Here is a 72089-nt window from a genome sequence, read left to right as displayed (position 1 = left end):
CATACACAAACCCACACAAACACGCACACACACATACAAATACACACATATGCACATACACACAACAGAAATAAGTAAAATCTTTTTCTAAAATGGGCTTGAGTCTACAATCCTTCCTGTGTTATCATGCAAATGAGCAGAAAATTCCAGCAATTTTCAATCTCTATCTCAGTCCCTAATTATTGTTCCAGATGAAGGCCATTCCTTAATAAATTTGCATATTATGTCCACTAATTAGTTCCTTCTCATGATGGAGATAATATTTTTATATACTGTTATCAAAGACAGACCCAGAAAGTTGCATCAACGGAATCCTGAATTTTGTCCTGTGAAGCCTGATCCCACAGCTCCCCATCTCCCAAGACTGTGAGAACTGTGGTCATTGCCTGCAGAGTGAACCGGGGCCTTGCCGTTATGGAAATACTTCATCTTGGAAATGCTGCGTTATTCTAACCGAGGCTTTTCAAATGCCTGTGACTGCTCTGTACATATTCATAAAAATTTACCTGGAAACTGGTCCAGTGGTGCGCACGCCCTGAACCCATGACCTCACAGGGCTTCTTTTAGGTGGGGTTGAGGAACTCAGGTTCTTTTGAGTGCTGGGGGAACTGCAAGACGGCTGGCTGTCACTCAGGGACATGGTTTTGTTTTTGTTTGCATAGTGCAATATGAATTCTTAGAAGATGGCTAACTTGGTTTTTAGTTTTCTCTTTAGAGGCTTTCAGGCTCTCGTGATAAGATTGAGAAAAGAGCCGTTTAGCTTGGTCTTCAGAAACGAGTGACTGGGACCTCCCAGATCTCATTTAAGGTGCTACAGTGTTAATAAAGCCCCAGCGAAGGGACTGGAGAGATCGCTTGGCGGTTAAGAGCCTATCCTGCTCTTACAGAGGACAACAGATCACCTACAGCCTTAGAGGAGGTAATGACTCTACCTCCTGCAGCTCACTAACCCCTCTAACGCTGTAGGGGAACTGTTGTCCTCTTCTGCCCTCTTCAGGCTCCGCTCTAAAATGCACACACCTCTTCCCGCCCCCACCCCGCCTCTCTGCACCATATATATTAATAAATAAATAAATAAATAAGATTTTATTAAAAGTCTAATGAAGTGGAGTTATAAGCCTAGACCCATAGCAGGTGGAGTGAGACGGGAGGGGGGGGGGCGGGGACGGGGACGAGCAAGAATCGTCTTGCCTGGATGCTTGAGTCCGAAGTGCATGGCTGTCAGTCAGCCTTGTTTGAATCTCGGGAAATGGCCGGAATCCATAGCCAACGGGAGAAACAATGTTGGCCTAAGGAGAGGATGAGCCAAAAGTGCTCATGTGGTGTAATTTATGAGCTCACAGACGTATTAAACAGCGTTTACCATCAGGTCTAAGATAGAGCTCAAGAGCCCTGGGCAATGGAGTCAAAGTGCTAAGGTAACTCAACACCTGCTACTTTTTGGCTGGTGAAAAGTGTGACTTTGACATTGCTGATCTGCTGTTTGGTATTATAACACATTCTTAATAAATATGACTTGCTATTCAGTAATTTAATGCACATTTCTTGCTTTATGTTTGGGCTATATTTATTGGCTAAATATTTATCATATTTATTTTATAGTGTGCTAATAATATTAGGCAAAAAGAAAATCTGAGCTATTTTCTTCTTTGTGTTTGGAATGGGCTGTAAAAACATTAGTGGCATGAGAATCTCATCAACAACACATGACCCAGTTACTGCTAACATATATACTGTGGTGCTGGGTCACATTCTGCAAAGGAGACAGGAGCCTTGAAGATGATGGGGGCACCTTGAAGATGAAGGTCATAGCTGCTGGCTGTGGGAAGTTCACAGTGACCAGTTGAGAGCAATGGTCATATAATAAAGATAATCTTTATAGATAAAAGATAATCTTTTACAGCTGCATAAAAAGTCACCACAGATCTCAACATGGACCATCCAAAGATTATTAGCATATAAAATACAATGAAAAGATTTTTTTAAAAAAATAAAAGCTCAGTAAGAGTGTGTCTCATGAGCTGACTAAATGTTTTCAAATAGTCATTCAGAGCTGTCTTTTTCCACTGTTCTATGAAACAGTAACGAGCCATTTGTCAATTGGATTGTGATGTGTGACAGAAGTGGGTTGTAAGGGATACCAGCAACACCCAGCTCAGTGGTTGGACTGGGGAAAGCTCCAAAGCACGTCCTAAGACCAAATGTACACCCAGAAAAGTCACGGTCATTGTTGGCAGTATTCTGCCAGCCTGACCCATCACGAATCCCAGTAGAACTGTTATGTAGGAGAAGGATGCTCAGCAACAGCAATGAAAATTGCAATGTCTGTAGCCAGCATCACTTCACAGGAAGGACTGAATTCTCCCCCTGACCAAACACTGCACAGCCAGTACTTAAAAGGTGAACCAACCAGACTACAGAGTTTTGTCTTATTACCGAGTCTACCCGATCACTGGCAAACTGACTAAGACGTCTTCAGGCATCTGTACAACTGTTTCAAGGGAGATCCCTTCCAAAGCCAACAGGATACAGAATGGTTTCAAGAGTTCATTGAATTTCAAAGCATGGATTTTTTTTTTTTTTTGAGACAGGGTTTCTCTGTGGCTTTGGAGCCTGTCCTGGAACTAGCTCTGTAGACCAGGCTGATCTCGAACTCACAGAGATCCTGCCTCTGCCTCCCGAGTGCTGGGATTAAAGGCGTGCGCCACCATCGCCCGGCTCAAAGCATGGATTTTTACGTTACACAAATAAATAAACTTTTTTTTATATTTAGAGATAGGATTTCTCTGTGTAGCTTTGGAGTCTGTCCTGGAACTTGCTCTGTAGACCAGGCTGGCCTTGAACTAACTCACAGAGATCCACTTGCCTCTGCCTTTCATGTGCTAGGATTAAAGGCATGTGCCGCAAACTGACTTTTTATTGGCCATAAATAAATAAATAAATAAATAAATAAATAAATAAATAAATAAAATGTGTTCACTGGGGGCTGAAGAGAAGGCTCAGCTGTTAAGAGCAATTGTTACTCTTACAGAGGACCTGGGTTTGATTCCCAGCACCACCATGGTGGTTCACAACCATCTTTAACTCAGGTTTCAGGAGCTCTTATCTAACCTCCATGGGTACCAATATGCACATGATGCATACACATACATGCAGGCAAAATACTCATATGCACAAAGTGGATAAATCTAAATTTTAAAAACTGATTAAAACGTGTTGATTATAATGACCCCGGTTTTGGTTGATAAAGATGCTTGAGCTCAGTTGTGGTTTAAAATTCACTCTCCAAAAAAAGCAGTTTCTTTCCACAAACCTAGGACTTGGGAGTGTACACAAGGCTGAGTCTTCAGATAGTCTTTACTGGTGCCACAGACCAGCCTGTTGGCCACTCAGACATGACTCCTGTCACAAAACATCACCATCACCACCTCAGGTAGCAGTACCGGCTCATCCTCATACTTTTTAGACTGGAGGTCTGGTCGGAGGTCAGCAACCTACTAGGAATGTAGGTGTTCCAAAGCCAGGTGGCCTCTTTCCCTTCTCGTTCCACTGTTAGCTTCTACTAGAGTTGAATTGGCTTTGAAACTATCTCTAAGTTTTTCTCCTCACAGAACCTGCCATTTCTGTTGCATTTCCCTCAACAGCTAGTAGTACTCAGGTCCCTGCTATTTCATCATCCTGGAAGCACTTTGAGGTAGGTGCCAGGGAAGCCCACCCATCTCCTGTCTCCTTGCTGCAGGACCACCACTCACTGCTCTGTGATGGCATTTCCACTCTCGCCCGGTTCCCCTGGAGTATTTGCATATGCATTCTACAGAGTGAAATATCTGGTTTTCAAAAGAAGGTCTGCGCGTGTCAGTATTCAAAACTCTTACCTTTCAGGTTAATCTAGAAAAAGCTTTTCGTCTTGTGACAGGGTTTCTCTGTCACAGGCTGACCTCAAACTCCCTGCACTCAAGCAGTCCTCCTGCATCAGCTTTCCAAGGACCACCACACTGATGACGTTCTTTAATGACACCAGCACGGTCAGAGTGTAAGGAGACAGGAACTACCATCGACACTGGCAAGACTATAAATATGCTCAGCTTTCCTAAAACGTCTGGTGGTGATTTCAACAAGCGTAAAATCCCCACCCGCTTAAATCTGTCCACTGGACATTGTCATGAGCACAGCTTTAGTCCCCAAAGCTTCCTATAATGAAGGCCCAATAGCACCAAATGTGTGTGTGTGTGTTTAGCAGTAAGATCTTTACAGACATTAAGTGAAAATGAGGCACTGGGGGGAGGGGAGGTTTAACCTCTGAAATTAACCAATGTTTAAGAAGAGAAGGAAATTTGCATGACAGAGAGACACCAGATACCTGTTCCCAATGGAAAGACCATCTGAAGACAGCAAGGCAGCATCCTTTGCCATCAGAATAAGGAGAGTTCAAAATTGAGGGACTCCAGGCTGCAGAACTTTAAGATGCTAATTTCTGTTGCTTCAGCAACCAATTCCGTGGTAGTTATGGCAACCCTAGCTAGCTGATGCACGAATATAGGTATCTGTTATCAATAAGAAAACAATGGCTGAAGATTTGCAAAACTACTCCAGTCCCTGAGGTAAATTGTGTTAGCCCAGTTGCTGTTGGCCGGCCATGGTTCTGGGTCCTGTGGACAATGAGAGAGCAAAGCAGGCTCAGGTTAGCCTCTTACTACTGACATTTTCACAGGAGACAGGCGTGTACTAGGGGACTTCTGTGAAGAGTGGATGAATGAGTTCCAATCTGAGGGGCTCAGTAGAGGAGGCTGGCTCTCTGTGGAGCAGAGGCCCTGCCATAAAAGGAGCTTGGTGACAGGAAAGGAAGCCCTGATGGGCTAGAGTGTGGAGCATCTGAGAGAGGAGAGGGAGGCTGGAATGGTGAGACATGGGGATCTCCAGAAGAGCCATACTACACAGACTGACGATGTTAAGGCACACCAAATCATATAAGAATTTCTCAATCCTATAGGAATATTTTCTTTCTTCTCCTTTTTATAATAGTTTTCCCAGTTCTCTACAGTGACCTGGCATTAGGGGTAGGTATGGGAGATACTTTAAATATTGAGATTGGGAGTAAAATAGAAATATTTATATAAATGTACTCTTCCATCAAGAACCCTGGAAATGCATGCCATGAGTTTCAGTCACAGTATAAAGTACATACTTAACATTACTGAATTTTTCATCTTTGTGTTTTGATGTGTAATTTTAGGAGAACTAACATAAAAAATAGCTCTAAGGGTGACAAGGAGATGCTTCCTCCTTCAAAAATATTTGCTTGCTAGTAAGACATGCTGGAATTTGTATTCTCTCCAAACATATGCCTCCCAAAGGTCCTAAGACCATACCCTAATTAGCTTTAAACATCTTTACCCATCTTTCCATCACATAACAAAAGGGCCCCAGGATTCAGGTAAGGATCTTCCTACCCTGAGTTTCCCCTGGCCACTGGAGCCCTGTATGCAGTGGATAGTGGCCACTGCTATTGGCTCAGTAACTACATAGTTGCTCTGACTCCCAAACAGAAGAGTGCCCACACAGTAGCAGAGAACCCACACAAAAGATGAGTACTTACACTACAGAAGAGTGCTCACACTACAGCAAAGTACACAGACACCAGAAGAGCACTTGTGCCACAGAAACGTGCTGTTTGCACTGTGTATTACCAACAACCCTGAGTCAAAGTCCTGTGTACTCCCTGGTGCCATGCCACAGGCTCCCACTGAAACAGTATTCCCTTTCCACACTGCTTTGTGGACATGGCATGCCTATTGCATTCATGAACTCACAGCAGCTTTGGCCATCAAACCAAGACCTTCCCAAGACTGTGCCTATCAGCATTCCATTATGTATAAGGAAGGGATTTGTGGGCTCCCACCCCCTCCCTGAGTGCCTACTGGCAGGTAAAAGTTACTAGAGAAGAAGGAATTATTTTCATCAGTGGGTGCACCATTGAGTTTGTTCATGCTCCAGTAAATAATAATAAATAACCTCCTTCCCATGGTCGTATAACCCTAAATAAACAAGATGGATTGCATCAAAAACATGAAAGTAAGAATGGGTTTGTTGGGGGGTGGGGAGGGAGTTCAGTAAGAATGAAAGGAGGATAAGAAAAAAATAATAGAAATTATCAAAATACATTATGCTACATGAATGAAATTGGCAAAGAATTTTCTAAAGTAGAAATCCATTTCTTGGGATGGAAACCATCCTCTATGCTGTCACAACAGCATATTGCGTGGTTGTGCATTTGTGTAAACTACAAGCTGTACAAAAACAAAAGTAAAGCCTTAGGTAGAATACTGGCTAAAGGTGGAAAGGATGTGATTGGTAGGTTCACTGCTGGTATCAGGAGGACCACTCTGATGGGAGATGTTGCAAATGAGGGAATATGTGGAGCCTATGCGTGGAGACGTTACCAGTGGCTGGGGTCAAGGTCAAGTGTTTCCCAGCTACTGGCTTCTTATCCAAGAATTTGAAAATAAACACACCCACAAATTTGCTAAAGAAGCAAAATTAGTTACTTTATTCATAACAAAGCAATGCTTCATAGAGATCAGGGAGGGATATGCCATCAAGTTTGACAGTGTGTCAGCTACATGAATAAGAGTACTTAAGAACTCTAGTTATTACTTGGGGTTTGCTTTTGTGGAGTTCAAGATTTAAGATTGGTCAGTAAGGGGCATACAATGAGCAGTTCTCTGTTCTCAACGATAAATTAGGCCAAATCATTTTTCTACTGCACATGGCCCTTTCCATAATGCATCTGACTTTAATCATATGCCGACATGATTTAATGATGCATAGGCAAAAGACGTTAAATAAAAGAGTCTCCCTAAAAGTTTACTAGATATCATAATATTGTTTTATTACACAGGCACCTCAAAGCAGTTATGGCCATACTGACTCTTCTATTCTTTATACTTGAGTATGTTGGGAATACACTCAAACCGAAAGTGTCTAAATCTGACAGTTATTAGGATCTAGGAAGCTTGATTTACAGTTCAGAGACAGCAGTGAGAATGCAGATAGAGGTTCCAGGGAGTTCTGAGCTGGCTAGGAACACTGTCTAGAGAGGAGTGTATGTGTGTGCACAGCATACACAAGTGAAGAAATTGAGCTGCCAAGTGCATTATTACAAGAGGCAAATAGGGTCTCAGGATATTAAACTGCCTCTTATGCTTCCCTGATTGGAACTGGAGCTAAATGGGAAATGTCTGTACCTTCTAATTTTTATTGCTATAAATGTAAAATTGATCTTAAAAAAAGAATCTGACAACTCTAAGAGACACAACGTCACAGCAAACTCTCTGTTCCTCCGGCTCTTACAGTCTGTCCTCCCTCTCTTACACCCTGATCCCTGAGCCTTAGGTGCAGGAGTTGTGTTGTAGATGAATCAGTTTGGACAGAGATCCACAACTCTGCGTTTTGATTGGATGTGGTTTCCTGCAATAGTTCTGTCTATCGCAGAGAAAAGTTTCCTTAATGTGGATGGGGAAAGATCTCAACCCTGCAGCAAAGAACTTGAGACAACTGAAGAAAGCTGGGAGCAGGAGAGAAGAACATGCCAACCGGGTATGCACTACTAAGTAGTTAGCCTTGAAAACATGCATACAGTAACATTACAAAGACTGAGCAGATTAAAAATTATTCATTCGATGTGACTATATACAAAGAGATCACGAATTTGAAAGAGAGCAAGGGGATATACATGGATATACATGGTTTGTGGGGAAGAAAGGGAAAGGGTAAATTATACAATTATATCATACTCTCAAAAGAAAAAATATTTTTATAAAATCTTTTAAAATAAATGTGTTCCAAAAGCAAAAGGATTGGGGAAACTTTGGTTATATAATATCTTCCCCTTTGGATGTGGTACTCCTGCTTTAACTACAACCACCCTTCAGTGGTTCCGCTTCTGTCCTTGGGTAAATGATTAACAGAAAGGTAGAACTCAACAAAGGTAGAACTCTGGGTCCAGGAATAGTAAACACTGAAGCAAACCACAGTGCAGCGTGTGTGCCAGGCACTCAGGGAACCATTTCTTTGTTAGCTAACCTCAGAGAGAAAAACCCTACAGGGTAGTTATTGCTCCCACTTAACACAAGGAAAATGAATCTTTCATGGAGACCGAGTACCTTCCCTGAGCTATGTGACTAACGGCTTTATTATGACAAAGTGACATGCCTGAGCATATGACATCTTATTCCTGAATTAGAAATCCTGAACCTTTTATATTTAACAGCAGCAACAACTTCAGTCTAGCTCTGTGTGAAACTGCCTACAGCGTAGCTTTTAACAAGGTGCCAATTTTAAGTTTTATTACAAAAGCATAATAATAATAATAGAAAGGCATTTAGGAATTAGTGAGGAAATTTTTATAATATAGTTTCATGCTATCATTAGAGCCAAGGGGGAACTGTAATTGAGTCATCTAGTCATACGTGGAAACAGCATCAGGAAAAACACATTCAAGCATTTAATGTGTTAAACAGTAACTCTTCCATCATTAATAAAGAAAAGTTCAACACCATGCACTGCACATCCTTTTGGGAAGCAACTTGTTTTTAAATAACCAGAATTCTTTTTCTAATTCAGAAAATGAGTAGACTCTGCTCTGTCATTTCACAATAAACCAATACAACACAGTCAATGAAGACTCGATTGTAAAGCATAAGGTAGCTAAACAAAGGATTGTAAGACAGAACTCCTTGCAGCTTGTTATTAAATGATATTCAATTCTTTAGTCTCAATGACTTCTCCTACAGCATAGCTTCTTAAACAATGGGTCACGACCCCATACGTAGTCACAAAATCTAATGTAAAGTTCCTAAGAACACTGACAATAGTAAAAGTGTTTCTGAATTCAGTGACCAAAAATTAATGAAAATAAAGCATAAACGAATCTGAAGTATTTCTGGCGGTGCTCACCTGTGTTGTAGCACACAGCTGCACTGTAGTCTTGGTTCTTAGCACACAAGTACACATTACACTACACATGCCATCAAGCCTGCACCTTAATTTACATGCCGGCTGGGAAGAATACGTAAAGAAGCATAATTTACTTTTATATTCAGTCATGAGAACCCTGGGAAAGGTGTGACTCTCCTAACAACTAGGGGATTCGTTAGAAATCTGTATGTAGAGAGATTGCTAATTATCTGGGTAAGCACTGGAAATCTAATTAAGAGTTAAGAGAAGGCAAAGCCAATAGTCTTCTGAGAGCCAGTTGGTGATGTTTAAGGAGATATTTGGCCTTTGTGAATAGGAGTGGCTCTGGCAGCTGAGAACAAGAAAGGCAGGATAACAAGAGACATAAGAATTAAGGGTCACTACAGAGTGACCATCGGGAGTAGGTAAAAAAGAGGACCGTGATATAGAGAACCAGAATGAATATAAACCCCATTCCCAACACAGGAGCCCAACAATGTTGAGGAAGATGAGTAAAGACATCGACCATAACCTGAAGTTAGTAATGGCCTCAACACAGGAACACTCTAAGAAGTCTTCCTAGAGAAACAGGCCCGGGATTACTTCCCTGAAATAGGCTTGGTCCTGTAGGATTTTCAGTCAGTAGGGGAAACTTAGAAAATCATATCCAAGACCTGAGAAAGGGAAGAAAGCGTCTCATCTACTCACTGGGGTCTGGAAATGTTTGAAGATGGCTTTCAACCAGATCTCACTAGAAAAGGAAATGGCAAATCCAAGCAGTTCACAGGAATGGACTGTTTAAGTTTTTGGTTTAGAAAAATTTTAACCTTTTCTTTATTTAAAAAAATTGTTTTCATACAGTATATTTTGATCGTATTTGTTCACATCCTCCAACCTCTCCAAGATACCCTCTGCCTTTCTACCCACCCAGCTTCATGTGTTTCTCTCCCTCCCTCTAAAAAAGAAAATAAAAACAAAACAAACAAGCAAAGCTAATAGGACAAAAATATCAAAACCACTTCTGGGTATGATGCCTGCTCTGGAGTATGATGGATATGCCCAATGACACTCCATCAAGGAAAAATTATTTCCCCTTTCCCAGAAAATATTAATTGCAAATGGTGTCTTGATTAGGGTGTGGGACTTTTTGTCTACTTCCCTTTCTCTGTGCTGCGATCTTGTCCAGTTTGAAACTATGTAAATATTGTGTATGCTGTCATAGTGTCTGTGAGTTCCTATGTGTGTCAGCCTTGTTGTGTCTACAAGACATTGTCTCCTGGAAATCATGCGCAACCTCTAGCTTTTACAATCTTTATGCCTCCTCTTCTGCATAGCTCCATGAGCCTTGAGGGGAGGGGTTTGATGAATACATCCCACTTATTGAGTGCCCCAACGTCTCTCAGTCTCCGCACATGCTGGTGTGGATCTCTGCGTTATCTGTCATCGACTACAAGAAGAAGCTTCCATGATGAAGGTTGACTGGTGCACTGATCTATGGGTATAGCAATATGCCACTAGGAGTCACCTTGTTGCTATGTTTCTGTAGCAGAATAATAGTAGTCAGTTTTCTGCTAGGGTTCATGACCTACCTAGTTCCAAGTTTTTGCCAACTTTAGCAGTATCGGGTGTTTCACCTCATGGGTGAACTTTAAAATCCAATTTTTAAAAAAAAAAAAAAAAAGTGATTGGTTACCCCGTAACATGTGTACCACAGTTGTTCTAGTATGCCTTGCTTGCGGGTCACTCTTGTGGGTTGCAAGCTTTGTGATGGGGAGATATTGGTAATTGCTTTCTTCCTCCTGTGGCATACAGAGTACCATCAGCACTATGAATGCTAGTCAATAATGGTGAAGCTTCTAGTTGGGACCATCTTTCTATCTGTGGGTTCAGTGACAAGAAGTTTCAGCAGTAGGACCTTACCATGAGGCTGTGAAGGGTAACCAATAGCTTGTGGTGTTTGGAGAAGCGGTGCTATGGGGCCATTTTGGCCAATTACTCAATAAATTATAACCCACTGCTGGCACCAGAGGTCTTACGTTTTATAAGATGTCTAGTTGGGGCATTGTCTCCCCTATTAGATGATGACTTTATTTAAATTCCCTTCATATATGTATATGTTTTAGGAAGCTTCTACAGTAATTCATATGGCTTTTCAGAAGGCCTTCAGGGTTGATTGTCCATGCCCACCTTCCCTCTTTTACCCTTTTCTCTCATGCCATAGACCACTTAATACTCCTAATTTCTCATTTATCTCTTTATAAAATTTTATTATATTAGTCTTTCCTTGGAAGATGCTCTCACAACCTTTGTCCTGGTCCCTTATTACATACCTAACTTCTGTGGTTATTCTGACTGAAACACACATATCAAAAGCTTAAAAGTGAACATCTGCATGTAAGAAAAAAACATACAATATTTGTCTTTGGAAGTCTAAATTTCCTCACTCTGGATGATTGTTTCAAGTTCCATTTATTTTCATGAAATTTTCAAAACTTCATTTTTCTTAGCAGCTGAATAATATTTGAGTGAATGAACCACATTTTCATTATCCATTCATCAGTTTATTGATATCTATGCTGTTTCCAATTTCTGAGTATTATTAATAGAACAGTAATAAACACAGATGAGCAAGGACTTTCTGATCAGGACACTGAGAGCACAAGCATTAGGGCCAACAATTAATAAATGGGACTTCATGAAATTTAAAACATTCAGTACAGAAAAAGAAATTTTACATTTTTCTGCTTGCTAAAAATATTGAAAAAAATTTTAAGTGTTTCTCAGCCATTTGTGCTTTATCTTTTGAGAACTTTCTGTTTAGTTCTATGCCCCATCTTTTATGGGGTTAATTTTTGCCCCCTGATGTTCAGGATTTTTTTTTGTAATCCTTTGTATATATGTATATAACCCTCTAACATATGTATAATTGATACGTTTTCTTTCCAATTCTTTAGGCTACCACTTTGCTTGAATGATAGTGTCCTTTGCTGTAGGATTTTTACCTTCATGAAGTCCCATTTTTTAATTGTTGTATTTAATGCCTGTGCTATCAGCGTCCTGATCAGAAAGTCCTTTGCTGTGCCAATGAGTTTACATCTATTCTCTACTTTCTGTTCTGACAGATACCCAGTATGTGATCTTATGGTGTTGAGATCCTTGATCCATGTGCAGTTGAGTTTTGTGTAGGGTGATAGCAATGGACCTGTTTTCATTCTTCTACATGCAACTATCCAGTTTGACCCACACCATCTGTTGGAGACACTATCTTTCTCTGTTCTTTATTTTTGGTTTTTTTAAAAAAAAAATCAGATATCCATAGGTGTGTGCAGGGTTATGTCTGGATCTTCAATTTGATTCTGTTTATCACCTGCTCTAGTTCATGCCTATGCTATTCTGTTCTTTTTATCATAGCTCTTTAATGCAAATTAAACTCTGAAATGGTGACAACTCCAGCAGCTCTGGTATTATTCAGGAGTGGTTTAGCTATCCTGGATTTTTGGCATTTCCATAAGAAGTTGAAGATTGCATTTTCCAATTTCTGTGAAAAAATATGTTGGACTTTTGATGGGGATTACATTGAATCTGTAGATAGCTTTCAGTAGAATGGTCATTTTCACAATGTTAACCCTACCTGATCCATAAGCATGGGAAATATTTCCATTTTTTGATGTCTTCTTTAATTTCTTTTTTCACTGTCTTAAAGTTTTTATTACACAAGTCTTTCACTTGCTTAGTTAGAGTCGCTCCAAGATATTTTTGAAGCTAACGTGAAAGGCACTTTTCTTGAGTTCTTTCTCAGTTTGTCATCATATACGGAGGCTATATGATTTTTGTGTCAATGTTTTATTTTACTACTTTGCTGAAGGTGTTTAATCAACTGTAGAGCCTTCCTGGTAGAACTTTTAGGGTATTTTATATATATAGCATATCATTTGCAAATAAGGAAACTTGATTTCTTCCTTTCCTTTTTGTATCCCCTTGATCTCCTTCAGATGTCGTATTGTTCTATTATATTCAAGTATTATATTGAATAAGTGTAGAGAAAGTGAACATTCTTTCTTTGCTCCTGATTTTAGTGTAAATGCTTTGAGGTTTTCTTCATTTGTGTTAACATTGGCTGTGGGCCTGCTCTAAACTGCCTTTATTATGTTGAGGTATGTTCCCTGTATCCCTAGTCTCTCTAGAATTTTTATCATGTAGGGATGTTAGTTTTGTCAAAGGCCTTTTCTGCATCCGATGAGATGATCATGTGCTGCTTCGGTCTTTGAGTCTATTTATGTGGTGGGTTACACTTATTGATTTGTACTTATCACATCATTCCTGCATCTCTGAGATGAACCCAATGTCATCTTGCTCATGGTGGATAATTTTTTATGTGTTCTTATATTAAAATTGCATTTTATTGAGGAGTTTATGCCTGTGTTCATAAAAGATATTGGTCAATAGTTTTCATTTTGTTGGGTCTCTGTGTATTTTGCTATCAAAACAGTAGATAGTACCATAAAATGAACTAGGAAATGTTCCTTCAGTTTTTATTTTGTTGAAATAAAAGTCTGGTAGAATTCTGCACAGAATCCATCTATCCCTGGGCTTTTCTTGGTTGGGAGATTTTTAATTACTCTTTCTATTTCACTAGGAGTTAGGAGTTTGTTCAAATTGTTTAATTCATCTTAACTTTAGTAGATCATATATACATCAAGAAACTTATTCATTTCTTTTAGGTTTTCCAATTTTGTGGGGCACAGACTGGTTTTTTTCTTTTTGGTTTTTTGAGACAGGGTTTCTCTGTAGCTTTGGAGTCTGTCCTGGAACTAGCTCTTGTAGACCAGGCTGGTCTTGAACTCACAGAGGTCCACCTGCCACTGCCTCCTGAGTGCTGGGATTAAAAGCATGCACCACCATCCGGTGGGGTACAGATTTTTAAAGTATGTCCTTATGATTCTCTGAATTTCCTGCTGTCTATGGTGATGACCATCTTCGCATCCCTAATTTTCTTGATTTAGTTATTCTCTCTCCAACTCTTTGTTAATTTGGATAAGGAAAATCTTGTTGATTTTCTCAAAGAGCCTTTGAGAAAGATCTTTATTCACTGATTCTTTGTAAATTTTGTTGTTTATTTGTTTCAATTTTACTGATTTCAGTTCTCGGTTTGGTTGTTTCCTCTTGTCTACTCCTTTGAATTATTATTTCTTGTTTTTCTAGTTTTCAATTGTATTGTTAAATTACCAATAGGAGCTCTAACTAGGCTTTTGGGTTTTGATATTTTTCCTTTTATTTTATTTATTTAATTTGCTTTATCAAGATAGGGTTTCCTTCTGTAGCTTTGGAGTCTGTCCTGAAACTCGCTCTGTAGATTACGCTGGTCTCAAACTCACAGAGATCTGCCTGCCTCTGCTTCCCAAGTACTGGGATTAAAGGTGTACACCACCGCTGACTGTGTTATTTACTTACTTATTTATTTATTTATTTATTTACTTACTTATTTATTTATTTATTTATTTATTTTAGGTAGGCAGTTAGTGCTATGAACTTGCCCTCTAAAACTGCCTTCATGTGTCCCACATGTTTGGGTATGTTGTGTTTTCATTTTCATCCAAATCTGAAATTTATAATTTCCCTCTCGATTTCTGCTTTGACCAAATTTTCATTCAGTGGTGAGCTGTTCAGCTTCCATGTATTTGTAAGCTTTCTGCCATTTCTGTTGTTATGGATCTCCATGTTCATGGTAATCACAGGATGCAGGGTGCTGCTTCAGTGTTCTTATATCTGTTGTGAATTGCTTTATGTCCTAATGTGTGATCAAGTTTGGAGAAATTGTGAGAAGAAAGTATATTGTTGAGTGGGTTTTTTTTGGAATATTCTATATGTTTCTTTTAGATCCACTTGACTATAGTTTTCTTTGTTTAGTGTTTGATTAAAAGTGAGACCCCAGCCCTCAAATACCCCTATATCCAAGGCCTCTGGAATGCATAATTGGGAGCATCACCCCAGCCTCTGTCCTGAGAGTTGCGTTGATCTGGACCAACTCCCAGCCTGCCAAGCTCAGGACCACTCCCCGAGGAAGGTCAGGACCACTCCCACCGTCTATTTAGGCTTGTGCAGGAAAAAGGAACATGTGGTCTCTGGGGTTCGCGTGGGCTCCTCTCCCCGCCATGCTGACTGCATTTATTAGGCATTTTAATCTGGTCTATTCTAGTCTAATTGGAGTTATTTCCGTCGGTGACGTGGCTTTTTTTAAGATTAAACCAAGCGTTCTGTAAAAACTACAAAAACTTCATGAAACTGCTTCTATGTTGGAATCTGAGATAACCTAAATCTGTGTTCCTGGGATATGCTAACTCAAAATGGCTCTATAATAAACAAACTATCTCTTATCCCCTTTAAGATGAAAGCTATGACTTTCTTATTAGCAACAGACACCAGAGTAAAAAGTGGCCAAGAGAGGCTCCCTTTTCCAGACCATCATCAAGATACAGAAAGGTAGTTTATTAGATAGATGTGGTATGTATGCAGCAGGCAAGACAGCGGAGATTAAATGCTCGGCACATTCTAAGGGAGTGTTTTTATTTTAAGAGTTACTAGCAGGTGGTGTTTCAATGTCACGGTGCCCTAGAACAGTTGCAATAACTCTTCTGATGGCATAACAAGATAAGGGCTCTGATTGGAGGCAGCATTGTCCTTGCCCTGAGCCCAGCCTGCTCCAAAGCCAAACAACCTTGATCTGTAGTTAGAGTAGCTTAACTTTCCTCAGCTGCCTCTAAAAGCCTTTCACATACAATACCAAGTTTCCCTCTGCTGCTCTGAATTTTGTCACTCAGTGTGATGATTTGTCTTATCCAGAGCTGTGTGCATAGTAGATAAAATAGACTTTGTTTACTAAAAATGAAGCAGTTAATACCTAGGAGACAAAAGTTGGGTCCTTAAAGGACAACATAGAAAGACTTAAGGGGCTTTCACAGGAGAGAGAGAGAGAGAGAGAGAGAGAGAGAGAGAGAGAGAGAGAGAGAGAGAGAGAGAGAGAGAGAGAGAGAGAGAGAAAGAATTGGAAGTACTGATTTTAAACCTTTTCCTTAAACAGTCTCTAAGTCTCCTGACCCAATTTTTTCTCCAGGCCCATGATAACTCAGTGGCTGGGCAGCGTTTCCTGAAACTGGCATCTTATGGTTTGGCAAACCACATTGTGATTCTGTCAACCCTGTCCTTCCAACTATGACCACAGAAGTTTCTTGTCCAATCTGCAAAAGGCCCATCACCATCACCATCACTTTTATACTCTCTGCCACAATGGTTGAAATATTAAAAAAAAAAAAAAAAAAAAAAACTCAGGGTCTCCTTGAGAGTTCAGAATAAGCTAGTATTTTTAAATTATTTCTGATAATTCTATTCTTGTTTCCTTGTTTGAGACGGGATCTCTCTAGCTAGTTCAGGCTGGTCTTGATCCTGTGATTCCCCGTGCCTCGGCTTCCCAAACGCTAGGACTACAGGCATGTCGCACCATGCCTAGCTGATGATCCTGTTGTCATCACTGAGGAGAAAGACCTAGCGAGCAGCCATTTCCTCAGCAGTCAGCCTTCAGCAATGTCTATTTATAAACTGCTCAGCCCACACTCCTCTCGCTTTTGTGTATTTAAATTGAGAAACTTTTAAAATTTCTTTCAGGACTTGCGACTTGCAGCCTAAGGTTATGAAGCACAGCCTACCGCCTGGATTGCCCTGTATCTTGCTGCCGGCAGCATGTGGTGGCATCTCTAGCTGTCAATACCGATGGAGTATGACCCTCACATTGTCCCTACCACCTGCAGACCAGTTGTGAAGAAATGACGACAAATGAAGGACAGTTGACTGTAATTTGAAAACTGTTCTAAAGTACAAAGAGGAGAATACTCTTCCAATAAATTGATAGTGGCAGAAAATCCAGATCCTGGATCAAAGACAACTTTAAACTGAAATGTTTCCTATACATACACAAAGGTAGAATTGAATTCCCTAAGCACAGATTGATGAATTCTGTGTATACATGTCCCTGCATTACCAACCACTGCAGGGGAAGACATATTTGCAGCATCCAACATGACTTCCTCTATCTCTTGTCTAGATCATAGGCCCTTACATTACCACTTCTGACCTCTGCCCCCACATATCAAATTTGCTGACATTTGAAGTTTCCTGAAATGGCGTCGTGGATGCTTCTGCTGCTGCTGCTGCTGCTGCTGCTGCTGCTGCTGCTGCTGCTGCTGCTGCTGCTACTGACGATGATGATGATGATGATGATTGAACTACCCACAGTATGCCTGTGAGAACTGCGGTAGTAATTCAGGCTGTGTACTATTGCACTGCATGAGTACCCCACTTAAAAAAAAAATCTCAGTCTGTAGTTATTTGGAACACTCATTTGGGTTGTTTCAAGTTGGGGCTATTCTTTCTTTAAAAACAAACAAACAAAAACATCTATGAATAAAATAGTCCCTGTCTTTTAGTTACTTTTCAGGGTGTGGAAATGCCATTTTCATCATAACAAGTTTGTAATTTGGGTGCTTGGTGTTGTGTCTTGACTGTGGAAGGCTGAGATTCAAACGGATCATTACTTGTGCAAGGGAAATTATTACTAAGCATCACACCCAAGTTTGAAGCAATGTTCTTTCAACCATTCTGCCAGCATCCAAGAGATCTTTGGGATCTCTTTTTCAAGCAGGTGAATTATTGGTCATTTACCATAGGGAAATCCCTTTTGGAGACAGGCTTTGAAAACTATGTCAATGTTCCTACAGCATGAGGCCATGGTTTATATTTGAAAAAAAATTAAAGCATTAAATTGCTTACATTGTTTCTATGTTTTGTTTTAGAGGCAAATGCATGCTTCCTATTTCATAGGCTCAGTGACCCAGGAGAAGCCACAACAAAAGAAAAGCAGGGTGAGATCTCCTGGGGAGGCAAAACCAGTCCAGTCTCTGAGACTACTGTCCACTATGGATAACCCTTTACAACTCTTCCTAGTACAGGAGTATCTTTTTCTAATTTCTGAAAGAAAATAAATGCATGAAGAGATGGCATCTAATTGTAACTTTAACACATTTTCCAGAAAATTGGCAAATACTTGTACACAGCTGAGCCTGTCTACTTTTCTGAGCCCTAAGTCAGAAAACTCTGTTCTTTTCTCTTATCTCTTTTGCTTACGGATACCAGTCAAAAGCCTAGGAAGTGTTTCCCTGTGTGCTGGGCTTTCTTATCTTTCTCTGAAGTGTGACATTCTGCACACTTCTGCCATGTGACTGTTTGCTGACGCCCGGCTTCTCTTTCTCTGCCGGCAGTGCCAACATTTTCAGCTTCCAGTCCTGTTGTTTTTCTCTCAAGTTCTAATTAAGGTGTTCTCAAGTTTCAAAACTATTTTTTTTTTCAAGAAAATAAATAGGATTTTATCTTAGGATTTCTTTCAAAGATACCCAGTTCTTGGCACTCTCCACCCTTCCTTTAAAGAAAAAACTAGTAACTTAGGTCTAGGCAAATGTGCAGGAAAACAACTAATATGAGGCTGCTTTCTTCATTAAGGCCCGACTGTAATGTTGGCTCCTGGGTGGAATTTGGAACTTTGTGTGGTAAACATGTGGTGATTTAAAACTTTCTCTGGGTGAGGAGTGGCTCCTTAAACTGTGCACACACTGTGGTTCATGCTGAGCATCTGCTTTTTTTTTCTCGGAATCTGGAATTCTGCATGTACTAGGCAAGTGTGTCTTAGCTGAGGCTGTGAAGCAAAATCATTAGGTGCTAACCAAGGGCTAAACAACAGCCTAGTATTTTTCAAAGTTATGGTTTCTGTGAGGCCTAAGACAAAGGCATCAAAAGAACACATTTCTGGAGAGCGTTTGCTCCCTGGGTTGTAGAGAGCCACCCTCTTGGCTTGCAGAAAGCTAGTTGCCCTCTCACTGTGTCATCCAAGCCAGAGATCATCGTTCCCTTTTTTCTAGGGGCACGGTATGAGTCAGGGTTCTCTAGAGTATAAAACCAAAATACTGCATGTCTTTCTGTGGTCCTTCCAAAAATCAAGCTGAATTAATTGGACAGAACTGTCAGGGAGGAGAGTTCCAACATACGCGCATGAGCGTGCACACACACACAGAGCACACACACCGACACACAACACACACAGAGCACACACACACACACACACTGACACACACACACACACCGAGCAAGGGTAAATATGAACAAACGTGGAAAACTGACTCATGCAATTATGGAACTTCAGAAGTCCCACAGTCTCTACCATCTCCAACCAAAACAGTTGTGGAGTAGTTGAGTCTGACTTCAAAGGCATGAAAACCAGGGGAATCGATGGTGTAATTGCCAATTCAAACTTGGAGAGCATTAAATGAGATGTTCTGGGTCAAGCAATGAGGCAGATTGGTAGGGGTTTCTTGCCCCTTCCTCGACTTTTTACGTTTGGTATATTCATGCCTCCTGTGGATGTATGATACACATCTAGAGCAGGAAAACTTCATTATGAAGTCAAACAACTTTTTTTTAAGTTTTTTTAAAATATTTGTTTATTTATTATGTATACAATATTCTGTCTGTGTGTATGCCTGCAAGCCAGAAGTGGGCACCAGACCTCATTACAGATGATTGTGAGCCACCATGTGGTTGCTGGGAATTGAACTCAGGACCTCTGGAAGAGCAGTCAGTGCTCTTAACCTCTGAGCCATCTCTCCAGCCCGAAGTCAAACAACTTATGATAATTTCATCAACACATTTAGGTTTAATCTGAGTAAAGCCATATTTAATCTGAGTAACTCATGGCCAATCAAATTGATGCACAAAATTAACAATTGTGTGTGGTAGTTAGAATGAGAATGAGCCCTCGAAGACTCACCTGTTTGAATACTTGGTTGGTGGAACTGTTTGGGAAGAGTTAGGAGGCATGTCACCCAGTTGCGGGGGGGGGGGGGGGGGGCTTTGAGGTTTCAAAAGGAGCTCTCCACCTCCTGCTTAAGGGTCAAGATGGGATCTTTCAGCTGCAGCCATCTACCCCCATGCCCTCCTCACTCCACCATCATAAACTCTACCCTTCTAGAACTGGAAGTTGCCTTGGCCACGGTGTTTTATCACAGCAATGAAGAAATGACTAAAGCAATGTATACTAACCCACTCATAAGCTCTATCTCAAACTGTGCTTCCTATTAGGAGGTATAAGATGAGAAAGAACATATCATGGGAAGGAGGGTCTCTTCCTCCACTCCTCACAGCTGAGACAGTTGGCTTGCATTGTGTAACATTCCTGGAAAGACACAGACAAGCACTTAATCACTCAAGGTAAGCTTCCAATGACAGACAAAGAAAGGATCCCACCCAAGTCTAGTTAGTAGACTAGAGAGTTCTCTGGAGATACTTGCAGGAGTATGGGTGAAGAGTTGCTTACAGGAGCACAGATAACTCAGAAGCAAGTACATCGATGAAAAGCCCACCCCAGTATGAGGAACAATTCGCAACAGCTCAGTTCTGGTAACTCACTGCCTGATTTGGAGGCAGGCATCTTCTACAGGTCACAGAGTCTCTTCTACCCAGCAATTATTAGTGATAATATGACCTTGGAAGGGACCCTCTGACAGTTGTAAGGACCTCCTAAACCTTGTGAGTTTCATTTTCTTTTTGATTCTTAATGAATTTCCCTGCTGGAGGGAATGTTTTGATCTGGAGGAAATTACTGCAGAATGCTCCTTCTTTGAGGTATCTCAGAATTCAGATAACAAAGAGTTCCTGCAGTGATGTAAAACTTTTTAAGTTATACACTGGCTTAAACTGTTTATGTTACCCGATGTGGTTTATATAGTGTGTTAATAGACTTTGCATGACAGGACAAATTATCCAGGATAAGCAATTTTAAAAGAAGAAATAGTTACTTACGGCTCATGGTTTCAGGGCTTTCAGTCACTGTTGGCTGCACCTGCTGCTGTGGGATCTGTGGTGAGGCAGAACATCATTGCAGAGGGCATAGTTTGGAGTAAATGTGTTCATCAGTCATGGTTGCTAGAAAGCAGACGGATGGGTGATAGGACAGATAGACAGACAGACAGATAGATGAGATAGATGAGAGAGAATCATACCTATTTCTCCAGTGGCATAGTTTCCATGATACCCTCCACCTGGAAGTTCTACCACCTCCCAATAGCACCACAAGATGGCAGCCCAGCCCTTGGAGCCTATGGGGCCATTGAAATCTGTAACATGCTGAAAAACTGATTTTCTTCTGGGAGTCTAGAATTTGGGTATTTGTCATGTTGAGAATGCCTTCAAGACTAGTGCTCAATAAAAATTTGAGGTGCAAGGCCTCTAATGATCCCAGCCAGCAAACATGTTCCTTGGCATGTCACAACTCACTGCTCAAGGAATTAAGAATGTCTTTTGTGATTGGAAGAGGGCTCTTAGAAGCATGAGCCAATTTTGCTCATGACTTTGCCTATGTACCTGTTCAGTATGATAATTTTTCCTCATAGCCTTTCATTGGCATAAATATCAGTCATGAGTTTAATACATGTCGAGTACTTTGAGCCCTTTCAATGAATTACCAAACCTAGGGTAGTCTTGGAAAGTCTGATTGAGGAAGCAAAGGGAATCATTTAAATCTTTGATTTCTGGATTATTTAAATTTAAACATTTCCCAAAGTAACTAGATTTTTGCCTAATAAAAAAAAGATTTAACCACAATAAAAATAAGAAGAGGAGGAGGAAGAGGAAAGAAAGAAACAGAAGAAAGAAAGAAAGAAAGAAAGAAAGAAAGAAAGAAAGAAAGAAAGAAAGAAAGAAAGAGGGAGGGAGGGAGGGAGGGAGGGAGGGNTGGGTGCCCAGGAAGCAGCAGTCGGCGCTGATTTCCGTTGTCCGGCAAACAGTTCACCTCAACTGCTGGCTTTCCCCTGCGCAGATGGCGACCTGCTCTGCCTTTTCCTGTTTGACTGCCGGAGACCCGACTGGTTGTGGGGCAGAGAACATGTGCTAAGTCTCTCATCCCTCTGTGCCTCATGCTCCCTGCTCAGCACGGTGGTTGCTAGTGCTTTTCTCTGAGTTAACAGGAAGTATAAGGTCAGGTGAAGGCGCTTGTCACCAAGCTTGACCACCTCAATTCAGTCCCCAGAACCACTGGGTGGAAATAGAGAATCCAGACCTGGAAGCTGTCCTCTGATACACACACACACACACACACACACACACACACACACACACACCCTTTGGCATCAGTGTGTGCACGCACACACAAATAGATAGATAATGTGATAAAGTATTTTAAAAGCAGTATATGCAGCAACCAAAAGTAGATGGGGCAAAGTGCCAAGAGTCCCCAAACCTGAGGCCTGTCAGGTGCTGTTTTCATCCTGTTCTGGCAATCCTAAGAGGTCTGTAAAGCTACCTTGCTGTGGTTTTACCTGCCTTTGCCTTTCTGGCTGATTTGGATGTCCCTTCATGTGTTTATCAGATACATACATACCTGTTGTGTGCCTTCCATGTCTTCTATTCGTCTTGAATTTTTAAAATTTTACTTTTTATTGTGTGGATGTGTGCACACATTTGTAAGCTCACATATGCACATGTGATCCACACCTTTGTATGCTTATGTGTGCATGTGTGTATGTGCGTGTGTGCGCACACGTGTTGTCTGTCTGCAGGAACTTTCCATCTTTTGAGACGGGCTCTCACTGGTCTGGGACTTTGCTAAGTGGACTAGGCTTGCTGACCTGACGTGTAAGCTTCCAGGAAATCTGCCTGTCTTCAACTCCCGTCTCACTACTGAAGATATTATAGTGTGTACCACCACACCCCAGCATTTTTAACATGGGTTCTGGGGATCCAATCTCAGGTCTTCATGTTTGTGAGGCAAGCCCAGCCAACAGCTTTCTCACTAGCCCCTAACAATTGATTTTGTGAGATGCAGAAGTCTATATCCCCATCCTTTGTCTAAGTGTTCTACAGATACTGTTTCCCTGCCTGCAGCTCATGTCTTCCCTCTCTCCTTTGGAGAATGGAAATTTCTACTTTTGGTAAAGTGCAGTTTATTAAGCTTTCTTCAGCCACCAGGATCCTCTGGCTGACCTGCCTCCAATGCCTTCCGAGATAAAGTCCCCTCCTGAATTTGCCAGCTCGCTTCTGTACATTTCCAGAGAGTATAACTCACATGAGACACAGACAGATTGTGCCGTGGTACACAGTAGGTGTTCCACACCTATTTTCTTGTATGGGGAGTTATTCTTGGTCTCTAGACCTAAGAGCTCCCTTTGCTATTAGGGCCATCTCCTTCCTCATTCTCCAGACAGCCCCACCCTCCTGGGTTACTCCCAGGCTTGTTCCTTCATCAGTCTTCTGCTGTGAGCATCCTTTCTCATCCATGGGTAGAAGAGTGAAATTAGACTCATATCCGTTACTCTGCACAAAGCCCACTCCAAATGAATAAAAGACCATGGGGTGAAACCTGAAATGCTGAAACTACTAGAGACACAGAGAACTCACTTCTCACTTCAAGGTACAGGCATCGGACTGCAGCAGCACAGGAGTGTCCCAAAGAGGACTTAAACACTTTCAGCCCAGAAAACATAAAAAATAAATAAATAAACCAAAGCAAACAGACTGCCTATAGAATGGGAGAAAAAATGCCAAATATATTTCAAACAAAGGATTAATACCTAGAATATAACTTACAAAATTAAACCTTCACCAAACAAAACAAATAAGCAAGCAAACAAACAAAAACACATCCAACATCATTAGTCATCATGGAAATGCAACTGAAAACTACTCTGAGATTCTATACCCTGCTCAGAATAGCTACCGTGAAGAAAAGACACACTGTAGTGATGTGGCAAGCAGGCCTGCTTTTTGTCCCACCCGGTTGCCACATGGCTAGCTTTACACACAAAATAAACCACACAAATAGTATTAATTTAAACACTGCCTGGCCCATTAGTTCTAGCCTCTTACTGGCTAACTCTCCCATCTTGCCCATTAGTTCTAGCCTCTTACTGGCTAACTCTCCCATCTTGCTTAACCCATATTTAGTAATCTGTGTATCACCACGGGGTCGTTACTTACTGGGAAGATTCTAACCCACGTCCATCTTGCGCCAGAGGTTCATGGCGTCTGTCTGACTCTGCTTTCTTTCTCCCAGCATTCTGTTCTGTCTTCCCCACCTACCTATGTTCTGACCTATCAGGCCAAGCAGTTTTCTTTACTAATTAACCAATGAAACAACAGATAGATAGAAGATCCTCCTACATCATTTCCCCTTTTTCTGTTTAAACAAAAAGGAAGGCTTTAACTTTAACATAGCAAAATTACATATAACAAAACAGTTATCAAGCAAGAATTACAGTTACAGTATTTATATCTATTTTACCTTTTATCATAACTAAGGAAAACTAAAACTATGACTATCCATTCTTCAACTCCATCAAAGACTCCAGAAGGATATAATATTACCTAATTAAACAAGAATTAAGCAACTTCTAAAACTCTAGAAATTACAGAGATATCTTGCTGCCTGTACAGTCACCCAAATTTCCTCTGTACTGTTGGGGCATCCATCTTCGGCCTACAGGCCCATAGTATCCAGCGGACATTTCCATGAGGCAGGAAAATTCAAAGGCAGTTCAGTCACTATCTGCTGTGTCCTGCAGAATGTCTCGCAGACTCTTTCATGAATCAGGAACCCCAAAAGACCATCTCACCTTTTGGCAAGTTCAGCAGTCCTCTCTCTGTGGGTTCTCTGTGTCCAGTTTATGCAACAGTCCAGGCAAGAGCAGTTTCTTGCCCAAATGGCTATCAAACTCCATAAGGAGCCTCTTTAATGCCCATCTCCTTCTTGAAGTAGATTGGTGTTTCCAGGAGCAGACATGTCTCATTGTCATGAAAAACCCTAAGTTATTAAAACATTTAAATGTCATATTCTGTAGTCTTTGAAAGATATGAAGAATATCTATATAACTGAAATATATCTATATATATATAGAAAATCTAACTAACACAACCACAAGCTTGTCTATTATTGATGATTATCCATTAACAACCTATATTTCCTAATTATACATTACATTTTTAAAATGAACTACACAATCACAATACCTTAATCAAGAGCAAAAATACATATAACAAAATTGACCTTAAAATCCATACCAATGCAAATTATTCATATCTGTATCATATCCCCCTTTAAATGTAAAAGAACATTTATAAACAATATTTGGGAATATGGGCGCAGTTATTTCTCTCCAAACTGCTTCCTGCTGTATGGGGGCGCTGTTATTTAGGTCTTTCATGGTATAACCTGTCTGCTAGGTTCATCTCAGCCAGCAGTTGAGCAAAGTAATTTTCTGAAGGTGTTCATGGTGATCTTTCAGGAGGGCATGAAAGATCATACCATATTGGGATAGAAGCAATCCACAGGGTCTCATCCTCTGTGAAAACAAAAGAAGAACTTTTCCAAAGACTCATAACCTTAGATCCAAATTTTGAAGTCAAGGTATTTTCAAAATATCTATGTTGGATTAGTTCAGCAGCATTTATAAACAAATATCTTTTAGCAGCTGTTGCTCCTTCCTCAGTATTCAAACCATTCAAAGAGAGCATAACATATAGTATCAAGATTCTCTGTGTATTTTCCATCTTTATGTGGCTTTACTTTAACCTCTATTTCTTTTTTTTTTTTTTTACTTTTACTTTTTGAGACAGGTTCTCTGTATATCTTTGACCTGGAATAACTCTGTAGACCAGGCTGTCCTTGAACTCACAGAGATCCGTCTGTCTCTGCCTCCCAAGTGTTAGGATTAAAGGTGTGTACCACCACACCCAACTATTCTCTTTTTTTCTTTTTCTTTTTACTTTAAAAACTTTAACTTTTAGCCTGTATATATTTTTAACACATTGTAAGCCATTTAGAGGTTTTCTTCGTCTTTGAATCTCTCTTTACTGTATAAGAGTATGTGTCTTTTTCTGACCACATGAGTCTTTATGGAGAAGATTAAAGCCATGGCTTTGACGGCTGGATCCAGACCTTTCCTTAACTTTCCAGCCTCGTGAAGGCGGAGGTACCGGCTGTAGCCTTGTTTATCACCACAACTCTATGGTGTTTCAAGGTCTCTTCCAGCAAGCAAGATGCAACAGTACGTCCACAGACAACACTCAAGTCCTCTCTCTGTAGCTGGCCCTCCTGCCTCAAAGAGTCAGAGTTTGCACTGGCAGGACAGCCCAGAAAGTCAGCATTTTAAAACGGTACAGCTTTTTTCCTGCTACCGCTAAAAACTGAAAAGCATGCGTTCAGCTTTCCATCAACACCATTTAAGTGTTTTGTGGCAGGACCTCTTAAAAGAGCTGTAGGGTTTTGCAGCTAAAGCTGAGTCAGGAAGCCTCTCTTAGATGAGAGCACTTGCTTGCCTCTAGCAAGCAGAGCAGACCTGAGAAATTGCTGCTACCAAGAAAACATATCTTGTTTTCTAGAGCTTTACTCTATTCTTTCTCAAGCTTTCTCAGGCTTTCTGTGGATGCAGTTATCCACGTTGGGTGCCCTCCCGAAAGGTTGCTGTGAACACCCTCAAGAAAAAATTACTTCATTCAACTGCCGACTGAGATGTACCTAGCATACAGGTTATACCTGGTTCAGTGAGAGGTGCTATATGAAAAAACTAGGTAGATAACTTCCGAGGAATTACCCCCAAACTTGACCTCTGCCTTCTGCACACACGCCTGCCACTAAGCCTGACAACCTGAGTTTGACGTCTGGGACCCATATGGTGGAAAGAAAGAACAAACTCCTGAAAGTTGTCCTCTGACCTACATATGTGCCATGGCCCTTGAATGTCCACACACATGCAAACTAAACAAAAAAAATGTAATTAAAAATTTTCCAAAGTGACAGTGATGTACAAGGCAGAATTTCTACATTTCCAAAAGACACAAATTCTTGCAAGTGGCAATGAACTAAGTCAACGGGGATGAAAAGATCTTCTAAACCTGTGAGTGGGCACAAAGGTGGCAAATGAATGCATAAATTATACATGAGTTATCAGTCACTGTGAAAGAGGGGGGAGTAGGGTTACTATACATGGCTCCTTGCAGACAGATGCAGAGGCTGCTTCTGACAGCAGAATGAGCTGCCAGCTGATTGAATCATGACATGACATTCCCATGACAAGGTAGTACCACCTACTCAACTGAAGATTTGATGGAAGTTTAATAAGGCAGAAGCCATCAGGATCAAGCAATGATTATCATCAGGAAGGCTCAGGAAAATAGGGATCCTACATATCATAAGTAGGATATGAAACACATTGCCATCAGGTCCCAGTGGAAGCAGCAATAGTGAAGGCAAGGGGCAGGGAGCACAGCACAGTGAAGTCTGGAACAAGCAGTGATGGTGGTGGTGGTGGTGGTGGTGGTGGTGGTGGTGGTGGTGGTGGTGGTGGTGGTGGTGAGGGAAGAGGTCTACCTGGGGTACAGTCAAAGCAACTGAGTTGATACCTGTATTAGTGGAGGTAATATTGGTGCTAGATTGGCAAGGATCATAGAAAAGCTGGAGCAGCCAGGAACTTGTTCATTAAATATTTTATCAACCCTTTATTTATCTTACATTAACTGTTGCAGGCACTGTGTGGAATGGATAAATAAACTAACAAGTTCCCATGATATATCTAATTTGGTAACAGGTTCAGGAGTACAAAGGTTACTATACCCTGATCCCTACTCTTCAAAGAATCAAAATGAGCTGTGTAGCTGATAAAAGAACAAAGAGATGACAATATGGTTAAGTGGGAAAGAAACACAAACTGTCATCTGATGGTGTAGCCATGTTGCTGGTCTCCAAGACCCACACGGCCAAAAGACAGAAGTGATTCCTAAAGGTTCCTATGAACCATGGCATGGGTCCCCCCACACACATATACAACATAAAGGGGACAACTTTCAAATGTTTCAGTTCCAATGTTTTGTTCAAATTGAGAACCTATAAATCTCAAGATATCATAGAAAAAATGTGAAATTACAGGTGGAGAATTCTTGTTGTGGTTGATCTGAAGCACCCAAGATTACTTAGAGGGCAACAGATTCCTCTTTTAAAGCTCTGGGATCAGAATCTCTGTTTGATCAATTCAATTACATTTTTAGTTGTTGCTAGTGGAAATGAAAATATTTCACTAATGCAAGAGAAAAGGCATGGCCCTGAAGTCTCAGATAGAGCCTTTCTACTTTAATCAGTCCATGCGGGCACTTCTCCTTGTCTTTTCACGTAGTGCCATTATGTTGAGCATACTGTAGTATTGAAAATATATGTGTATCACACACACACACACACACACACACACACACACACACACACACACACACATCGACATAAGGGTGTTCAAACCTGAAATGAAGAGACATAGTCTGGAACATTTATTTATTCATGCTTATCTTTTCTTCTTGAAAACAATGTTAATTCCAGCCAGGCGGTGTTGGCGCAAGCCTTTAATCCCAGCACTGGGGGGCGGGGGGTGGGGGGGGCAGAGGCATGCGGATCTCTGGGAGTTCAAGGCCAGACTGGTCTACAAGAGCTAGTTATGGGACAGGCACAAAAGCTATAGAGAAACCTTGTCTCAAAAAAAAAAAAAAATGTTAATTCCAAACACCTTGCAAGGCAATTTTCATCTTTTGAGACCTGACCCAGTGCTCACGAAGGAAACGATGGTTGTGACAAAGTTATTACAGACAAAAGAGTTGAATTAAAATAGACTCTGGGAACGAGGGAGAAGATTTAAGAAAGCTATTTCAAAAGAGTGAGCAAACTAGAGTGTTGTGACAGGCATATGTGCTCCAGGGAAGAGGCTTTGGGCTGGGGTGTCAAACTACTGCAGCTGGAGCACACAGGCACCTTCCAGTCACTTTGATTAATCAATTGGTCAACCTACCTTTCTAATCAAGTCTTTGCTCTCTGCCACTGCCCCAGTAACTATAAACTCGTCCAAAGTATAGTCTGGATACTGCAGAGACATGAAGCTGGGCTATATAGCACAGTGTTCACACCTTTTCATCTCATAGGTTTATTTATTTATTGTTTTTTTCGAGACAGGGTTTCTCTGTAGCTTTGGAGCCTATCCCAGAACTCGCTCGTAGGCCAGGCTGGCCTTGAACTCAAAGCGATCCGCCTGCCTCCGCTTCCTGAGTGCTGGGATTAAAGGCGTGCGCCTCCACCACCACCCAGTCCACCCAGTCCCAGTGTTAGGTTAGGCACCAGCGTAGCCACAACCTCAAAACGGGTCCCTACCAACCGACTGGGCGGCGGCCTCACCGTTCCTGCCGGCCAATTCCCTTCACATTTCTTCTGCACTCCCGCCCACTCACAACGCCCCTGGGAGCTGTCCCTCCGCTGATCCCTGCGCACCCCAATCTCGCTGTGTACAGCCCCCCTCCTCATTCCACTGGCGACAGTGCCACCGCTCCTTCCATCCTGGAGAAGAGGGAGAGGGCAGCCGTCACCTACCACCTCCCAAGTGATTCTAGGCAGGCGCCAGGCACGAGGGAAAGGCTACCCAGAACTCCCGGCTCAGGCCCGGCCTTCTGCCCCGGAAGTGATTCTCCCCTACACGCTCGCTGGGGGCGGGCACAGCCGCGGGTCTAGCCCGGCATGCCCTGGGCTTCCGGTGACCTCCGGCCCTTCTCTGTCGTCCGCTCCTGCTGCCTGGCGTGCTCGCTCGCGCGTTTCTCTCCCTCCACGCTCCCGGCTCCCTCCCCACGCTGCCCGGTGACCGTGGCGCCCGCGACCGGCGCGGCGGCGGCGGAGGACAGTCGTCATGGCCGCCTCTAAGCCGGTGGAGGCGGCGATGGCGGCGGCGGCGGCTCCCGGGTCTGGAAACGGAGTGGGCGGTGGCAGCGGGACTGCGGGCCCCGGCTCGGGCGCGGGGACCCTGCCGCGATGGCACGTGGCTCTGGCCATCGGGGCGCCCCTGTTGCTAGGTGCCGGGGCCATGTACCTGTGGAGCCGAAGGCGGCGGCGCCGGGAGGCGGCAGGCCGGGGCGAAAGCAGCGGCCTCAAGCGCAACAGCGAACGAAAGACCCCGGAGGGCAGGGCCAGTCCGGCCCTGGGCAGCGGCCACCCCGATGGTTCTGGTGACTCTCTGGAAATGGTGAGAAGCTGCCCAGGCCGTAGAGGTGGGAACGAGCGCATACAGCTTATACCTTCACCCGTTGTGCGGGTGAGGGGTCCTCCCACCGTTCGGAAACTGCCCTGTGACCGCAAGGACTTGAGAGTCGTTTCTGGTTGCTTTTTGTAGGGAATGGAGTAACAGCTCCTGGCAGGCTAGCGTAGAAGTTTTCTTTAATAGTGTCTTCTGGGATCCAACAGAATCTTTTAGTTTCTTCTCAGTGACACAGCATTTATCCCTCGTGGGGTAGGTAAACACGTACAAATAGAATAATTCTATTAAGCGAAGAAAGGCAGATTTCATGAACGATTGGACTTTTGACACGAGTTCCTTTTGTGATTCCCAAGGCCAGAACTTACTAAGAACCGTTTAATAACTAACGAACCATTTCTCTTTTGGAAGGGGGAGGTGAGCAGCTACAGGACAAAGTGGGGAAACTCTTTAGGTAGCTTTGTATATAGGACATGAGCCACTGTCACTTTGGCTGATAGCATAATTTTCTACTCACTTGCCTGTACACATGTGTCCAAGCCTGGTGTGTCTGGTAAAGTCTCTGGTGTTAGAACAGCACTGGAGTGATGAACTGCCTTGTCTGTTCTGGTGATCCGACTATTAAATCTTCTCGACAAACCTGACAGCTGTGTGGAAAATTGACAGGCCTGAGATAGGAGTGGGATAAGGGACTTTCTCTGGGTCTGGAGTTGTGTGGTGGTATTACCAGAGTAAATCGAGTTCAGAGACTTACCGGTAATAATTCCAGGTATATACATAAGTAAATCCTTTATACACGAACAGCCGGTGTACTGTACACTTACGTTCATGAGAAAAAATGTGTACGGCTAAATGAATGGCAGTCATTCATTCCATCTGAACTAAAGACCCATTTTTTTTTATTATTTATTTGCTTATTTTACGAAGTAGTTTCAGAAGTTCTGATATGTGACTATAGTGATAGTCCTTGCCGTGTGTGAATCTCTGGACTAGCCCGAAAGAAAAGCGTTTCTTCTCTGCTATGGGGAAATAGCCTGTTTCTAACTAGAAATGACTTCATTGGGGGGAACTGAGGAGATGTCATTCTAGGGTGGCCTGTGGAGCATTTTTATTTTGGTGATCCCACTTAATCTCACTGTCATTCTAGTAGACCAAGAGGATTAAAATATTAAGTCCCTTCTATTTCATCCAGCACTAAAAATGTTAAACCAAAGTGTAACATTTAGGATGAAAGCCTGGGCACTGGCAGCCCCAGCAAACTGAGCTGGACTGCCCAACTCCAAGAAGCCAGTTTCAGACATAAGTAATGGTGAAAGGCAGAGATTGATTTAGTGTGTCAGCGCTGAAAAGAGGAAAAAATAGAAGGTTCCAGAAACCCCCAAGTATGTCTTTAGGCTGCTCACAAGAACTTAAGGCTTAAGTAGAGGAAGAATCAGACTAGATGTTTGCTGCAGAATTAAGCATTCTGGTCAAGAAGTGCTGTGCTTGACCTTTGTCTCCAGCCTGCTCCTGCTGGAGGGGTGGTGGGAGGGCTGGATGCGGGTTCCTAAGGGGACTAATCTGCTTCCTCCCAGTTGATTGCTGTGTGCCAGGGTGTGGACTCAGCATCCAGGGTAATTACCCTCTGAAGTTTATTCTTACTGGAATCCAAGGTGACTCGAGGAAAAAGGTTAAAGGACAATGAAACCTCTGCCTTTAGTTGACTGTGACTGACAGAATGTTGCAGATATGTTAGGCTTTTATCCTATTTTCAGTCACCTTTTGGGCCAGAGTGAAGTTTTAAGTGTATTTTTAGCAAAAGTGACTTCTAAGTGCTTGTTTCTGGATTGATTGTGAGTGCCAGTGAAAGTGGTTGTCAAAACTTGGCTATCTATCCATTTTCATGTATATGAAATTTTGTACATGTGAAAATTTTATACATAAAATTTCTATTTAATCTGGAATAGTAGATAAATGAAAGTTACATAGAAGTTCTTGGTTCTGTAGTAATCATAAATATAATTAAAAATAAGGGAGCTGGCCTGGAGAAATGGCTTAACAGTTAAAAATGTATATTGCTCTTGCAGAAGACAGACGTTAGGTCCCCAGCACCCATGCCTAACAGCTTACTTCTGTAATTCCGACTCCAAAGGGATCCAGAACCTCCAGTCTTCAGGGGCTCCTGCACTTGGGTGCACATAAGTGAGCACACGCATAATTAAAAAATAAAATGAATGGTTTTTACGTATGACACACTGCAGTGTTAGTCACTATTCATGGCATGCTTTTACTGTTGGCTTTGAAAGAATCTGTCAGTTCTCTTTCTGAATTGAGATTTCTTTAAATTCTCCTTAGTTTTGCAGCATTTCCTACAGCAGTAATAATGATTTTCTTATTTTATGAGTGGTCCGTAGTTTTTATATAAGGAATATTTTTGATTGACCTGACTTCTGTTGAATACTCTGTGTACTTTGAAATGCTTTAAAATTATTATTACATTTGTCCCAAAATAAAACGGAGCAAAACACTTGCATGCACCATTTTCTTATCCTACCATGTAGAATTTAGGGATGTGTTCCAGAAATCTTGTTTGGAATTACTAAATTATTGTTTAGCAAGGCAGCATTAAAAATCTTTGCATTTTTTTTAATGGAAATGCATTTTCTTAACTGTTGGTAAGCAATGAATATTGAAGACTATTTTTGTCTTTTAAAAATGAATTTCTTTAGAGTCGTTATGAGTGTCCAAGTGTAACTGCCTTCTCATCCTAATGTATGTATTCCCTGTGGTTGGAGGAATTACTCTGTAGTTGAGTAAGTTGAGCATTTGTTTCAGTTGAGGGAAAACTAGGTTTCTAATACTGAGTAATTTCTCCAGTTGAGCAGTAACTACATTTTAAAGAGAATTAAGGAATCAACTGATTCCTATTTAGGGTTCAGTATTGGAATGAATAGTAAGCCGTTTTAGTTTTATCTTGGGACTTATGTTTGCCCAAATATAAAATGAACTAGAGATATTGGAATGTTTCTGTCTTTTAGGTTAGATGTTTATGTGTGTGATATGGATCATATTCAGTGGTCACTTTGATGAAGTAGCAAAAACTTGGAAGAAAAATGCAAAGCTCTTCATGTTGGTTTTAAGTAATCAGAATTTCAAGATATCATTAAAGAAAACATCTGATGATTGATGGTTTCTAAGATTCAAGTAGTATGAAATCATTTTCCATTTAAGCAGTTGTAAAATTTACCAGTGTTCCAACTTGCTTCGGTAACTTTTTCAAACTTGAATTACAGATTTGCAAAATTGGAAGATTTCTTATTTTATCCATGACACTTTCACGCCCTAGATTTGAGCTACCTCGGAGGACTAACAAATGCACACGAAACCTGGTATCCTAGCAGCACTAATGTTTTAAGAGCAGTGTTTATTTCTTAACTTTATTAATTTCATAGTAGCTTTCTATTCGGTTGTGCTTTCAATCCAGTGGTAAGAGAAAGTAGCTGCTGTGATGTTCAAGGTTCTTAGCCTTACAGATGGGAACCACAGATCTGTGTCAGGATATTATTTACACATGTTAGTGAAAGGGTTAGCACTCTTGTGATCGTCTTCCTTGAAATGAAATTATTCTCTTTTCCTAAAGGATGTTTCTAGTTTATTTCTTTAATTTTTACTTACATGTTTGTGTGTGTACAAGTATGGTTGTATACGTGAGTGAAAGTGCCCATGGAGACATCAGATTCTCCTAGAGCTCGCGTTAGAGGTGTTAGTGAACCACCTACCATTGGTGCTGGAACAGAACTCAGGTTCATTGCAAGTGCGGTTAGTGTATGCTCTTCACTGAGCTGTCTCCACCACCACCCCCTCTTTTTTGTTGTTTGTTTGTTTGTTTTATGGGTCCACTACATAGGAAGTGGTACATGAAAGGGCTGTAGTCATAGCTGCTTGGGAAGATTACTTAAGCCCATACATGTGAAAGTAGCCTGAGCAGAAGAGTGTGACAGTTATGCTAGAGGATATACCTAGGTAATATGCAAATAATGGACAGGGGATTTGAGCATCCACAAATTTTAGTGTGGGATGAGGAGGTTCTAGAACTAATCCTGGATACTGAAGGACAACTGTAGGCTTCTACTTTAGTGTCACTATTCGATTAAATCCCATGAGTCCCATGCTTAAATGGTAATTCTTTCCAGTGCAGATAAGTTCTATTTATTTTGAATGATGCTCCTCCATGCAGTTGATTCCCCTTTAACCTTATTGCTCTATCCTGCCTGTGTCCTGGGCTTACAGGAGTGTGTTGCCCACTCAGCTGCCATTTGCTGTTGATTCTGGTCTTTGGATGTTCTCTCTCACATTCTTGTAAAATACCCAGCAGTGAAGTCCTCTCACCTTTTCTGAATCCCTGTCTTTGTGATCTCATAGTTCCCCAGACTATAACACTTACCACATGGTACTGGAGTTTCTTATTCCTGCCTTTACTGCTATCATCTTGAACCTGGGAACACTGGGATTGACTGTTATTTCTAGTCTCAGAACGTAATGCAGTGCATGGCACATGGCAGGTGATTGGCTCTGGTCTTCAACTATAATGTGTTTATAAGTTTATAGGCATAATATACAAATTCATGAATGAAGAACCCTAATTTAGTATGGTTCAGCTTAAAATCTTTCAACTTTTTTTAAAAAACAATTACAAGCTAATTTTATATATTTGTTCGGAATTTATAGCAGTTCGTTATTCCAATTGTATAACACTTTGAACACACTCTGTTACATGATCATGACATCAAGAGACATGTTTTGAGCTTCAGTCCTTTTCTGGTGTCTTGTACATTTCTTTGTCTATTTTTTTTTTGGTTTTTGTTGTTTTTTGTTTTGTTTTTATTTTTTGAAACAGAATTTCTCTGTATATCTCTCACTGTCCTGAAACTTGCTATGTAGACCAGGCTGGCCTTAAACTGAGAGATCTGCCTGCCTTTGCCTCCCAGGTGCTGGGATTAAAGTCTGTCTATTAATTCTTTTGGGTTATATTTTCCTCCCTGAAATACTTTTTTTTTTCATTTTGGTTTCAGAGAAGATTATAAGCAACTTTCATTAACAATTTACTGGTGCTGAAACCTAATACCTAGAACTTTTTTTTTGTAAACTGTGACTTGCTTTTCAGAGGATTAACTCTTCAAGACTTGGTGGGCAGCATTTGCCTCTTATCTGACAAGTTTTAGGACAGAGTAATGTTTGTTGAAGAGAAGAAAGACATGTTTAATGTTTTTCATTGCTTCCTAAATGTATATAGCCTGAGATACTTGCTTTTGATTCTGTTTTACCCCATATGTTTGGATTTGTGTGCATATGTAGTTGCTATTTCTTGAACTAATTATTTTCTTGTCAACTGTGTGATTTACTACTAGTCTAATGTGTTGCTTATGTATATCGAGATTTCGGTATTTGAAAAGTGGTCATTTTCTTGTTTCCTATACTAGTATGTAGCATGTTTCTTTGGGATTAAGACTACCCTACTGGCTATTTATTATATAGCTGTGTCTACATCTACAAAGGATTGGTGCCAGGGATATCCAAATCTATGGTGCTTGAGTGCCTTGTAGTGTGTGTGTGTGTGTGTGTGTGTGTGTGTGTGTGTGTGATTTTTGCATAAAGTATACATCATATTTTATATGCATACTCTTCCTGATGTCTTCTTGACATTTCTGTAATACCTAATGCAAGGTAGATAGATGTTAGGTAGAGAGTTTATTTACATACTCTTTTGGAATAATAAAAACAAAAGTATGTGTAGTATATATTCAAGATCTGATACCAATCTTTTGAGGCCTAATCAGAATATATGCCAGCAGCAGTTAAGTTTTGTTTTTCTTCCTTGAATATTTTCATTTCATAGCTTGTTGAATCCATGGACATGGAGGGACAAATGTGTAATTGTGAATTTAGAGATTGGGGTTATGGCTCAGAAAGTGATGTGCTTACTGATCAAGTATGGGGACTCAAGTTCATATCCCTAGTACCCACATAAAAGGCATTTGTAGACATTAGCACTGGAGAACAGAGGCATGTGCCTCATAGAATCTCACTGGCCAGTCAGTCTAGACAAAACTGTCACCAGGTTCAGTGAGAGACAACATCTCAAAAAATAAGGTAGAAAAGCAGTTGAGGAACATATTCCAACATCAACCTCTGGCTGGTACATGAACTAAATTTTACTTTAAGTGAACTAAATTCTGCTTTCCTGGCAAAAAGAAAAAGATCTGGTTGTGCTAGAGATTTCCATTTGCATGCAGTAAGTCTGTAGTGAACATCATACTTGAGTGTTTCCTTTGTTCAGGTCTAGAGTGTAAACATTGGTGTTTGTTTGGTTTTCTTGTTTTGTTTGTTTTTGCTCGTGTGTGCCGGCCAGTGGGGCAAGTATGGTGAGTGTTGTTCTACTGATGAAGATTTTTAATTTTCCTAAAGCATCCTTTATAAATACAAGCCAGCTATGCCATACAATATAGAAGTAACATGTAGTTAAGTCAGATCGATGGAGCTTGAATTCTTCCTTGAGCATATTTTTAATTTTGCCGGGGCTTTATGCATAAAATGGGACTAAGTGCGCCTCTTAATGTCTTCAGTATGAAGCTCTTAAGAATATTTCGTAAGTGGGGCTGGAGAGATAGATCAGCTGTTAAAGGCTAGGCTCACAACCAAAAATATAATAATATTTCATAAATAGTTATAACAGTAACTGATAAGTTGTTTTATCATCATTTTTGTGATCCTTCAGTTTTTGATCCAGATATTTGTTGGATTGACTTATTAGAATCACATGGGCATTACTGCTGATTCATTCATTATGAAGAGAAGGAACTTACAGGGGCAGAAAACATTAAGTTTTATAATTTTAAGTAATTGGTAGTATGACATAATAAGCAGAAAGGAACATCTTTAATTTATTTATATTATTTTCCAATATTGAAAGATTAAATTTATGGTCTTGTATTGCCTTCTTTGAGGAAAGTGAACATAGGAGACAGTCTTTTCAAACTGTATTCCACAGAGACTGAGGGGATTTTAGTTTTGTCTTAATATTAAACAAGCCTTCCTAAGGTTTTCAGGCTGGCCACTGTTCTGGTTTCAAGCGATTTTGTCTGAGCTTCTCTGTGGGACTACCAATGCTAGCATGTGGTAAGATTAGTGTTTGTGAGTGTGCATGCACACACACACACACACACACATGTGGGTGTGAAGGTTGGAGGTCAGTTTTGGGTATCATTTCTCAGAAGCCAGTCCACTTTGTTTCTTGGAAAGGTTCTCTCACTCCGGGGGCTCTGATTAGACTAAGCTGACTGGGCAGCCAGGCAGCCCTAGGGATTCACCTGTCCCAGACTGTCCGTTTCGGGGATTACACAGTGCCAGCATGCCCAGCTTTTTATGTAGGACCAAACTGAAGGTCATTGTGCTTATACAGCTTGCATGCTGTGGACTGAGTCACCAAAATTAATGTTCTTTAAAACCTACCAAACTTGCATGCATGCGGACAGCATGTAATAAAAGTAATTATGATAAAAGACTCAGTGAAATAACTTCATAAAATTTAATTATAAAATTTATAGCACTCCGAAAAGATTACCAAAATCAAGTTGCTTCCAGTAATGTTAAATGATGTTAAAGTTTCTTTTAATAACTTTGGTAGCTTTCAAATAGATCAGTAGTCACATGAAAAGATAGAAGTAGCTTCTCATGATGTTCCTATTATGTTTGATATCTTTTTGTATATATTCCTCATTTGTGAAGAGACACTTTCAGAATTGTTTTGAGGTGGTTTTTCCCCAACTTCTACCTTTAATTCTAAAGTTATTTAACATAACTTGAGAGTGTAAACAGTGAAGGAAATGCCCTTGAAAAGCAGTACAAAAAGATTTCCATGGGATGGAATTAAAAACACTGTATTTAAAAGGAAAAAGTTTATGGTCTTCTTTTCCCTCAATATGTTTAATTTTTGCCTGAAATGTCTAGTTTTGGGTATAGCAGAAGGCTAGTGTTTGTTGCTAAGCAGCATTTTGTGATGAAGTCCATCATGTGCAAAAAGGTATCTTCTCATTACTATCCTTATTGTGTTGCCATTTCGGAGAAACTATGAGCCAGAAAGTAATGGGAGTCCAGGGAGTCAGAAGGTGAGGTTTGGTGGTGACCATTGTGATACTTCATAGTTAAGTGGCTCTCCGGAAGAGAGTTTGCCAGGTAGTTCATCATTTGTCTGTATATTTGGATTCTTTTTCAACTCTTGTCTTCAGACTACCATTTATTTTCAGTAGTACAATAAGGAAGTTAATAGACTTAAGAAATCTGGATAATTTTAAAAGGAAACTTAAGTGAGGGGCTGGAGAGATGACTCAGGGGTTAAGGATACTTGTTCCCCGTGTAAGAGGACCTGAGTTTGATTGCCAGCACCCGTATAGTGAAATGAAATTTTTTTTTTAAATTTATGTCCTGGCAATGCTAAAGCATGCATGGGTAGTCCATATATGGTGGTTCTGTTGAACCTGTCCATATCGGGTTTCATGATCTACGTTGATGAGGACGACTGACCAGGTCTCTTCCTCACCCATCTAGTGACTAGTAACCATATATTATCACAGTTCCAGAAGATCTGGTATCTTTTTTTTTTTTTTTTTTTTTGGCCTCATGTAGTGCATGGATATTTATGCATGTAACACACCATATGCATAAAAGTAAAGAATTAAAAGTAAGTAGCTAGTTGAGATTCAGAGTTTGGTCTTTGCTCATTTTGTCCCCTTTCTTAACTCTTGCATTGCTTTCTCCAGATCCCTTCCCATCCTCTTCATTCAGTCCTAGCCCCCACTGCTTCTCCTTGAGTTCTTGAGATTTAGTACGAGGAGGAGTTCATTGCCTGTTTGTGCCAATGAGACAGAGTCCTATACTTTGGCCAGTGAGTGTCCTTTTTATTTAATCTGAAAGCCTTTAGTTAAAATGCAGAATAACTTAAATATGTTGATAGCTGTGCCACAGCGTTTTCTACATAAATAGCCCCTAATGTAGGCTTCCAGTGGTTCAGAAACAATGGAGATTTCTATGCTGAATAAAATAATGTTTTTCATTTTTACTTACTGTCAAAGGCAGTCAAACTTATTTTAAAGTTGTATTAAGCAAAAAGATCAATAATTATACTTTTGAGCAGATTGTACCTTTATCAATAGAACTATGTTGTGTTCTATCTACAGCTTTTAAGAGTGGTCCTTAGATACTGCCTTTTGTAATGTTTATTTTTTCTTTCTTAAATATTTGTATTTTTCTTTAAGTCATCAATTCAGGCAGTACTTAGTTTTACTTTTAAACAACTTGAAAGTCTTTTTTTTTTTAAGATGTATTTAGTATGTATATAGTGTTCTGGCATGTATGCCTGCAGGCCAGAAGAGGGCACCAGATCTCATTGCAGATGGTTGTGAGCCACCATGTGGTTACTGGGAATTGAACTCGGGACCTCTGTTAGAGCAGTCAGTTCTCTCAACCTCTCTCCAGCCCCAACTTGAAAATCTTAATCACAGACTCACCTATTCACATTTATTACTGATGAGTGTAATGACTATTGCCATATTTCCTTTTTGTTCTTGTGCCATTCTTTCTGCCTTTCAATGTATCGGTCATTCTCCTGCTCCAGGTTCATTGGAGCATTAAAACTGTTGTATGTGTCTGTCTGTGTTGTGTTTAACTTCATTTGTTTGTCAAATTATAGAATTTTGAGTTAATTCTTGCTTCAGAGCTTTGTGATAGTTATTTGTCAGGACCTAATGTTGGAAGTTTGCACCTGATTTGTTCTTTTTCCATTGTAGTTAGTCTGATTTTCTTTTCTACTTAAACATCTTTGAAATTTTTGCTATAAATTTCAGCATGTGTTTTTAAAATGTGTAGGTTTTTTTCTAATTTTTTAATAACGTCTTTCACTGTGTCTTTCCTTCTGGGAACTTGGTGAATGTTGGAAGTACTTGGTTATTTTCTTCAAACTTCTTACCCCATCCTCTGTTTTCATTGAATTCTGGAAGTTTTCCTTGATCCTATTATGTGCAAATCAATCCCACACCAGTTATGATTTAAGGGGATATTCATTTAGGAGAATAAAACTCACGAAACACCAACCTTCAGGAAAGGAGCCTAGTCACCAGAGCAGGAACCAAGCGCCGGAACCAAGAGAGCGCTCTTTTTTAAAGATAAATAGACCACGCCCCAGTGGACTGGTATTTCAATAGCTATTGGCTGAAGGAACGGAAGGTCCTCCCGTAGCAATCCTACCTTGTAGTTAATTTGTTCCTCAGCTGTGCTTGTAATATAGCCCCTCTGTTAAGTTAATTATACCTTTTTTCCCTTTTCAATATGTTTACTTGTGGATTATATTTTCATGGTTTTTATTTTATACTTCAATGGTAGAGCTTGTGCTCTGCATTAAGAGACCCTGAGTTGGAGCTCCAGCAGCTTCTCCCACTGCCTTCCCTCTGCTCAATTTCTTTATTAGATAGAAGGTGCCCCTCTTGTATGTATTGGCTTTCTTTCTGTGTCAGCAATTCCTCTTTGTGTGGTTTCTTGGAAAGAGAACCATTCTCTTTTCTGGATGACACAGTCCTATTGCAGTATGACTTGTGCTTTTTTTTTCCAGTTGAGAAAAACAACTAATGAGGTTATCCTAAATTCAAGCCATCCAGTTATCGTCCTGATGGTTGTCTTCCTAATACCACACAGGGGTTCTCATTTGTCTTTTTTCTCCCTTTTCTTTCTTCCCACCCCCCTTTTTTTATTTTTTCAATAAAGGGTTTCTCTGTATAACAGCCCTGGCTGTCTTGGAACTCATTTTGTAGATCAGGTTGGTCTCAAACTCAGAGATCCACCTACCTCTGCCTCCAGACTTCTGAGATTAAAGGCATTCACTACCATGCATATTTCATTTGTCTTTTTTTGTTGTTGTTGTTGATTCTAGCATGTTTTCATAGCTCTATGTATTTGCACCACCACCACCCTAATCATAAAGTTCTGAGTGAGTAGTTTACGACTTTGTTTTTGGCTGTATTCATAGCTATCCTAGGACACATGAAGCCTTGACTGCAGGTGGGACATAATGTGTAACCTATTTATTCTTGAAATATGTTTTATGGTTGCTGCTTGACTTATACTGGAAGCTTTTAGAAGATGAATAAATGAGTTGACAAATGAAAGACTTTTCAGTCATCTGTTGATTTGTGTTCTTGGTTCCTTTTATCCCACATCTTGGTTTTTAACATATATATATATATTTCTTGTTAGCACCGTCCAGCTTAAACTGTCTAGGTTATATTCCTATGTATAATAGATAGTTTGGCTTACCTACAAATCCTTCTTTGTACACTATTACTGAAAAAAACCCTATAGCTATAATGATGCTAAAGAAGGGCAACGGAGTATAAATAGGGAGCTTGCTAGCACGTGAGAGGCCTTGGGTTTGATTCCTAGTACCTCCAAAAGAAAAAGAAGTAGGCCGGGNGTACCTAAGTTTCCAGCTATTATCGAAATCCCGTGAGGGTTATAAGGGATCAACTTGACATGACCCTGTCACCTTGATCATAACTACCCTTTGCCTGCCAGAGAGTTGCCTTGCCAGTGTCTTAATTGATAGTAGGCATAATAATCATTTTGAGAGAGGCCAGGTACTGTACTGTAGACATGAGCCTACCTTTGTCTACCCCTTCTGCCTTGGTGTAAGGATCCTTGCCGCTGCCCAAAATAGGAAGTTCAGGATCTGTTAGTCTCTTTATTTAGTTGTTGCTATTTACTTTTGAGTAGGGTCTTGCTGAGTAGGGTCTTGCTGATTAGCTCAGACTGGCCTTGAACTCTTTTGCCTTTGACTTTCCAGTGGCTGGTATTAAGGGTTCATGCTACCACACCCAGATATGGTGGCTGACTTTCATGCACTAATTTTTGTAAAACAAGGGGTTTGAATTACTTTGGCTGAGAAATATCCCATTTGGTTGGAAAACACTGTTACTTCTGACGTTGGCAGAAGTGATAGAGAAGTGATATTTTAACATGTTCATCTTTTGGGGAAAAGTCTGAGTTGTTTCAAACTGAAAACAGCCACTCTATTTTCCCATATTATTTCATCAGCTTGTTTAATCATTATGGTCTGAGTTTATTCTTGAATGTCAGTTCTTAATAATTGTTTTCTCTCATTTCAGAATTCTCTGGATAGAGCCCAAGCAGCCAAAAACAAAGGCAACAAATATTTCAAAGCAGGAAAATATGAACAAGCTATTCAGTGCTATACTGAGGCAATTAGTTTGTGCCCTACTGAGAAGAATGTAGACCTTTCTACATTTTATCAGAACAGAGCTGCAGCCTTTGAACAGTTGGTAAGTACTCCACTGTTATTTCCTCTGTTTATCTGCTTAAAGTCTCAGTTAATTCTGCTCAGCTCCAATGCTTTTTGTTTGTTTGTTTGTTGTTTTTGTTTGTCGAGACAAGGTTCACTATAGTTTTAGAGCCTGTCCTGGAACTAGCTCTTGTAGATCAGGCTGGCCTCGAACTCACAGAGATCCGCCTGCCTCTGCCTCCCGGGTGCTGGGATTAAAGGCATGCACCACCACCGCCTGCCACCAATGCATTTTTTGGAACTGATTTGAAATTATAAGAATTTTTTTCAGTTTTACTAGCCAAAATTGTACAGCAAAATATTATAAATTCTATACATTTTAATTTTTAATAAAATCAGATAGTTTAGAAGGTTAAAGTTTCATAGTGATCCCTCAACAGTTTGAGATTATTGGTTCAACTTTTTATCTCTTTATAATATGCAAAAAAAAAAGATGAGTTCCTTTTACACATACTGTTTGTTGCATTTTTTGTTGCTGTTATGTCTTGTATAGTTTTCATATTTGCATAACCAAATCTTTCATTCTTATTAAAAATTAGTAGTGGGAGGGCGAGGGAAATGGGAGGCGGTGGTGGGGAAGAGACAGAAATCTTTAATAAATAGATTAAAAAAAAAAACTAGTAGTATGATTGTATGCTTTTATAGAGGGTTGATGCATTAAAACAGTGGAGGAGAGGGTGTTAATAGAAGAACCAAGACGCAGAATTGCTTGAAGACAAGCAAGCATTTGATGTTTAAAAAGGTATAAAAGTCTACTGAGTACAGTAATGAAAGTGGAATTAAGCAAGAACAAAGTCAGGAAAAGCCTGTAGGTAATGAGTTTACAGTTGAGCAAAGTGTAACAGTGTAGTCCTCTGTTCTCAGCACATAGGGGGTGGAGGATCATGGGTTTGATGGCCAATGTGGGTTACATACCTTGGCTGAAGACAATTATGAATAAATGAAGCAAAATGAATTTGTAGTTGATTCTGAGTACAGTGGGGATATTTAAGGGATTTTACAGTGGAGGAATATCATCAAAGATTTCTCACAGTGTTTTGTCAAGAACATACTGGAATCAGAAAGGATGACAGCATGTTGTTGGACCAGCCTACACAGCATGTAAAGGAAAGCTGAAGACTAGCAAAAATTGCTGTTGCATTGGACATGAAAAGTAAAGGCAAACAAGAATTTAATATCATCAGAATGGAGAAGGAGCAAGATAGTTTATCACACATTTGTAATTTATGTGGGTAGCTTAGCTAGAGATAACTTTGTGAATCACCCAATTTTAGATGGTAAATAAAGCCAGACAGTCACCCAAGGAGAAGAAAGAGGTGAGTCCTTGAAGATAGCAGCTTGTAGCGGTCCAGTAGAAGGAAGGAATTCAGCCAAATACATTGAGAGGCAGCAGCCAATAGATAGCAAGACAAGTGCAAGGTGGACTGATGACAAATTGCTGATGAGTGGGGTAGCTGTAAAATAGAACAAAATCTGGATATGTGTCCATGTCATGGGATAGTTCAGAAGAGAGGTGGATCTTCGCAGGGATCTTAGCATGGGGAAGGTATGGATCCAGATCACCGGTGCTAAAGGGTACTGCTATTCTCAGTTTTAACAGGAGCGAAAGGTTTAGAAGCACAGAGCCACAGGCAGGTCCAAGGTTGAAAGCCTAAATATCTTCATTGCCTATTTGTAGCAGTCTAGTGAAGCGTCTTTATCTTGTGTGTGTGTGTGTGTGCGTGTGCGTGCACACTCACGCGCGCATGCACGCACATGTGCATGCACACGCATGTAGACTTTGTAATACATTGTAGTTACTCTTTGAATTGAGAATACTTTTATTGAGAAATTCTTAACACTTGGCCTGTTAGGTTTTGAAAACTCAGTTCTATTAACAGTTCTGTTTTCTGTGTAACTGTTTTTTACCTTTTATGCTTTCAATTACAGCAAAAATGGAAAGAGGTGGCACAAGATTGTACAAAGGCTGTTGAACTTAATCCCAAATATGTGAAAGCTCTCTTTAGACGTGCAAAAGCCCATGAGAAGCTAGACAATAAGAAGGAATGTTTAGAAGGTGAGCATTTTTCTGTGTTTTCATAGGAAAATTACTGCAGGATTTGTAGTCATTAGTAAATTTATATGAAATTGCCTGTGCGTGTAGAAAGCAGCTAATTATCTTTCAATGCTAAACTCTCCTCAGCAGAAATTTCTTTTTTTAAATTGCTGATTTCTAAGTTCTATCTCTCTTTTCAACTGTTGGGGTTTTTGTTGTTGTTGTTTGGTTGGTTTTTTAATTTTTCAGTTATTTTATTTTATGTTTGAGGCAGTCTGTGTATAACTTATGTAGACCAACTGGTGTAGATGGAGTGGCGGGCCGCTTCCCGCCGCCCCGGGAGGGCTCCTGGCTGCCGGCTAGGCCCATTAGCTCTAGCCTCTTACTGGCTAATTCTCACTTCTTGATTAATCCATTTCTAATAATCTGTGTAGCACCACAAAGTGGTGGCTTACCAGGAAGGATCTTAACCTGTGTCCATCTTGGAGAGGAGAGCTATGGTGTTTTATCTCACTTCCCTTCTTCCCAGCATTCTGTTCTGTCTACTCCACCCACCTATGTTCTGACCTATCAGGCCAAGCAGTTTCTTTATTAATTAACCAATGAAAGGAACACATAGAAAGAAGACGCATCTGCATCAAACTGGCATTGAATTCACAGAGATCCACCTGCTTCTGCCTCCCAAATGCTAAGATTAAAGGCGTGTGCCACCACACCCAACCTCAACTAAGGAGTTATTAGTATTAACACTCATTGACTAAGGAAATCAGAAAAATAGTTTTAGCGGGTTAGTGTTGACATATTTACAGCTACTTTCTTGTATAGCCGTGAGATAATTTGGAAGTGAATCATTAAAGAAAATATTATTTGCCCTCCATATTTTTCAAACATTATTTTCTACACAATTGCAGAGTATGTAATTCTCAGAAAATGTTATAAATGTTCTTTTACCTCTAATTGGCCGTGACTGCTTCCAAAACTGCAATTAAAGTACAGGTCCCCAACTTTTAAAGTTTAATTTTCTATGTGATGTGATGCTAAAGCAGAGTATAATTTCTACAGTCTAAAGTGCTTTCAGTACATGTTCACAAGTCCTTTAAAAACATCAGTAATAAAATTTAGCCACAACTACTTTTTAAATAACTTTTGGGGTTGATACTGGGGCATATAAATTCAGGACCTCACAGATGCTAAGCATACTTGTGCCACTGAGTTGAGCCTAAAATGCTTTTTGTTCTTTTTAAAAGATGAAGCAGCTTTAGACCATGTTTGAAAATTTAGAAGTTTTGTATATCATGTGTTGGTGAAAGAATTCCATTTCTAAAATGAGAATACCAAGTTTTGAACTAGACCTTGAATTATTGCAGATGCGGCAGGGAAGAGGTTGACTAGAGTTTAGATTAAAGAAATGGAATGAGAAATGAAGACTGGAGTTAGAGCTAGCTGAAGTTAGCTGGGAAATGGAATCCATGCTGACTTGTTTGGAAGAGATGTGTGTGGACTTGTGAAAAGTCAGGACTGGGGAGAAGTGATGGCTGCTGAACACTTTTTTAGTAAAGGATGAGCGATTGGGAAGCTTTTCTTTGCCACTTGAGACCGCTCTGTTGTGAGCTGTGCGGCATACCCAGTTGAAAGTTGAGTTCTGTGGCAAAATAGCTTTAAAAAAATACTTAGGAGGTGAGGCAGGAGGATTAATTGTGTGGAGAAGTTTGTGTAAAGCCTAGGTAGCATAGGAAGATGTGGGAGTGTCTACTTTGTCCACTTGCCTTGTGTTTCTAGTCAGAAGAGCGGACTCTGCAGCCCTTGTTCATTATCCACAGAATGTTAGCGCATGGAGACTTCAGAAATGAAACACAGTAGGCCTGTTCATTTCCTAGATGAGAAAAACCCCAGAGGATTAAACTATTGACAATTTCTTGAAAATTAAACAGTTCTGCCTTGCTTCGAGTTTAGTTTGGCTTTTTGTAGTTTAATTTGTACCTATTTGATGCTGCTGGTCATTTTACCAATAATTCCATAATTCTACTTTTACATTATTTCCAGATGTCACTGCTGTGTGTATATTAGAAGGCTTCCAAAATGAGCAGAGTATGCTGCTAGCTGATAAAGTTCTTAAACTTCTTGGAAAAGAGAATGCCAAAGAAAAATATAAGGTAAGTTAACATGAGTTGGGGAATATTTGATACACCTTGAGACTGGATAGTGTTTATAATAACAACTGAAACTAGAACTGTCCTCTTAGGTTGCATATCCATTTTCAGTAAGCCCAGAACTATACTTAGAGACTGTAATTCATTTTATGTGTTACGGTTTCCACACAGTAGTTCAAAAACCAAATCTAGTCTGCTTCCTATATGTTAGCCACTTGCATAATGGGACTACTTTTGTGCTGTTACAACACATTTCAGTGGTTGTCACTGTATGCAAAGCCTGTGTAGTCTACAGAACCTCTCTGTCTACTACCTGATCTTTTATAGAAAAATATTTGCCAACTAATGTAAATTGTATTAGTGGACATTAATTAGTGACGTGGTTTAATTTAACAGTTAAACAAAGCTCTCTTCTAGAGCCGTGTGTGCAAGTGGATGGTCCTGGATTCCAGGCCGGTAGCTCTTACATGGGAGGTTAGGGTAGAAAGAGTACATGGACTGATTGGCCTGTGCTACAAAATGAGACCCTTACAGGGTTTGCTCTATTGGACAAATGTTAAGTGCAAAGGACGGGCTAAGTATTGAGGGAGAGGAGGCACAGTGCTGGACAAGTGGACAGAGCTTAGCTGACAGTGACGGACAGTGCACTGCTAATTTTAGGAATGCAGGGCAGTTGTTCCTTTTTCGTTTGCTCATGACTTCATTTTCTCCTAAATTGATGTTTGTAACTAATCTCTATAGCTAGGTTTAGGTGGCACGTGTCTGTACTTCCAGTACTTGGGAGGCAAAGCAAGGGATTCTAAGTTGAAGGGCAAGCTAGTCTGTATAAAGTGAGACCCTGTCTCAGAACAACAACCAACACTTACAAGATTTTTTTAATGTGGGCTTTCATGTATTAACATGCACTGTTAATCCAAGAGCAATATAGCTAACTGTAATAGAGCCCAGAACTTTATTTCCTTAATTCATAATGGAGTTCTTTACAATCACCTGTGAAACATGTCAGAGTCCCAGTCTTAATCTGTAGCTTAGAGTTTAATATTGTCTAATAATTTGAAAATGAAAATCTACTGTTTTTAAAAGTCATTGTGCAGTGTTCTTCTTTGATTAATGTTTTCCCATTTTTAAAAAAAAAGTTAAAAATGATTGAATTTCAGAACCGTGAACCTCTGATGCCATCGCCACAGTTTATTAAGTCTTACTTCAGTTCCTTCACGGATGATATAATCTCTCAACCAATGCTTAAAGGAGAGAAGTCTGACGAAGATAAAGACAAGGAAGGAGAAGCTTTAGAAGTAAAAGAAAAGTAAGTATGCTGAGCACGGCATCTGCTGGATGGGCTTGGAGCACCAGTAGTTCACAGTTACCTTTAAAGGCAAATCTACATACAGATACAGTTAATTATAACTTGAAGTTATATATAAGTATAAATATACCTCTCTTTCTTTAAATAGCATTTATGTTATTTCTCTTATCAGATTTTACTGTCTACAGTAAAAGTCTTAGTGGGGTTATCAAGAAAATACCCCTTAAGTCGAAGGGTGTAGTTGGTAGGTGATTTGAATAAAGGTATTGCCTTAAATTATATGTAGCTCAGGGCATGGAGAGATGGCTCAGAGGTTAAGAGCATTGGCAACTCTTCCCAAGGTCCTGAGTTCAATTCCCAGCAACCACATGGTTACTCAAAACCATCTGTATTGAGATCCGGTGCCATCTTCTGGTATATAGGTGTGCATGCAGGCAAAACACTGTATACATAATAAAAAAAGAAATCTTTAAAAAAAAAATTGTATGTGGCTCAAATGCCAAATGTTTAAGTGCAGGATAGTTTTTAATTTATTTATACTGATGAAAGCTTAGGGGTGCTGTAAATTTTAAGGTTTTTTACTTGTCCAGGAAAGTGACATTCCTAATGACTTCTTCTTGTCTTTGGTACTATAGAAAGCTGACACTAAAGGACAAGTGCCTGTGTGACTGGAGACCTTGTGATGTCATATATATGCCGTCTGGCCTGTTTCTTGTTCATGTTTGCTAAAGCTTTTTCAGTTAGACTCACTCTTTGAGAGAAGATGATAGTATTACTAATTGGGTATTTATTAATGTATGTGGAAGGGAGAGGAATACTGTTCCTTGTAGTAAAACATACTGAGTTTTAAGGACATCTGCATAATTACACCAAGATAAGCAAATGTTAATTGGTATGCATGCAATCTTTGAGAAAGTCATAGTTGGGAAATACGTTTCAGATGTCATATAACTTAGTAACAGTGATATATATAATTTCCTCTTCTGTTACGTAAATAGGCTTCACCCCATAAAAACTAGAGCAAAGTTAATCACATTCTGTGAGCCATGGTGAGTGATGACAAGCTATGAACAGAAACTCACAAGAGCACAACTGGAGCTGGTGCTGCAATTTGTGGTTTATAGTTGGGCCTCACTCAGAGCCTTTGATGAAGCTAGTAACTGCTCTTGTTTTCTTCCCTGATAACCTGAGCAACAAATAGAGAATAAAAAGCTAGTGTGAAGTTAGGAAAATTTGATTGAATTTTTCTTGTAAATCACATACCAGTTTTCTTTGTTGTAAGGAGCTGCTTATTTGTCCCAGCCTCCCAGAACTGCAATAATCTCACAGAAACTATATTAATTAAATCATTCCTTGGCCTATTAGATCTAGCTTCTTATTGGCTAACTCTTACATATTAATTTAACCCATTTCTATTAATCTGTGTATTGCCACGAGGCTGTGACTTACCAGCTAAAGTTCTAGAGTCCGTCTCCTGTGGTGCTACATGGCTTCTCTCTGACTCTGCCTTCTTCCTCCCAGCATTCTGTTTAGTCCCCGCCACCACCTAACTTTTGCCCTGCTATAGGTCCAAAGCAGTTTCTTTATTCATTAATGGTAATCACAGCATACAGAAGGAATTCCAACATCATTTCTCTGTCTAGATCAGTGGTTTTCACCCTTCCTACACATGAAGAATACAGTTCTTCATGTGTGGTGACCATGGAATTATTTTGTTGCTACCTCAGAACTAATTTTACTACTGTTAGAAATTGTAGTGTCCAACCCACAGGTTTAGAAGCACTGATCTAGAATATAACTACTGAAAGGAGAAATTGTACTTTAATGTACAATGCTCTTTAATACAGATGTCCTTTAACTTAGAGGGGTTAAAGCCCTGTCAATACCTTTTAAATTGAAAGTGTGGTAAGTCAAGTATGTGATACTTTATCTAACCCACTAAACAACAGACTAAACTGCCATTTATTTGCCCTTGTGATTCTATGGGTGGTTGTGACCTCTGACTCGCTGCCCCTGTTCAGCACCATTGCACGGAATTGTGCCACATGTCTCTAGTTCGAGACAAGATAAAAATGTGAATGAAGTATATACTTCCAAAGTCTACCATTTTCACAACTTGTTAGTGTTCAACTGTCATAAATCAAATATCTTAGACGTCTTGTAGTGTGTGTGGTTTTTTTTTTTTTTTTTTTTTTTTCAGTTAGAAACCTCTTTAAGCATCTCCAGTAGCAACGATCATCTTAGAAGAAGAATGTTGTACCCAGGTGGTGACGGTGCACACCATTAACCCCAGCACTCAGGAGGCAGAGATAGGTGGATCTTTGAGTTCGAGGCCAGCCTAGTCTATAGAGCAAGAGACCTGTTCCAGGACATCCAGGGCTACACAGAGAAACCCTGTCTAGGAAAAGAGAGAGGAGGGGAGATGAAAGGAGGAGATGAGTGTTGTATTCTCTGTTTTTAAAAGAGAGGTCATTCTAGATAGCTTGTTGGGTAAAGGTGCTTGCCTTGCACCTTTGGTGACCTGAGTTAATTCTAGGTCTACTTTTTAAGATGGAACAATATATTTATTTTTGAGGCACTTCCGTGTTTTTACTTCTAGTTTTCCTTACTCCATCCTCCACAAAACATTGATCTGTACAAAACACAGGTCTGATCACTCCTCTTGCCTTGATTATTGTTTATTTCTTCCTTGTACTTCTCTTAGCCCTTAAATAGCTGTTGAGTGCACTACTGCTGATTGGCCCAGACAGGAAGGAAGACAGTGTCCTTATCCATATTATAGAAGAGTGTCTTTCTCATTAGCTCTCCTCACATTACCTAATGTTAGAATCAGGGTACTAGCCTAAGCATTCTGCCAATGACTGCTGCCTCTGCTTGAAAACTGTTTCTTGAAGGTATCAAGACAATTCTGCTGGTTAAGAAACCCTAGTCAGTTTAATCTCTAGCCATAGCTCCAGGCCCATAGCTACTGATTAATATAGGAAGAAAAGACAATTTGGAATATCATATATAGCAGGTTTTAGCATTTGGTTTTCCCTTAGAAATTAATTTTCTTTGTTTGCTTTCATCTTCAGTTCTGGCTATTTAAAAGCTAAACAGTATATGGAAGAAGAAAACTATGACAAAATCATAAGCGAATGCTCAAAGGAAATAGAAGCTCAAGGCAAATACATGGCAGAAGCTTTACTACTACGAGCCACCTTCTACCTGCTCATTGGCAGTGCCAACGCAGCCAAACCTGACTTAGATAAGGTCATCAGTTTGAAGGACGCTAATGTGAAGGTACAGTTGAAAGTGTGTGTGCGCGTGGTTTCTCTACAGCTGCAGTACTCTGCCTTGGCATTTCACTAGCAGGTCTCTGAAAGGCTATTGATTATTTTGAGGAATCTGCATCTATTAATATTTGTGTAGTAAATATGAAGCAGTACTATTTATGAGGTAAAAAAAACAGACTTCTTTGTCTACAGCATTTATTACTGTTAGTTTCCTCTTGTGACTATGCCTTACTGTAAAAGATTGTCTTTGGATAATGGTGATAGTGATTGTAAGGATTATTAAGATCCTTTTTGGGTTGTTTTGTTTTGTTTTCCAAATTACTGTGTGTGTGGCCCTAGCTCTCCTTGGAACTAGCTCAGTAGACCAGGCTGGCCTTGAACTCACAGAGATCCTCCTGCTTCTGCCTCCCAAGTACTGGGATTAAAGGCATGCGGCATCACCACCTGATTGTTAATCCTTTTGAAGTTAAATTTTCATATTGAAGATACTCTACAAAATTTTCCTTAATTTCTTTCATATTGATTTCCTGATTACTAAAACTATTGTATTCTGCTGTGAAGCATATGCATTATTGCTTGAAGAAATGGCCTATATTTATGATTGTGACTTTTAGCTTTAACAGCTAGAAACAGTAATTTCTATTATATATCATGTATAAAAATTAACTCAAAGGGAACCAGAAACCTGAATGTAAGAACTAAGAATAAAACTTGCAAGAAAAATATATAGGAATAAGTATTGGTTACCTTGTATTAGGAAGGGGTTTCTGAGATATGAAACCTAAAATACAACTTCAAAAAAGAAAAAGGTGCCACCAAAATGGCTCAGTAGGTAAAGAACTTGCTCCCAGAGTTGACAACTTGAGTTCTATTCTTGATCCCATGTGGTAGAAGAAAGGATGGACTCGAGCAATGTCCTCTGACTTCCACACTTTCTGTGGCAGATGCTCGTGCATGCATGTGTGTGCACACAGGAAAAGAACGGCTTTTGAGCTGGGCATGGTGGCCTGTACTTGGGTGTTGAGGTTGTAGGATAGTTTAAAGTAAGCCTGCACTTGAAAGAACAATAGCGTAAAACTGAAAATACCTTCCAAAGAATGGAAGAAAATACTCAGGAAGCATTCATATGATAAAGGCTTTGTAATTGAAAATAAAAGCTTAGAACCCAACAGTAAAAATGGAACCTAATCTGAAAATGTACGAAAGATTTCAACAATTCACCAAAGAATATTCTAGAAATGACCAGTGGCAGACAGCATGAAAAAGCACTCCAGCAGCACTCCCTGCTAGGGCAGCACCCACCAAAACTTCATTAAGTACTTCTTCATTCATTCCTATTCTGATGACTGTAATTTAAATAAAAAAATAGAAAGCACAGGCAGTAAGACTATAAATACAAAACATGGATTATAACAAGTACTGGTACGGATATAGGGAAATTGGAAATTAAATATTACTGTGCCATAAAAAGGAATGCTAATACATGCCACTCCAATGAAAATTCTAAATGAAAACCCAGGGAAACATTTCAAATGTGAGGAAATAGACTAGGGATAAGTGGTTTCTGGGCATTAGATTGGAAGCGTTATGCTCGTGTGTGTTCTCTGGGTATGATAAAAATGCTCTGAAATTTTTAGTTAATCTACTAACAAACTTGCATATAGTCTTTGAGGAGTGAACTTTATGGTAGGCATTACAGAAATTTTTTAATGTAAATTGAACTGTAAAATTAACATGAACTTTTTCTTACTTTGGGTGTGTAGCTTCGAGCAAACGCCCTTATCAAAAGAGGCACCATGTGCATGCAGCAGCAGCAGCCCATGCTCTCGACCCAGGATTTCAACATGGCTGCCGAGATCGATCCTCAGAATTCAGACGTTTATCACCACCGAGGACAGGTAGATCTGGGCTTACCTGGAATTCTGGTCTATAACTTGATAACTACTTTTCAGGATTTCTTGACGTTTAAAAGTTTTATATATTGAATTGGCCTGTATTTACTTACATCTTTATGATTAAATTTATTATAATTTTGGTATTGTGGAAGAAAGGGAAAAATGTGGGCTTACCAGATCAGCTAGTTTATTAGGTGTACCTAGTTTATAGGTTTCAGTGAATAAACACTAATCCCACTTATAATAATTCTTTATAATTACATATGTATTTCTGTAGGCTCCACTAGAGCTGGAGTGGTAGGCAGTTGTAAACTACCCAACACTAACCAGGGAGCCAGAACATACCCAGTCTAATGTGCTTACTGTGGTTTCTCACCGTGCAGTGTAGTAGAAGGGAAGAACAGTTTCTATAACAACTAAAAATAGGAATATTTGTTTATTTATTTTAGACCTAAGTCTCTCCTGTTGTGCAAGCTCATCTGAGCACATGGTCCTCCTGCCTCAGCAGCCTGAGTACTGGGAATACAGATGTACCTGACTTGAAGTCCTTTCTAGGGGAAAATTTTGTCCAATGTTTCTGAAAGGTGTTACATGGTGTTGAAATAACAATTTAAAGATTCTTGCCATTTCTGTCTTTTTAGTATATTGAAATTAATTGAATGATAATTATATAAAGTCTAACCTGATTTGAAATTAAGTAGATAGGCACTTAAGATTTTTACATTTCTAAATTTTTATTTAAATTACAGGGAAAATGGATTATCATGTTTTATTTTTAAATCAAACACCAGTTTTGAGGTTGTAGAATCATGACTTTTTTTCCTGCAAAGTAATTTTATGTTGAATAAATTAATAAATGCTGAGCATTAACTATGATAACAGAATAGAAATTGGTGCAAGTTTAAATGTTGAGCCTACTATTCTGACTGCATTTAATTATGAGTTCTTCCCTAGCTGAAAATTCTGCTGGATCTAGTTGAAGAAGCAGTGGCGGATTTTGATGCATGCATTAAATTAAGACCCAAGTTTGCTCTGGCACAAGCTCAGAAGTGTTTTGCATTGGTAGGTGCTGTTTTCACCTGTGATTTCATAAGCACCATTTGTATTTTGTTGTATTCATTAATAAAAAGAGCATCTCATTTCAGATGAATGACATCAAATGGTGATTTCAGGGAGAAAAGATGTTTGATGCGTGTTAATGGGTATATAGTTGACCATGGCCTCCCAGCCCTCCTGCCTCACCTTCTCATGCTGGGGTTGCAGCCCTACCACCCAGACCCAGAGTTTATAACAGAATTGATTCACTATTATAAACTAGTGTAAAGGTTTCAAAATCAATTTGAAGAAATAATTTATAGTCACAGCATAACTTAACTGCTTATGCTTTCCCTGTGGCTAGCCCTAGAATAATTTTCCCTTTAAAGAAAGTTGTGTCATTAAATATTTATGTTGAACCGGGTGGTGATGGTGGTGCACGCCTTTAATCCCAGCACTCGAGAGGCAGAGAGGTGGAATCTCTGTGAATTTGAGGCCAGCCTGGTCTACAGAGCGAGTTCCAGGAAGGCTCCAAAGCTACAGAGAAACCCTGTCTTGAAAAACCCTAACAAATAAATAAATACTAATGTTACAGGCTTAAGATGAAAATAAAATTAACTACATTAAAAAGTCTGTAGGTAGGCTATAGCTTGGTGATAGAGTATGTGAAGGCTTAACCTGTGTAAGGTCCTTGTTTTGAATTTTGGCACTTCAGAAAAATAAATCAAAATTATGCGTGTATATGCTTACTTAACATCTTAGAAGACAAGGCATTTAATTGGGTGCCACGGTCTGAAAGGACTAGCCCATTATCCTGTCTGGGAGCATGGCAGAAGGCAGGCAGCCATGATGCTGAAACAGTAGTTGAGAGCTTACATCTGATCCATGGGAGGGAGGGAGGAGAGAGATAGGAAGAGAAACTGGGCCTTTGAAGCCTCAAGGTCCACCTTTAGTGACACACCTCCTTTAAGGCTACACCTAATTATTCCCACCAAAGAACTGAGGACTGAGCATTCAGATTTACAACTCTGTGAGGGCCATTCTCATTCAAGCTATTCCAAGGCCAGAAGACTCCCTCTGCTTGCTTTAGAATCCCCAGTGACCTGCAGTCCCAGCATAGTGTTTGATTCTCTGCTGCCAAGTTGTTCCTTAGAGTCTTTTTGGACACAGCAAATTGTATTAACATGTCACCTGCTTTTCTGGAAACACTTTTGTAATGTTCTGTATCTTCTATATGTTAAGATTCCAGAAGTGTTTTTAGCTCTTTGACTTGAGTGTTCTGATTTTTAAACAGTATCGCCAGGCATATACAGCAAACAATTCTTCACAAGTCCAAGCAGCTATGAAAGGTTTTGAAGAGGTCATAAAGAAGTTTCCAAGGTGTGCTGAAGGCTATGCACTTTATGCCCAGGTAAGTATAAACAGTTTTTAAGGACTGCATTTGTAAACTGGGTCCCAGTATGGGATTGTGCCAGCCTGGTTGCATTTCTGTGGTGCGGCAGTGCTGTTTGTGCTTTGACCGTGTCAAGGCCCATGGCCTGGTCCTGAATCCTAAGCTTAGAAGGCAGAGAAGTTCTGGGCAAGCATTTCTCTCATGCTTTTAGCAGGACTGGATTGGAATAATTTACCCTTTACTTAAATGATAGGGGATTATCCTTGGTATGCGGTCTTTTTCTTTAAACGGCTATCTAAGCTGTAGCAGCTTATTTTCTCTTTTAAGATTCTTGGTAATTAGCATACAAACTAATGAGTTTTTTCCAGTGTCATCATACATCATTTCTCTATTTTTCTTTAAAAAAAAAAATGTAAGTTTCTTTTTCTTAATCTTTCTCTTGCTCTTCCCTTCCACCTTCTTGGTTACTTTTTTGCTTTTATGTTACTTGTATTCTGTTACCTTCTTGTCTCCCTTAGAACCTCTTTTTACACACTAGTGGTCCTCTTTCTAGTTTCATGACCTGTACCTACACTTATACCCATTCATAAACACATAAAAATTCAACACTTGTATGTACACATGAGATAGGCCATGTGATATTTGTCTTTCTGAGTCTAGGTTACCCCATTTAATAACATAGTTTTCAGAACTGTTACTTAATGACACTGCCTGTCATCCTTGCACAGGAGAACATATTAATCTTTCTTGGAATGTTCTAATGTCATATATGTGCTACCAAGTCAGAACATTCTAACCCTCACCACTCCAAGCCAGAATTCCTTGATATTAGAGATGTAGGTAGTTGTTAACTATCACGTGGGTGCTGGGTATCAAACCTATGTTCTCTGGGAGAGCAGCCAGGACTTTGCCACTGAGCTATCTTTCCAGCCACTATCAAATCCTTCTCCCCCCTCCCCCCCCCCCCCCCGCCCCTTTTTCTAGGTAGCTTTGACTGATCTGGAACTCACTATATAGACCAGGCTGACTTTGAAATAGAGATCCCTCCTCTCTGCCTTTCAAATGAAAGGTATACACCAAGAAACTTGGCTAAAAATTCTTGAAACTTTATTGCTTTAGAGTTGAACCTACAGAAAGCATGATTGAAACCCAAATTAACTTTATTCTAATTTGAGATTCTTAAAAGCATTGATTTTTGAGGCATCTGTATTAGTAAATAATTCTTCCCTTTGTCTTTCAGCTAAAATTTGCCTTTTCTGTATTTATCTTTTCCTTTTGTGAGACAGGATCTTATTATGCAACCCAAGGTGGCCTTGAACTCATGATGTCCCTGTTCTAAACTAAGTGCTGAGATCGTGAGCCTTTGTCACCATTCTCAGATTCCAACTTCTTTTAATTACAAAAGAAAACCCCAAGAGCTTTCCCATAAATATCATAGAAATAGAAAACATTAGAAAGTTGCCATCTTTTAAGGATTTCAGGTCTTGTTGTTCTTCATGCTTTTAGTGCCATTTGAAGGAGGGGGGCCTGTAAAAGGGTTGATTTGTGTGGGGCTGTTCTTCCACTGTCCTACGTGCCCCTGGGCAACAACTGTTCATCTGGGATGTGGAACAAGCTTGAAGTTGTTTCTTTATTCCTAGTTCCTTCTAGTTCTTTATAAAAATGAAGCAGTGTTGCTTACTACACTTGCAAATTCACTATAAAAGCAGGCACTAGCCTGGCGGTGGTGGCCTACGCCTTTAATCCCAGCCCTGGGGGGGAGGGTGGACCGGAGGGGAGTGTAGGTAGGTCTCTGAGTTCAAGGCCAGCCTGGTTCTAGGAAGTGCAAGGCTACACAGAGAAACTGTTTTGAAAAGAAAAAAAAAAAAGCAAGAGCATGCACTGTGTAAAACTATATACAAAGGTTTTAAACTAAGACAAACAGTGGAGAGTAGCCATCCTTTGTTGTAGAATTCAGGGCTTTTTTTTTTTTTTTTGGATAGATTTCTGTTACGAACTAGGAAAGCAAAGACCTGCCCTTTAGTGCTGCAAGCACCAGGAAGATCTGCAGCTAAGTCACACCCTTCTCTTTTCCCTTTTAAGTCAGTTTGATTCTTACACAGTCTCTTCACAGCACACAGTCTCTTCACAGCGGCACTAGCATTAATTCACTGAGCATTTTAGTGTGACTTTACACATACATACACATGTAGAAATCTAGGCTTGTTTTCTGTTGCTTCTATGAAAGGTATACAGTATCAGTTTTTGTGTTAACTCTGAAAGCATGGCCTTAGGTGCCAGCACATCTCCAAGTTAAAGCCTTGATACGCTCTGGTATTCATGAAAATCTGGTAACAGTTAATGTACACTTATGAAATGAGTCTAGCCCTTAGACTAATTCCCTTCATATTAGTATGATGAAGTCTGAGTACAAGTATAGACTTGTGAAAGTGTGGTGACATAGCTTTCATTAAAAGTAGCCCCTCTGTGTTACTCAGTTTCCCAGACTCCTTGATTTCATTTAACTATTCATGAGAAGAGAGGACAGTTGGGATCTCATACTTATAGTAGGTACAACCTAAAAACTTGAGTAATTAAGATGTAAAATTTAAACTGGCTTAAATTAATTTCAGGCAGTAATTTGATGGTTAAATAATAAGCAGTATACTTTTAATTTTCAGGTTAGCAATTACATTAATATATATAACTGAAGTTTCTCTTCACATAGGCATTAACAGATCAACAACAGTTTGATAAAGCTGATGAAATGTATGATAAATGTATTGATTTGGAACCAGATAATGCCACAACTTATGTTCATAAAGGGTATGTATTTTTCTGGTTCTGTTGTTCCAATAAGACACTAAATTTTTTTTACAGTTATAGAATATTTCTTTTAACCTTACAGAAATGATTCCGAGTAGACATATCAATGAATTAATTGATAGATTTCTTACAGTATGTAGATTTTTTAATCTTTGTGCATATGGGGTGTGAGAGGGGGTCAGGTGTCTATGTCAGCTTCCCCAACCAAAAAGGATTCATTTATTAAATAATACTTGAAAACATTGATTGTAGATTTTTCTGTTATACATACAACCTAATGGTGCCATTTAGATAAACATCTCTTATTTTACTTTTCAAATTTACCAATAGTTTGTAAGTTTATAATATTTCTACTATGACTAATTATATGAAACTAGTCATTTTAATTACAGTACATTGTGGAAGACTCTTAGGAATGCAAGTTTGGAGCCAGGCAGTGGTGGAGCACAACTTTAATCCCAGCACTTGGGAGGCAGAGGCAGGTGGTTCCTTGTGAGTTCAAGGCTAGTTTCCTCTACAGGGTGAGTTCCAGGACAGCCAGAACTGTTACTCAGAGAAGCCCTGTCTCAAAAAACAAAAAAGAAAGAAAGAAATGCAAGTTTTATATGTGTTTGTTTGGAGACAGTCTTACTATATAGTCCTGGCTGACTTTGAATGCATAAAGATCACCTCCTTCTGCCTTGTATTGTTGGGATTAAAGTGTATACAATTATGGCCATCTGCAAAACTAATTTGTAATTGTGTGTGTATGTTGTAGCTGAGGCAGAAGGATCTTGAGTTTGAAGCCAACCTTATTTTCCAGGGGACCCAAATTGAGTTCCCAACATCTATGTCATCAGACAACTCCAACTCCAGTGCTTCTGACACCCTCTTCTGACCTCTCCTGCCATACAATCACAGAAACACACATATACAGAAATGGAAAAATGGAAAGGCTATAAAATAAGTGTTATTTTTTAAAATGATTGTATCAAGTTATTAAGAATTTATAATATGTTCAATAAATTGAAAATAATGTAATAATTTTGTTTTTGTAAGGATAAAATAGTTTATATTCTTACTGTAAAGGGAGAAGCCTCAATTTGCAAGACAGTTTTTTTGGCAGTGTGTCTAACATACTTTTTATTCTCATGAAGTGAAACCAGACACAGCTGAGGCCACAGGTTGACTGGTTCCAGGACAAGGGTGGTAGGGAGAGAGGTTAGGGGCTTTGGAAGCAGGTAGATCATTGTTGGTGTTTACAGACAGTCAGAGACAAGAGAGACTGGATCATTACTTTATGATAATCGGTGGCTGTGCACTTCCACATCAGAAGTTGGGGCCCAAAGCTTCCCGGGGTCTTGTTGATTGTCTTCCGCTTTAGTCTTTGCTTTTCTTAGAGAATTAAATTACAAGTTTATTGAGGGCAGAGACCAAATCATACATTTATATTTCTGCCCTTTTTTGCATTTCCAGTTTACTTCAACTTCAGTGGAAGCAAGATTTGGATAAAGGCTTGGAGCTTATCAGCAAAGCTATTGAGATTGACAACAAATGTGATTTTGCATATGAAACCATGGGAACCATTGAAGTGCAGAGGTAACTTGTAGAGTCTATTCTTAGAAATGTAATGAAGCACCGTCGATTTTTGGGTTTTGTTCTCATTACATACTTCTGATTATCAGCCGGTCTTCATTAACTGTTTAAAGCTTGCTGATCTTGGATGCACACTTCCTTAGAAATTAGGAGATTGGGATTGGCCTCATTTCATTATTTTTTTCAGATTAAAAGCTACACTTATAAAAGCTGTCATGCTTATGACTTAGCAAGTGAAACTGGTTCTTTATGTATTGTGTATGATTTCCTCTTTCACTTTTATTGTATCTGTGCGAAGACAAACACCTGAACATGGTTTAGTCAGTGTCAGTAACAGGAAATAGATAGCCAGACTGAAGTGGATTCTGGATCCTACGACAGAGAAGCAACCAGCCAAGAAACTGGGCAAGTTGTAACATCTTCTGAATTTTCATAAAAAAGCTCTGGTTTGATTGGAATTTTTACAATTCTGATTTCTTTATTTGTTTTGTGTAAATATTTACCAAGAGTTGCACTTAAGATCTACATTTAATCTTGGTAGCTATGTATGTGGCAGACTATACCATATCTTAATACTGCTATTTCCTCTAGTACGTATTCTAGACCAAATACTGAACTTGAGTATCTTCCAAATTTTGCTTCTGGTGCCCTTTTAATGATCCCGATACAGGATTAAGAGTATAGATTAATGCTCAGGCTGATTAGACTATCAAGGTCACACTGAGACATTAGTGAGAACAAGATTTGAGTCAGTACTTCTTTGCTGTCAAGGTGACAGATCCCCACCATCACTTGTCAGGAGTCAGCATAAGTCCCCTTAATTCTTATTAGTCCGTTCTCCCTATGGCTCTCTTTCCTCCAAAAGACTGACAAAACATTTGTGGTTCTTGTGATGGCAGGTATATACAAATATCATTTCTTAATTACTAATTTGTTATTGCAAATAAAATAGTGCTTTACTAGAAGAGTGGTTCCTAATTATGGTTGAGCAAAGCTCTGAATTCTTCTTAGATTGATGCCTGTAAAAACACTTGACATTTCATTTCAAGTTTTCATAGACATTGTCTTAAGTGGATGGGGGTTGAGGGAATTTTATGAGTTCAATTGTACTTTAAAAGTCCGTTGGGGATAGAGCTTAGTTGATAGAGTGCTTGCCCAGCATGCCTGAAGTTCTGAGTCCATTCCCCAGCACCACAGCTGGGCATGGGGCAGATTCTGAAAGAACTCTGGACATTGAAGCAGAAGGATCAGACAAACTCAGAGATCTCCTAAGTTACATGGAGAGTTTTAGATAAGGCTGGGCTAGAAATCTTGTCTTGTTAAAAAGAAAGAGTTCATTGTAGGTCCTACTTAAAGCAAATGATTAATACTGTTGGTTCTGTTAATATTTTGTAGCTCTTCTAGCTATTGCAAAAACAGCCCCATATAAACTCCTAAAGTAGTTCATTGTGTTAGTCATATGCTGTAGGAAGTTAAATATGGTTACCTTGGCAGTTTGACGGTTGTATAGTATTAACTTTTGGTTTTAGTTATAGGATTTCACACACGCACATGTGCATGCATGTGTAGTTTTCCTAAACAGCTGTTTCTTAGTAACTGTAAAACCTAGCTACACATAAATGTAAGAGGTGAACTTGGTTAGACATAGCATGTTCATCCATTTATTAGGTATAGGATCTGAAAGATTTCCATCAGTGAGATAGATGGTGCGAACACTCGTCTGCCAAGTATACAAGGATAAGAGGACTCTGGGGAATATTGGGAATAAAGGGGATAATTCTCCTGGGAAGAGGAAGTAGGGTAATATTTTGTATAAAATTGTATTTGAAGTGGGTTCTAGAAGGCAAGGATTTGACCAGAGTTAAGCAGAGGCGATAGTTGGGGATCTTTGTGATCATGGTTGGCTTGATTGAGGAACTGAGATTGACCTGTAACTGCATAGAAGCTCACAGGTTTGAGCATTTGGGGATAGAGATGAGGTAATAGGAGTGTGGACTTACCCAATCCTTGAAGGTCTAGCCATTGAGGGGTGCTAGTGTTCTCTGAGACTGTTGCCATGGGCCTCTCATTTCAGCAGAAACATGGAGACTTCAGGATCCAGGAAGAGTTGTGATTTTTAAATAATAACTGCTCTAGTTTCACTGTATTTAAATGAAGAATACAAAATAATGTGGAATAGTATTTTTTATTTTTATTGAGTTCTACATTTTTCTCTGCTCCTCTTCCTGCCTCTCCCCTCCCTCCTTCAACCCTCCCCCAAAGTCCCCATGCTCCCAATTTACTCAGGAGATCTTGTGTTTTTCTACTTCCCATGTAGATTAGATCTATGTATGTCTCTCTTAGTGTCCTCATTGTTGTCTAGGTTCTCTGGGATCGTGATTTGTAGGTTGTTTTTCTCTGTTTAAAAACCACTGATGAGTGAGTACTGTGATAATTGTCTTTCTGTGTCTGGGTTACTTCACTCAAAATAATGTTTTCTAGCTCCATCCATTTTCCTGCAAAATTCAAGATGTCATTATTTTTTTCTGCTGTGTAGTACTCCATTGTGTAAATGTATCACATATTTCCTTATCCATTCTTCAGTCGAGGGGCATTTAGGTTGTTTCCAGATTCTGGCTATGATAAACAAAGCTGCTATGAACATAGTTGAGCACATGTCCTTGTGGCACGATTGAGCATCCTTTGGATATATACCTAAAAGTGATATTACTGGGTCTTGAGGAAGGTTGTTTCCTAATTTTCTGAGAAATCGCCACACTGACATCCAAAGGGGCTTTACCAGCTTGCATTCCCACCAGTAATGCAGAAGTGTTTTACCCCACAACCTCTCCAGCATAAGTTGTCATCAGTGTTTTTGATCTTGGCCATTCTTACAGGTGTAAGGTGGAATCTCAGAGAGTTGTTTTGATTTGCGTTTCTCTGATGAATAAGGATGTTGAGCATTTCCTTAAGTGTCTTTCAGCCATTTTAGATTGCTCTGTTAAGAGTTCTCTGTTTAGGGCTGTACTCCATTTTTTTTATTGGATTATGTGTTCTTTTGGTGACCAATTTCTTGAATTTTTTGTATATTTTGGAGATCAGACCTCTGTCTAAGGACNGGCTATGCACTTTATGCCCAGGCATTAACAGATCAACAACAGTTTGATAAAGCTGATGAAATGTATGATAAATGTATTGATTTGGAACCAGATAATGCCACAACTTATGTTCATAAAGGTTTACTTCAACTTCAGTGGAAGCAAGATTTGGATAAAGGCTTGGAGCTTATCAGCAAAGCTATTGAGATTGACAACAAATGTGATTTTGCATATGAAACCATGGGAACCATTGAAGTGCAGAGAGGAAACATGGAGAAAGCCATTGACATGTTCAACAAAGCTATCAACCTGGCCAAATCGGAAATGGAGATGGCTCATCTGTATTCACTTTGTGATGCTGCCCATGCCCAGACAGAAGTAGCAAAGAAGTACGGATTAAAACCGCCGACCTTATAAAACCAAGGGGAAAGCAGACGGACTCTTTTTAAAAAAGAAGTTTACCCCTCTTCAACTGAACCCTGAAGATACTGTCATGGCACTGTTGAATGGTGGAACCTAGTATTCCCTTTGTGATGTTGTCATTCATTACATCTGTTTCACGGTTAGGTGTTGTGGGCGTGGCTGTTGAAGGAAGTTTGCAGTCTTGCAGCTTTTATTCCCTGTGCTACAGAAGCTTAGAACATGTTAAAGGGATATTAAAACAAACTTGTAGAATACAAACAGTAATTGGCCATGCAAATAAAAACTTTGATTTGTTGATTTGGTTTTTTTTATATTGGGGTGGGGATTATGTTCTGAATGATTTTCTTTTTATAGCTGTTTGTATAATATATGAGTGTTTTAGTGTGTTGGTCTTTAACATGGTAAGTGCTGTAAAATAGACTTCTTTTATATTCAATTCTTTTTAATTTTTTTGAAGGACGAAAAGCTTCAACATGGTTTTCAGTAAAATTGAAAGACTAAGCTATTGTCAGCATGCTCAGTGCCTCTGATTCTGTATACTTTAGGAAATTATGCAGAAGCAAAATATTCTGATTGATACTCGTACGAGAAGACTATTAATGAGAGGCTGAACAAGGAAGGTAAGATGAAAGAGACGTGTATATAATTGCTTGTGCCTATTCCATAGTAAGTACTATTTAATAGTATGCTTTTTAAGGAGAGTGGGTGTATGTGAGCAACCCACATACAGATGGAGTTCATGTTATGATATATAGGAATATTTAATTAGTTTAAGTTTTCTAGTGACAGAAATATGGTAAGGTTCAAAAAGGATGTCAGTCCTGGAGCCAGAGCGCACTCTTGGAATGACAAGTTCAGTGCTTTGGCTGTGGCTGTATTAACTTAAGGGATGTTGAGCCAGTATTTTCAGAGGTTCGGTATATAGAGTACTTTTTGTATTGAGGCAGGTTTGACCTCTGAGGACTGATGGTCCATTTCCACATCTCCAGGGACACTGACAGCTGACTTTACTTTGGTTGTTCATTTTTATTTGTACCTCATCTCTCTTTGGAAATGCTACGGTTGTGTCCATCACTTTCACAGACTCTTCTTTTGCTTATTTATATGCTGGATTTTCTGGTGTGTGTGTGTGGCTGGGGGCGTGTTCTTGCTGAGTCTGTTTCTAAGATCCATGTAGAGGTTTATTTACGTGAAAAGATTTTTTAAAAAAACAAGTCTGTTAAGGTGTATGGACATGAAGTCTAATTATAGTTTACATTGTTGAGAGTAAAGGAGCATTTTACAGTTTTACACTCTTATTTAAAAGGGTGCTTTATCCCACTGAAACCAAATATGATTTCGCTACAATTGCTGTCTTTTTAGAAACTATTAGAAATGACTGACTCCTCTTACATAGTCTTTGAACAATATTGGTAAGCCTGTGGCTGATTTCAGTGGGGCAGTTAATATGATTTAAGGTGACTGACTGGGATAATGGAAAGTTGGAGCACTCTTTATTTTGTTCTGAAATAATTATCCAGTGATGACAGCCGTATATACAGAATGTCCTACATCTCCGAATGTGACCTCTTTGCTTAAAAAGTTTTTATTTGCATGGCTGTATTTACGTTATACTGACATTTTCTACTCTTCTCCCTTCTTTCTTGGGGCTGGGCAGGAAACACGAAGCATGTGCCATTCAGTACTGTCATTCCAAATACTCACAGACTTTTGCCTGTTGTGAACATATTTGAAACTGCACTGAAAGCTGCATCTGTCTGTATCTTTTCTTTTGTAAATGGCTTCACATGTAAATTCACAAAATAAATACTACATTCAAGCTTTTCTATCTATTCTTGTAGTAGAGAGATAGGTAGTTTGTTCATTTATTAACTTTCAGTCAGTCTCTTGTGTCAAACTAACTTTGGAGATAGGCATATACAAGTTTTTATTGGTGTGATTGGGAAATCCAGTGCAGCAAAGCTCTGGAGAGCAGTAACTGAAGAACCCTCCTTCGTCTTTTATCTCTGTGTTAGACTTGCATAGCAGCCTGGTAGATGATGCTATGGGGCTCACTTCATACGGTTTCTCCAAGAGTGTAATCATAGTTCTCAACCATAGGGAGAACTTGTGAATGGAAGCTAAAGCCATAAATGTCAGAAGACACCAAATAAAGTCTTGGTGACTTTGGGTTTGATAGTTTTTATATACAACAGAAAAAGGACAAACTTCAAAAAGAAACAAGGGAGAACTGGAGAGGTTTGATTCAAGGACTCCACCCATGTGGCGGCTCACAAACTGCCTGTAATTCTATTCTAGGAGACCAGATAACTTGCTTCTGGCCTCAGGCACCAGACACACAGGTGTGCTGCACAAACATGCATGCAGGCAGAATAAATACATAAAAATAGATTTTAAAGGAATAAAAAAAACCTTAACCTTCATGAATATGCACAATGTTTGTTCTTCAAATAATAAATACTTCTTTTAAAAATGAAAATTAGTTAGCATGGTGGCAGAAGCCTGTAATCTCAGCATTCAGAAGGCATTTACAGGAAAATCACATAGCAAGATACAAAATAATGAAATGAGAATGGGTGAGATTGCAACTGTGTGGGAAAGAGCATGTTTAGCATGTGATTAAATACAGATATTTAATCCCCAGTGTGGGAAGGGGTAAATGTCATTCCCTTCCCCCTCAGGATAGGATACTATCAAACAATACTTGGCAAGGAATTTATATCAAAATATATAAGCAACTTAACACTTGGATAAGTAAAGCCATAAATAATGGGCAAAAGGTATCTACTGGTAATTCAACAAAGATACACGTGAAAGGATGTTAGTCATTAAATCAATTTTCTTTCTTTTTCTCATTGTATGAGGCCTACATTTGGAAAGCAACTTTCTAAAATGGGCTCCTTCCACATCAGTTCCAAGGATTGAACTCGGGTTAGCAGGCCTGCAAAGCGAGTTCTTTTACCCACTGAGCCATCTCAGCAGCCCAAGAAATAAATACAGTGAAGAAGCTAGTCATGACATTGTGCCTATAATCCCAGCACTGCAGAGGCTCATGTAAGAATCCCAAGTTCAGGGTCAGTGGAGGCTACATAAGACACCATCTCCAAAAAGGGAAAGCATAAAAATATGACCATACTAAGTGATAATGAGGAAAGGGAGTAGGGGACAGCTAGAACTCATACAGTTGTTGGGAGCTGTGTAAAATGGTATGACCACTTTGGAAGACAGTAACAGATACTTGAGCCCACCATTGCAGTCCTTTAGACACGAAAAGCCTTGTTTCTAACTCTTTGATTGGAAAGCCAGGAAGAACACAAGTCCATCAACAAGGACTAGATCACCGATGCATAGGTCAGATAAACTATCAATGAAAGCACCACGTTGTAATTCACTTTTTGCATAATTCTAGAAAATTCTAAACACTCTATGGGGGTAAAGCTTATCGGTGATTGAATAGCTAGAGAGGTTACAAGATTATAGGGAGGGGTTGAAGACATGGCCCAATGGTTAAGAGTGCTTATTGCTCTCCGTTCTCTGGGAGAGCACCTGAATTCAGCTCCTGTCACCCACAGTGGATAGCTCATGAATACCTCTAACTCCAGCCCTGGGCTTCTGAGAGCACCTGCACATAACGCACACACAGACATGAATAATAAATATTTTTAAAGCTTATAGGGAAACTTCTGGTGGCAGTACACATTCTTGTTTTCTTGACTGATATTTTATAGTTGTATTTGTGTACCAAATATATATTTACCAAATCATATATTTCATTCTTTTAGTCACTTGATGTTACTCTTCTGTGAGTAACCACAATACATACTATATACATGTATACTATATACATATATATGTATAGAACATGGATGTTAAAAGTTTTGGTTTACCAGTATGGTAAATAACCATTATGCATTGAATCAGTCGTGTGTTAGAGCAGTGTTGTACATAAAGGTCACAGAGCCACCTGCACACTATTACTGTTTAGAAGTGGCATGTTAAACTACATTGGTTTATGTGTCTGTGGACTTTTTTTTCTATTTGTCTTATTGGTCTTTTGCTTGTTGGTTTTGATTTTCATTTTTGTAGAGATTTTTTGTTTTTGAAAAAAGAGAACAAGGATGAGTGGGGAAGGGGAAAATATTGTATAAAAATAATTTTAATAAAAATATTTTGAAAATGTCATGTTGATGGGATATTAGCACCATGAAAATCAGTGTTCCCACAAAAGTACATTTTCTCAGACAGTTGAGTATCATACCATGACCAGCTCACCACTAGCTACACATACAAAAATGCTTAATCTTCAGTTTGTATTGTGCAAAAGGATCTTAAGACCGAAATGCCCAAGAATCACCAGCCTAAGTAGTTCTTTATCAGAGGAGCTGGAATATTGTTACCAAGCAGATAAAGAAAAATTTTAATTCAATGAGGAGGTTCTGATACATATCAGTGAAAGAATTAACATGTGTAAGACTGGGATCAATTCCCAGCACTGTCCAAAAAAAAGATTTAGTAAAGTTGATCATCGTATAGTGTATATGAGCATAGAGACATTTTAGGCACAAACTTCAGGGCTTCTTTGCCTCCACTGCATAAAGGTCTGCTCTTTTCTGTTTTGAAATGGGGATTTGCTGCCGAACTTCAGCCAGCCTCTTCAGGTCTGCAAAAACAGGAACATGCATGATGAACTGGTTACTAATCAATGAGATTTCTTCGGCAAACTAAAAAGTGAATCAGCAACATTGGCCTTGTCTGGATGCTGTTGACCTGGCATTGGTCTTGGAGTCAATTCAAAGAAAGCCCAGGGAGACAGCCCCAGAGCTCGTCCCTCAGAACCAGCTGCAGCGTGTGGCCTCAGCTGTGGAGACACCAGAAACCTGGACCACAGCTGTGCAGGTCTTACCTATGTCTGAGTACAGGATCATTTCCTCAGTGCCAGCTTTGGTTAGGACCTGTCCCCTGGAGGAGATTGAGAATAGATTGAGATTCAGACACCAGCTGATAATGAAGTTCTCAATATTTTCCTCTGTCTAACAAGAGATTCTAAGATCTAAAACAAGAAAACAGTATGAATTCAGGGTCTATTATATGGTGAACTTGTGGCAGGCACATCCTGTGGAAATAAAGAGCCCTGTGAGGCTTAGTGAGGAAAGTATGGAATGTATTTAATAAACTGCACTGCTAGAAAACAATAACTAGTCTATGATTATAAGTGGGAGAAGAGCTACCAGTAACCAACAGGAACTGCCAAGGAGGGTCTCCATCAGTTCCTCTTGCCCTCCCAGCTGCTGCCACACCTGACAGCAGTGTGGCTGGGCCTGGTCTACTAGGGTTCTCAACCTATAGGTAGGTCGTTAGCCCAAGGGTTACCTAAGACAATAGGAAAACAGATATAATTAGTTATTAAGTAGTAATGAAAATGATTTTATGGTTGGGTCACCACAACATGAGGAATTAAGTCTCAGTATTAGGAACATTGAGAAACCACTGTACTAGCACCTCTACCCTGTGGCTGAGATCCCTGACTTCCTATACTAATGAGTTTCGGTTTCAGATTGGAGGGAAAGACTAGCCCACAAAAGTGGTAAGGGTAGGCCAGATGGTGGCACATGCCTTTAATCCTAGCACTCAGGAGGCAGAGGCAGGCAGATCTCTGAGTTTGGGGCAGCCTGCAAGAGCTAGTCCAGAACAGGTTCCAAGAGCTTCTGAGAAACCCTGTCTTGAAACCCCCTCCCTCCACCAAAGAAAGTGGTAAGGGTCTATATGCTAGCAGGAACAACAGCCCTTCAAAAGACCAGGGGAAGGCTAATCCTGAAAACTATTCCCAGTATCCAGCCTTTTGGCCCAGCTCAGGGGCTCAAAAACACATCTAGAGAAACGATTTATTTGCAAAATATTATGTCATAACAAACCACCTGGGATCACTGACTGTACTTACCAGATAGCCACAAACTCCTGGAAAGGGTGAACTACCAATACATTAATGTCATTTGGTTAAGTCCTTTGTTCTAACTCCCACCTACCTGCCCTGCCAAATTCAAAGTTCTTTCTCTATGTAACTCCCGGCATCTATCACCTCACTGTTGGCATAGGCCTGGGGCACCAAAACCCTTCAGAAGAAATTAAAGGGTAGAACACAGGAGAACTGGTTGTAGAGCTGTCACCAGCATCTAGACAGGAACACGACAGAAGCCAATCTGACCCAGTTCTCCAATGCCCTTAAACCCTGGTGTGTGCAACTTCAGAGAATCAGTCGTCAGTCATATTGTGCAAAGCCTCTACACAGCACACTGGGAGAATCCTCTGGGACCCCCTGGGGATACTTAAACTCTTGCTTTGCTGACTGGTCTATCTATTCTGAAATTGCAGAACTGCTTTCGTGTGTGAGTACATACACAGAAGTACCATAGACTAAAGCCAGCTTTTGACATCCAGAGTTGTAGTAAGGTCACATGTGAGTTGAAATCCTATGTCTATTTTTTATTTTGGTTTTTCGAGACAGGGTTTCTCTGTGGTTTTGGAGCCTGTCCTGGAACTAGCTCTTGTAGACCAGGCCTGCCTCTGCCTCCCAAGTCCTGGGATTAAAGGCGTGCGCCACCACCACCGGCGAAATCCTATGTCTAAACATACACTGTAATCTTACACCTGCAGTTACCGACCATGTGAGTTGTCCATGGGGAAACAACCGTGCTAATGGGCAGGTGTGTTATGTTCATATAATGTTCACAGGGGACAGACCATTAGTTTCCTCTAACCCAATGGTTCTCAACCTTCCTAATGTTGCAGCCCCTTAATATGGTTCCTTATGTTATGGTGACCCCCAGCCATAAAACTTTTTTGTTGCTATTTCATAATTGTAATTTTACTCCTGTTAGGAATCATTAATAATGTAAATATCTGGCATACAGGGTATCTGATATGAGACCCTGTAAAAGCATCGAGACTCACAGATTGAGAGTCATTGCTTTACCTCATTCCTGTCTAATCATTACATGGGGAGTGATGTTTTTGCCTAGTTTCTCATTCCTATCGTAAGACCAGTCATTCAGCCTAAATTTTAGCTAAAAGCTAACTAAGAATTCTGGAATCTCTTACTAAACCAACTGCCTACCCCACTGCTGCTGCCAAGACAAGCAGAAGGGGACAAAGGCCAAGGACTCGATCTGGCAAGCAGGATGGTTTCTTTCTCACGTGGAGGGCAAGTGAGAGCCTCCCTCATACCCGGTGGAGTATGTGTACAAGTGACAGCAGTTGCAGGGGAGGGGATCCTGTGTCATCGTTCAACTTCCAGCTGAGCTCAGCCTAAAACACACTCACCAAGGATCCACAACAGTGCTGTGTCCCCAGGCCACATACGAGGCTTTGTCATCCCGGGCAGGAGAGGCTGTAGCCACGTACACCTGATTATCAACAGCCCTGTATTCAGCAGACAGAAAGCAAATACCTTACACATTGTAGACCTGCAATATGTTTCTACCCAAGTGTATGCAGTTATTTTTTAAAAAAGACAAACAAAAAAACACTAGCAGAAAACACAGGAAAAGGCTTCTGGACCTTAGAATGAGCAATAATTTTGGGGAATAAGACACAAACACAAAACTAGGCACATGAGATTATGTCAAAAGAAGATGCTTCTATACAGCAAATGAAGGTACCAAGAATGGAAAGAAACCCTCTAGAATGAAGAAATATATACAAATACGTAATAACAACTCTTAACAATATCACAAGATAACCCAGTCTGAAAATGGCAAAAAAAAAAAAAAAAAAAAAAAAATCAAAGCATGGTGAAGCATGTCTAATGCCACTAGTCGGGAGGCTGAAGCTAAGTCAGCCTGGGCTACTTACTGGGAGAGCAACAGAGCTAACTAGGTATTAAAAAGAAGCCCACAAATGGTGTTAAAATTCGGAGCCTGAATGTCCACCACAGGGCCATCTGACCTCAGCCCACAGCTGGGAAGGGAGGTGTGTAACTTATAGGAAGTGAGAGGCCCTTGAAAAGCATGTGGACTCCAGCCCTGCCTCTTTTTTTTCTGCCTGGGAAAAAAAGGCCTCCACGACACTCTAGCCAAGTGTGAAATGAAACCTCTGCACGTAGAACCAAGATAAACTTCCCATCCTACGTCACCATGATAGACAGCTGACAAACACAAATGGCCAACATAAATATTTTAAATGCTCACTATCACTAGCCATCAGGCAAACGCAACTCAAAACCACGGTGACCATGCCTCACTCTAGTTCCAATGGCTCATATCAAGAAGCCTAAGGGTAATAAATCCCGGAGAGAGTGTGGGGAAGAAAGCCACTGGTGGGACTGTGAGTTAGTACAGCCATTGTGGAAACACTAGTTTCCCCCAAAGTTAAAGACAACATGTGCTCCGGAAATCCTACTAAAAGTTATAAATCCAAGCAAAACAGAACAGCACATGAAAAGAAACCATCTGAACCCCAGTATGCTGGGCTATTCACCACAGCCAAGAAATAGGAATACCCTGTGTCTTAGCTGACCTATGTACAACAGAATGGCATTAGCCATTGCAAATGCATGGAACTGGAGGTCACAAGGCTGGTGAAATAGTCCAGGCACACACGTGTGCACACGCACATACACAAACACAAAGGAAAAGAGAAAAAGGCACATGT

General features: G+C 39.9%; 2 protein-coding genes across 3 annotated transcripts in view; one reads left to right on the top strand and one right to left on the bottom strand.

Moving 5' to 3' along the window:
• The first annotated feature begins 29582 nt into the window (after positions 1-29582).
• On the top strand, positions 29583-63740 carry Tomm70 (translocase of outer mitochondrial membrane 70). Of its 2 annotated transcripts, XM_050148704.1 has the most exons (11): positions 29583-30083; positions 42281-42454; positions 44404-44530; positions 46553-46662; positions 47817-47965; positions 51040-51247; positions 53004-53138; positions 54090-54197; positions 55465-55581; positions 58271-58368; positions 59824-59970. In XM_050148704.1, the coding sequence occupies exons 1-11, from the start codon at positions 29751-29753 to the stop codon at positions 59948-59950; spliced, it is 1686 nt and encodes a 561-aa protein (XP_050004661.1). In that variant the 5' UTR covers positions 29583-29750; the 3' UTR covers positions 59951-59970. The 2 variants fall into 2 exon arrangements, with proteins under 2 accessions (XP_050004661.1, XP_050004660.1); XM_050148703.1 differs by lacking the exons at positions 58271-58368; positions 59824-59970 and adding an exon at positions 63063-63740 and having other exon boundaries at positions 29585-30083.
• A 4091-nt stretch (positions 63741-67831) lies between these two features.
• Positions 67832-72089, bottom strand: part of Nit2 (nitrilase family member 2) — an 11605-nt gene continuing 7347 nt past the window's right edge. Inside the window, exons 8-10 of the mRNA XM_050148705.1 lie at positions 70761-70859; positions 68347-68402; positions 67832-68103 (exon numbers count right to left, since the gene is read on the bottom strand). Coding sequence (XP_050004662.1) covers positions 68012-68103; positions 68347-68402; positions 70761-70859 — 247 coding nt within the window. The 3' untranslated portion in view covers positions 67832-68011. The remainder of the gene's footprint in view (positions 68104-68346; positions 68403-70760; positions 70860-72089) is intronic.

The sequence above is a fragment of the Alexandromys fortis genome, unplaced genomic scaffold, assembly GCF_014885135.2.
Source record: "Alexandromys fortis isolate MF-2015 unplaced genomic scaffold, M_Fortis_MF-2015_v1.1 scaffold_4, whole genome shotgun sequence".
NCBI lineage: Eukaryota > Metazoa > Chordata > Mammalia > Rodentia > Cricetidae > Alexandromys > Alexandromys fortis.
The sequence above is the reverse complement of the archived record's forward strand: the minus strand, read 5'-3'. Positions and strand labels throughout refer to the sequence as shown.

What these genes read in the sequence shown, in the direction of transcription:
- Tomm70 (XM_050148703.1), top strand. Translation starts at nt 29,751, where the DNA reads ATGGCCGCCTCTAAGCCGGTGGAGGCGGCGATGGCGGCGGCGGCGGCT. An exon ending in CTGCAGCCTTTGAACAGTTG is followed by an intron (nt 42,455 to 44,403) that starts GTAAGTACTCCA and finishes TTTCAATTACAG; the next exon opens with CAAAAATGGAAAGAGGTGGC. An exon ending in TGAAGGACGCTAATGTGAAG is followed by an intron (nt 51,248 to 53,003) that starts GTACAGTTGAAA and finishes TTGGGTGTGTAG; the next exon opens with CTTCGAGCAAACGCCCTTAT.